The sequence below is a fragment of the Cuculus canorus genome, unplaced genomic scaffold (genome assembly GCF_017976375.1).
Source record: "Cuculus canorus isolate bCucCan1 unplaced genomic scaffold, bCucCan1.pri scaffold_69_arrow_ctg1, whole genome shotgun sequence".
NCBI classification, from domain to species: Eukaryota; Metazoa; Chordata; class Aves; order Cuculiformes; family Cuculidae; genus Cuculus; species Cuculus canorus.
Window position 1 is genome coordinate 100,447 of NW_026527848.1, and position 70,612 is coordinate 171,058.

At 48.9% G+C, this 70,612-nt stretch overlaps 1 protein-coding gene and 3 long non-coding RNA genes across 4 annotated transcripts in view; 2 read left to right on the forward strand and 2 right to left on the reverse strand.

The window, feature by feature from the left end:
* Positions 1-48,518: 48,518 nt before the first annotated feature.
* Positions 48,519-49,554, forward strand: LOC128850777 (uncharacterized). The gene is made up of 4 exons (XR_008448070.1): positions 48,519-48,646; positions 48,733-48,822; positions 48,975-49,114; positions 49,454-49,554. It is a non-coding gene; the product is annotated as an uncharacterized LOC128850777 (long non-coding RNA).
* Positions 49,555-50,307: 753 nt separating this feature from the next.
* On the forward strand, positions 50,308-53,459 carry LOC128850772 (uncharacterized). The gene is made up of 3 exons (XR_008448067.1): positions 50,308-50,403; positions 51,834-51,957; positions 52,074-53,459. It is a non-coding gene; the product is annotated as an uncharacterized LOC128850772 (long non-coding RNA).
* Positions 53,460-60,683: 7,224 nt separating this feature from the next.
* On the reverse strand, positions 60,684-63,071 carry LOC128850778 (uncharacterized). Its single transcript, XR_008448071.1, has 3 exons — positions 62,971-63,071; positions 62,550-62,638; positions 60,684-60,795 (listed from the first exon to the last, which is right to left on the reverse strand). It is a non-coding gene; the product is annotated as an uncharacterized LOC128850778 (long non-coding RNA).
* Positions 63,072-66,774: 3,703 nt separating this feature from the next.
* Positions 66,775-70,612, reverse strand: part of LOC128850771 (cell division cycle protein 20 homolog) — a 5,036-nt gene continuing 1,198 nt past the window's right edge. Inside the window, 9 exon segments of the mRNA XM_054055765.1 lie at positions 66,775-66,944; positions 67,301-67,412; positions 67,583-67,708; positions 67,876-68,107; positions 68,310-68,404; positions 68,751-68,947; positions 69,268-69,322; positions 69,324-69,397; positions 69,825-69,921. Coding sequence (XP_053911740.1) covers positions 66,775-66,944; positions 67,301-67,412; positions 67,583-67,708; positions 67,876-68,107; positions 68,310-68,404; positions 68,751-68,947; positions 69,268-69,322; positions 69,324-69,397; positions 69,825-69,921 — 1,158 coding nt within the window.

Consider the following 70,612-nt stretch of genomic DNA (forward strand, 5'->3'; position numbering starts at 1 on the left):
AACCAATTTCCCCTTCTTTCTGTGAGTGCTCTGGATGTTCAGGGATTCCTACACTCAGGAAGGTCTCTTCTGGGCACGGGCTGCTTCATGTCTCCCCAAGAAGAGAGAGGAGGACAACTCCCAAGTGACTGAGCCCCCGTGCTCTGCAGGGCCAGACCCGACCGCACTGCTGCTCCCTGCCCTCTCCACCTCCCCACGGCAAAGCTTACGCTGCCAAATCTCAGAAGCAGTGGCAGTCGAGGCTGGAGTTGAAGACCATCCTGAAGGATCACAGAGCAAACGAGCAGGCAGCTAAATTGGAATGGAGCTTCAGCTGCCAGGCCAGGATGCCTCCCTACAAACCCTGGAGTCAGCGATACAGGGCTCGGGAAATAAATGTGATCGGGGAGACAGAGCACTGGGCAAGGCTGGCAGAGTTAAACCAAAAGGGGAAACCTCTGGGCTCTGGACATTTCCCAGCAGAATTTATCCAGAAGGCATGAGAAGAGGAGCTGACAATATTGTGAAGAACGGGAGGCCCTACCATGGAGATTAAAATCCAAGTAATAACTGCACAGAAGCAGAGACAGGCAGACTTTACCTACCCTCCACGCAGACAAATTCTCTGCTCCGGCGGATCTGGCACCGGGTACTGCAACATCCAAATCACAGCCAAAATGCTTTGTTTTTCACACCCTGAGAAAACCGCAGGGAGCTCCCAGTGGAGAGCCCACCTGCCTTCCTCCAGATAGTCCTGGAGAGTGAATCCAGAGTGTGCTTTGCCCTGGACACCAGAGACGTCTCCGAGGCAACAGGTCAGCATCACAAAGGAGGCCACGGTCAGTGGCCAGCGTGTCACTGGCCCACAAGCCCGTGCATCCCACACTCCGGATCAGGAGTTGCTGCAGAGGGGATCAGAGCCCCACAGCTCCGAGTCTGCGGGTGCAGAGGCACAGAACAGGCACTGTGTGGCCCTGACCATGCCGTGCATCCATTACAAGTTCTTCTCCAGGCTGAACTATGATATCGTCAGCTTCAGTGGCCTTGACATCTCCCTGGGAGACCTTAAGCACCAGATCATGTCTCGGGAGAAGCTGAAGGTGTCCAGGTGTGAGCTGCAGATCTCCAACGCCCAGACTGGAGAAGGTGCGTTGGGCGGTGGGTGCGGGGCTCAGGGACCCCCGGCTGGCAGCATTGCAGATGCCGCGCAGCAGCCACGGCTCTGGGAGCCACACTCTGCTCTTTGCTGTCGTCCCCAGACAGCGTGAGTCAGCCTGGGGCCCATCCCACCGGCGGGCAGAGGGACGGGAGGGCAAGTGGTGCTGGGGATTAAGTGCGGTGGGAAGTGATGATGGGATTGGGCCACGACCAGGAGCTGCGACTCGTGCTGGGGCCTCGCAGAGCTGTTCTTTCCTGGCTGCTCTTCTGATCTCCAGATCTTTCCGTTACACACAGGACCGGGCATAGAAGAACACATGGATGCTGTGCGACAGGGATTGCTCACAAAAGTTTTTATCTCCTGGCATTTTTTAGGTGAAATGATAAGGAAATGTTGGACAATATAACAGCAAACTTGCCAGGTTTCTTTGAAATCTTGTGCAGAAGGCAGGAAGCGATGGAAATAGAAGAGATGGCTGCTTGGAGGCAAAACAGAAGTGGTTTTGGTGACTTAATTTTGTTTTCCACTCGTTCTACTCCTCTGCATGGAAAGCTGGTTGTGTAGCTGTTGCAGACACTGCTCCCTGGGCCCTTCAGAAGATAAAGGGAAAAAACTAGGCCAGGAATTTTACTCAATGGGATGTTTGGAATTCTTACATGTGGACATAGAGAGTTGGTTCTATAGAACTTTGACTCTGCAGCAGACCTCATGAAATGTTGCGATGATTTTGGAAACCCAGTGGATCTTGGGCAGCGGAGGCCAATTTGTTCTGATTGTTGGGAGTCCTTTAACCTGCTCCTGTTCCCATCAGTTGCCGTCCTTTCTCCTAGAGTTTGTGACTGCTCTGTAGTCCAGAGGGAGCTGGCGTGCGGTTCCCGAGGGGGAAGAGCAGGAATTGGTTTCAGCTCAATGATGTCTCTGTTTTGTGAAGAAGCACTCTGTCATATGGAAATGACAGTGAAATGTGCATTTCAGTGTTGAAACAGTGTCTTCTGGGGGGGTATTTTGGTCTAAGAGGGGTTCCTGCTTGTAAGAACAATGTACTGAAAAATGGGGTACAAATTGTGAAATGTTCCCTTTTTGTGTGTAATCTCTGAGCAAAGCCACCCCGACAGCTTGGCTTGAGAGACAGTGCCTTTGGTTTTCAGCCCCTCGTTCTGATTCAGTATGTGAAGGTTGGGCTTAGGATATTTCTGACTGTGAGCCGATCCCAGGAAATGACTGCTGACGGTGTTTTCAAATATTCCATTGTATCCAGCCTGTGGGATTGCAGCATAAAAGGCGTTCTTCTGGAGAGAGCTCGACATTTGAAGCAAATGCAATTTCAAGCCCAAGGCTCTCAGGCTGTTGTTTTCTTTGTTTGGGCTGTGTGTAAATAAGGTCAGAAGGCTTTCTGCCTGCTGAGACGAAGATGGTGTAAGCCAAGGCAAAGCCTGCAGAGCTTCGGGCCCACACTGGTCCCTAACGGCTTTTACAGACTCATCATCATCAGTGATTGCGTTTGAGTCTCTCTGATCTGCAAACTGTGAATGGGAAGAACTCACAGTGTTTAACTAGGACAGACGATTGGCTGAAGAGAGGATATGCCACTTCAGTCTGAGCAAGTTCTGCTGACCTTGTCGAAGCAGGCTCAGAAACCTGCAGAGCTGCTGATATCCAAAATGCAGCACTGCCAGTTCTGTTTCCACATAAACGCAAAGCCCTGAGCAGCTGAGCAGTGCGGCTGTTGATGGATGAAGCTCCAAGGAGTCGCCCGAGGCGGCAGGCTTTCTGCTGTGTTCTGCCAGCCTCGGGTGCGTGCAGCATGGCTGAATCGGGTTTAGTTGTCAGCTGGGGAAGCCAGGGCACAGAGTTTTCAGGCTTTGGCCCAGGGCTGGTTCTGCTGCAGGGCAAGCTGGCCGGGCTTTAGAGTCTGGTTTGTGCAGGTGAGACTTTGAGGGGTTTCTTTTTCTCCAAAGATCTGTTGGGTGTATAGACGAACCAAAGCGAAAGCACCTTCAGTCAGATCAGGAGAGAACCTCCTGTGCTCACAGACTCCTTCGTGGCCTCCGAGTCTGTCCTGCTGCTGGCGTTCAACTCTTTCACACATTACAAAGTTTTTGCTGCTGGTGTTCATTCAACGTGAAAATCTCTTGAGAATCTCTGTCTGTATGCTGAGATGATAAGAGCGTGACGTGACATCAGATTGTGCTTCTCTGTCTGAAAAGAGGTTCTTTGCTGTGCTCTGGAATTACACAGTAATAGACATTCTTACAACCTGACTGATTTTTTTCTCTGTATTTATGTTGTTTTCAGAATACACAGATGAGAACACCCTGGTTCCCAGGAACTCATCGGTCATCGTTAGAAGAATCCCTGCTGCAGGAGTTAAAGTTGCCAGGAAACGCTGTGTTCCGTGAGTTTCGGACAGGATTCCCTTGGGTTCTTTGTGAGGGGTTTCTGTGTTACCTTTCTGTATGGAGATGAGTTTCCAGAGGTGCTCCCGCTGTGTCTTTCTTGCTAAAGCTGCTGTTAATCGTTGCTGCAATGGAGAAGATTTTAATGCCTCTCTCCCAAAGCAGACTTACATTTTCAGTCCTGCTGGGGCATGGGGTGCAAACTCCAACAGTGGTAACTTTTAAGATGGTTGTGTTGGGTTTGTTCTTGGGATTGGTTGTTCTGAGACCCAATTTTTTTCCCATCTTGGAAGAGTCTCATTCTCGTGTTTAGCTATTTCTGCTCGTGGGGGAGGGGGCAGGGTTTGGCAGGTATCCCTACACCCCAAAGCAGGGGGGTTGCATACTGACTGTAGAGGAAAGACCAAGGGCTGCCAGCTGGCAAACCATGCTAAGAGGAACTTTCATTTGTGAGGCATTCCTGTGAGTTCCCTAAAGACAATGTGATTCAGACAAGAGAAACAGCAGCCCGAAGCGTTCTGCCTTTTGTGCCAGTACGATGGAGGAATAGGGCATCCTGTCTGAACTTGAAACTCACTGAGCAGTTTAGCACCCTGCCAAATGCTCCTGGTTATCTTCCTCAGCTGTTTGTACCCTGAGCTGATAGCTGTGCTCCAGGTTTTAGCTCTGTATTCCTGAGATTTATAGAGGACAGAGGATCGTGTTCTTGACTGGAATTACATATATTCAGTGCTGAGTACCAGATTGCCGCTGTCAGTGATACTTTCACGCAGCCTGGTTCTACATCAGCAACACCAGCAGGGTTTGTACGGTGCTGTTTTCCAGACTTCTGACAGATCTCCCCTTTCCAACACAGCCAGGAGATATTTTTGACGTGCAGTTTTGCCAGGTCTTAGTGAGGTGGGTTCTCAGTCAATGAAGCCTAGAGATGTGGGTCTCTGAATGTAAACTGAGGGCCTGTCTCTGCAGTGGTTGTTGCAGTGCTTTCAGGCACTCCCTAGGAAGTCTCGACACAACCGCGTTGTGCTTATAAAGAGGGTCTGGCTCTGGGGGTTAATTTCGATAGGCATGCTCAGCGCTGTCCTGTCAGTGCATCCTCTGGGGCTGTTGGATGGCCCCTCTCCAGGCACTGCAGTGCTGCCCTGAAATGCGAGGAGAGGCGCTGCTGCCGTCAAAGGTGGCTTTGTTCCCTTAAGCAAACTTGCGTTTGGAAATGTCCAGACCACCACTGCTCTTTCTTGGAAACTGAAGGGCCCTGCCTGGTACCTCTTTGTAATGGTTGATGATTTGAGAACACAAACTGTCGTACAGACTTTGTGGCTTTGATACTAACGTGGCAGAGACAAAATATCGGAGGGCTTCCTCTTGCACTGTTGTCTTCCGAGTCTGTCAGTCTCAGAGTCATTGGTGAAAAACCAGTAATGGCATTTGGGTTTGTTTTGTTTTTTAGTTGCACTGAATGCACCAAGAGAGAACAGTTTCTGTATGCGAATGAATTTCCACATTCACTGCCCTATCAGAACATCATGTTTGATGCTTAGGCTTTGTAATTGTTTTTTTCTGCTTTACGTTGGGTACGAGTGGGTACTGTATTTTCAGATCTGATTGCCTTTCTTTCTTCTTTTTAGACGTGGAATGGAGGCAGTACGTGGAACACCAAAAGCGGTATGTAAAAACACAGCCTCACACTTTTCTCTGCACTCTGCACTTATGTCTAAATAATGAAGGCATTCTCCAAGCGTGAATTTAATCTGTTTTCCAGTAAAACACAGAATATGTTGTAAATAGAATAGATTTGATTCAGCACCATAGACACGGAGAAATGGCATCATTTCCGCCGTTCTCATGGGAATAGTGGTGTTTGTGCCTGGCAGTGCATTGTATTTCACCCAGAATATGCTGGAACATTCCCTGCATGGCTCTGTGTCGCACAGGCAATGTGCGATGGTGTTTAGCTCCTGTGGGTTCAAGGTTTGCACAGCTGAACAGTGCCGTGCTCTGCATCTGTCTGTCTGCATCTGTCTGTACAGCTTCTGCTGTGCTTTTTGTTTCTGGCCATTCAAATGGTTTGGAGTGGACTTTTGCCCTTTGCACACTGTATCACTCTGCTTTTGGTTTTCAAGACTACTTTTGCAGGATGCTTTTTGAAAAGGATAACAGACCCCACAGAGGAGCAGTTCTTGTTGAACTCGGTGCTGTTTCCTCTTAGTTCCTCAGCGTGTGTTGGAACACCGATGCCATGTTCATAAACAAATAAACTGAAATATTTTAAAAAATACTTTTTAGCTGAGAATTGTCAGCTGCCTCTCCCCTTCGACTCCAAAGCTGTTGTGAGTGTTTGACTGGGTTCCTTCTTTGAGCTGTTCTGGAGCAATGAGCTGATCTCAAGCGGGTGTGGTTGTTTCCGCCTCTTCTCATTAACCTCACGGCACTCTTATGCTGCCGTAGGTTTGGGCTTTGTTGTGAACAAATAGAAATCACACCAGGCTGAAAATGCCTCTTTCGGTCCCACACGGAGGACACGGCGCAGACTTTCAGAGTACAGCAGAGGTTCACTGTGGCTGCGTTTGGGTTGTAGAGCTTGACTCTGGGTTTGATTTTCTTGGCACAGGTTGATGACTCCTCTGCATCGATGGCTCTGGCCCAACTTATTAAGGTAAATAGAGAATATTCTCATTAACAACTAAAACCAGTGTTTGCTTAATATTTTTAGATCTTATAGTGTGCTCTGTCACTGAGAACTGCTGCAATGTGCACAAAACTTTATATTTTTTATGATTTAGGTTATGTGTTTTAACTTTACAACGAGTGCCTGTTCTGAGCTGGCCCTGTAACGAGCAGTTCCAAGGCTGGGAAGAGAGAAGGGGAGCACCTTCTCAGCCTCAGTGTCCTGTTGCAGCATTCCTTATCTCCAGGACACAAAGCAGCAGCACTGCAGAAGCGCTTCATTAGTTTCATTAATTTTGCATTGCAGAAGAACCCAATTTTTACAGCAGAATTGAATTGGCTGTGAGTGATGGACATTTCCGGGGCGGGGACACTGCCCAGCCCGAAAAGAAGCGTTGCTGGAGCTTGGACAATGGCATGGCTATTTCTGAACTTCTAGTCATGACAGTTCTAGATCCCTTCTTGGAATGCTGCACGTTTTCGTCAGCTGTAGGACACAAACTGCAGACAAGGCAATAGGATTTGTTTGGCCACACACTCTTTGAATTGTGTCTCTGTCCTTCATGGTTCTCAGGAATGCGCGCGTGCGCGTGTGTGTGTGTGTGTGGCGCGTGAGCAGATATGACTGCTGAAACTGCTGTGGCGCTGTGTTTTGCTGTGCCACCGATTGTGGTTTTTGCTCTGCAATGTGTAACTTTGTCTGGGGCAGCACCAGTGATCACTCGGCGAGAGCAGGCACAGGGCTGGCATGTTAAATGACGACTCCGTCCGGTTGCAGAGATGAGAGAGGGCAGAGCTCAATGCAGAGGAGCGTTCCTCCTGCTGAATAGAAAGGCTGAGATTCTTTTCCAAGACTGAGAAATCTCTTCCCAGTGGAAACTTCTTCCCTCTCTCACTGCAGAAATGAGATCGGGTCCATTTTGGGGAAACAAACAAAATTAAGTATTTCAGAAAAATACAGGGGCAGAAGATAAAGCGGCTAAAACCTGTGAGTGCCTTTGCCCTCTCAAGCACGAGCTAGCTCAGCGAGAAGGCAATGGGTTGTAAAAGTTTTCTGTTTCTTATTCGTATATATTCAATGCGATCTTTCAATTTGGGTCTATTCCTGCTGAAGTTTTATGGGTTTGGATGTGTTTTGTAAAGCGTTTGTGTTCAAACAGATCAGTCAAGCACCTGTAAGGATTTCTGTCATTGTTATTGGAATGATTTCCTAGATGTTGATATGGGTTCTGTTACTGCTGAGGAAAAACGGTGTCTATGAAACAACAAGGTATAAAATGTTGAAAGGCGTTGCTTGCTTTTGTGAGTGAAGGCAGACAGAAACCAAACCCAGAGTGGTGGGTGTGAAGGAGTGGTGCTTGAAGGTCCAACTAATACGCAGTCGTGCCCTCAGCCCCTGCTTGTACCTGGCCTGGTGTGTAATAAAAGCAGCTGTTGAACACAGAAGCCTTTAAAGAACCAGCTGGCTTCAACAACTGGAAAGCCCAGATCTGCGTAAGGTTTCTGTTTCACTTTGTGTGTCAAAAGGACACAGTCAGCTGGAAACAGCACAAGTTCTGTGGTCTGTAGTTAAATGGCTGAATAGGATGAAGTTTGTAGAGGAGAACGTGCCCTGTGGGCCGCCTGCAGCACCTGGTGGGCAAATTGCTACTGAGAGGGACTTTTGTTTTGCTGAGAGGTTGTAAAAATTTTGATTCCTTTTAATGCTGCTGTGTCTGAAGCTGAATTCCAGCAAGGAAAACAACTCCCCCAACTCCTCAGTTGGATCCTTTGAATGCTGCAAAGTGTAAACTCTGACAGTTGCACACGTCTTTCTGGGTTAAATGCGCAGTGGGTATCTGCTCCCTCAGACAGTCTGGAGCTGAATGATCAGTGTGAAAGTACTGTATCGTATCATGTTCTCCACACATGGCTCCAGTCCTCTTGGAAGAAGCCAGGGTTGGTCACACAAGCCTTTTTGGAAAGGGCAAACCCGGCCTGAGGTTCTGAGTGCCCAACGATGCTCTTTGCTCGTAGGTGAGCAAGAATAGAACCATCACGAAATGGTGTGAGGGCTCCCAGAACCTCTTCAGGACATCTCTCTTTCGTGTCAGCAGCTGTTTTCACACAACTTCAGCCCACGCTGTGCAGCTCTTTACAGGATGGGGTGAGTGGTGCTGTCTTTGTCCGGGTATGTCTAACGTGTGTGTCCAATGATTCCTATAACACAGAGCGCCGATCTAGCCGGAGCCGATGTGCCTGAAGCAGATAAAATAAAAGCGATGATGATCCAGTCTTCCCAGGACTATGACCCCATCAAGTAAGTGTTGATAAGGTCCAACCTGTCCTTTGAAGATGAGGGGAAAATGGTAGAGATGTTTGTTTGAAGAGGACAGACATATAGACATCTTTTCTTTTTTTCCCCAAACCTTTTAATTACGTGAAGACACCCCAGTCGCCATATACTTGGTTACATGATGGAAAACCTGGCCACTACGTAAGGAACGGCCCAGACAATGGAGTAAGGCTGTGGGGCACTTATGGGGTCACCGAGCTTTGGATATTCTTACCTGGGCAGGGAGGTAACAAATCCACAGCCTGTCCTGGTAAGAACTGTGTCTCTTGGGGTTGAGGATGGAGGTTACACAGCAATGCTGCAGAGCCCTTCAAAATTCAGGGGGAAACCTTGAACCTGAAAGCATCAATTTTTCTTTATTCCACAGGTCTTCCTGTGAGCTTTCATGGGGTTCTTAATCTATTTCCGTATTCCTGGGAATTGGTCTGGTTTTAACTCTTTAATGACAGTTCAGGTTATTAGTATTTCTTGTAAAGCCAAGATGTTTCTGTTGACCCCGTGTACTGAATATTTGTATGTTTTAATTACCCAAGTCCTTAGTTGAGTATCGGTGCCATTGCACATCAGTCACTGACTGCAGATGCACGAGGTACGACCTCAACCTTCGTACAGAGACGGGGGATATCAGTCCCTCCCGGGGCCGAGTTAGAGCCTTGGTTTCAGCTCTTGCTCTGAACCGTGCAGTGGAGGAGGCGCAGGTTTGTGTCTCTGCTCTGAGGGGATGATGAGCTGAGGGATATTTCACCCTTAAGAACATGACGTTAAGCCAAGAAACTCGATTGAGTTCAAAACACTGCTCAGGGCTTGGGAACATCCTGTCTGTATTTATTCAGGAAAACAGGTCTTTCAGTCACGCAACACTTGTGCTGGGTAAAAGGAGAGGATTAAGGGCTTTTGCTGCTGGCAGATATGATTGAAATATCATTTGCAGTGTGAGTCTTGCGACGAGATCTGTCTGCATTTCTGTTCTGAACAGGGCAGACATTTTGGATCTGTTCCCAGAATTACAAAGTGCCCAGGAATTCCGAAGAGTTTCCTGAAGGAGATGGAGGATCCCAACACAAAGCGGGCTATGCTGGCAAACACTGGGAAATACGTAATCCCAATCCTTAATGCGTAAATATGGACTTGATTGGCCTGAGCAAAAAGGGAAGGAGAGAAACCATGTGCGGATGTCTGAGTGGCAGCGCAACCGATTGTGCTAGCGTCTGTAACTGCAGAGGAGGAAGCATTGGCGTTGTATCTTAACCTGGGAACCCGGGACACCTTCTGATCTTACAGGCACGGGGGCTGCTGGGGCTGCCCTGGGTGCTGGGTAAACTCGTGGGGTGCTGAGAATTATTTCTGCAAAACATGCCAGTGATACTCACAGTGGAGCCGCTCTCTGGAAAAGCACATTTTGCTTCTGGTTTGGTTTCAAAGGCGTCTTGCAAAATTTAACAAACAGCTACTGGACTGAGATTTCCTCCCCCTCCGGCTTCTGTCAAATCCCACATTGAAATAGGCTGAACTGCTGTTGCTTCTGCTCTGTGCTAATTTCTCTGTTGATCCTCTGAGAGGGAGAATTCTGCAGAGGGAAAATTGTTTTCTGCTCCCTCTTCTAGTGCTGTGGCTCTACAAAAGGAGGAGAAGCTGACTGCCTGTGTTTTCACAGGCTGATGTGGAGAGAGAAGAATTCCATCTATTCTCTTCCTTTGGGAAATCCAGAGCCTGAAGAAGTTTTCCTTTACGTATCTTGAACCTTTTTCCTTTTCCTCCCCAACCCTCTCCAGGGAAGTTTATGCCAGAGAGAAGAAGAAAAAGCCTCCCTTGTTACCGGTGGAGCCATCCTCCACCTACTCAGATCCTGTTCCAGAGGAACAGCCACCACTGACACCTCCTTCCCCTGCCCTCCTGGCTGTCAGACCTCCTGCTGCTCCAGTGAGTGCCCCTGGACTTTCTCCACCTTCCTCTTGGTCAGTCAGACATTTGTTGGATGACAAGGGAAGTTTTATTTCAACACATGCAGTGATTCTTGTATTTCAGCAGAGCTTCCTTTCCAACTCTTTGCATTTATTCCCAAGGTCTGTCCTGTCCAAAGCCAACCAGCCGCGGTGGCACCAGTTCTCCCGGGCCCCCAAGGACAATCCATGCCCACAGCTGGTGAGTAACTATCACTGCAGGATTGCTGTAAAAACATTATCTTCAGTCCAACTGAATGCGATCTTTTTCCTCTCCCCAAAGCTCATCCCAAGCGAGGCGGGAAAAGGCCCTCAGCGGGTGGAAGAGCAGGCTGGGAACTGTGAGTACCTCCAGCCCCTCACTCTGTTACTGCTTGTGAGCTGTGACAGGAGGCCGTAAGACAGAGCCTCCACCGCAGCTGAGTTAGAAGGGTATAATTGTGCACAGAGGGTTGTGGAGAACGCAGGCGGTGATTAATTTTTAAATGGCTTGATTGGAATTGGCTTTTACAAAGGGGAGCTGTGCTTACAGTAAGAGTATTGAAAGTAAACCTCCGGTGCAGGACCAAGAAAAGGACTCTGAACAATGAAGGCTTTTTGAGGAGACTATCATTACTTACAAAAACTGCCTAGAATTAAAGGATGAGATGGGAAGCCACGCCTTTGAATATTGGCTCAGTAGGGCTGATGAGATCAATCTCCCGATCAATAACTTGGTTGATACTGATTGAGCAAATAGTTGGAAAAGTCAACGCTGTTCTTTTAGGAATAGTTTGGATTTCTTAAATTCAGCCATTTCAAATGGCCAAGCTGCTTTCTCTCCGCTGGAGACGGAGGGTCTGGTTTATCTGTTTATTGAGGTGTGATCTCCCCTATGCTAAGTACAAGGGGGGATCCAGTCCCTGGTCCTGCTGTCCACACCGCAGCTGATGCAAACCAGGATGCTGTTGCCTTTCCTTATCCAGGGAGAGGACAATGGAGACGTAAATAGGAGACAATATTTTCCTCGATGAAATGGTGTTGTTTTTCATATTTCTATTCTGATAACAGGTCAGGCTGCAGTTACAGTAATGTGCGTCTGATATAACCACAAAGGACTCAGTCTTTTCCCAAAATTATTTTGTTGCAGAGGGTGAACGTGCCAAACTGAAACTGGGTAAATGTCACCCTAAACCTTTCCCTAAAACTGATAGGAATTCTAAACTGGTTTTGCTTAAACAGGATCTTCCCCTTTGGCATTTGCAGGCAGGAGACAGATTCTCATATTGGCCAGGTTTTGTTGCTTGGTTTTGTTTTTGTAATAAAGGTCCATCTTATTTTAACAGGGAAACAAAGAAGTCCAAACTTGACCAATTTACAAATGAGTTTGCTGAGGAATCGATGGAATAATTAAAGGTTCCAAAGGCGCAGAGGCGTTCAGTTTTCCAGGTAACTACTACTAGAGAGACAGAGTTTCTGGAAGAATCAGGAGTCGCCTCACTCTGCCTCTCGATTGTGAGATGGAGTTGATGATCCAAGGGATTAGCAGGGACAGGCGTTTCCTATGGAGGTTGCCAGCTCAAACATAGCAGAGGTGACGGCTGATGGAGAGTTCGAGCATGGCAGCCGTTGTTAAGGAGCAGGCGCCTCTTTTTTCCTGGAGCTTCTCTGTAACAACTGCCAAGAGCTGGAACCGGAATAGGGGCAGTTACTGCATTTGCCGTCTCTCCCTCTTGTGGTTATAACCACGACCTCAAAGCACTTTGGAGGAATCATGTGAGAGAAAGTGTCTTCATTTCCTTTATCTCCTGTGGTTCTCTGCTGTTCTGTCTCATAAGCAGAAACTGAAACGTTATTGAGTTCTTCAGTTGGCAGCAGCGTTACGTCAGTAGCTGAGAGAACGTTTGATGGAGGCGCATGGAGAGAATAAAAACCAAAAGAAAATTGGGAGGCAAAAAAAAGGGGAGAGGGACTGTTTGAAATTAACTTTATTTTTTTGTGTTGTTTTTTTTTTTAAAGTCCAAGTCCCCATCAAGCGCTTCATCTTGCTGCAGAGGTTCATCTCAGTAATACGGGAGACTTCTTTTGATTTGCATTTAATAAAAGTTTTATTATTCAGACATTTTATTAATTAGGCCTCGATTTCAAACAACAAACAACACACAAGAGAAAGAAACCCGATTGTTAAGTAAGGTTGTTAAGTCATAGTACAATTCTAGAAGTGGGAGGAGACTTTTCACCAAGGCTTGTAGTGATAGGACTGGGGACGATGGGTATAAACTGGAGAGGGGCAGATTTAGACAAGGCATAAGGAGGACACTGAAAGGTCCTCTCGCCTCTGGTTTCTGGCTCTCACTGTGGCACTAAGCAAATATTTCTTTGTCTGAAGTAGCTTTCAGTATTGCATGTCTTACCCTTCTCCTGTGCCTTTGGCACACCTGTTATATGGGATGCTGACTGGTCGCTAATGTTGTGCTCTGTTCCTAATCCAGTTGGGACAGTCATACTTTGCCAAAGTGGAGTTGCCATTCTGGTTGTGATATCTTAAGGCTCCAAGGGATGCAGAACAATAGTGTCTCCTGAGAAGCAATAATTTTGGACGCTTGGCCATCAGGTCATCTTAGGAAAATTATGCAATACAAAGGCCCCGTTAACACTGAAGGTGTGTGTCTCTTTAAGTTCTTGCTAACTTCATTTGACTTTTCCAAATTCTTTCAGCTCTGGTGGAGCAGCTTCTCCTCCCAGTGTGGTGTTGTCTACAACACCAAACAGAGTTTATTCTAAGTTTTAAGTAGAACTGAAGAGCTTCCCGAGTCATAACCAATTGTAGAAAGGAAGACAATTTTAAGAACAGTAAAGTGGTGTATTTTGCATTATGTCTTGGCCTTACCCTCCTGGATGTTGCTGCTTTACGTGGCATTATGGATCCTGGGAAAGGATAGTAGAGCGTAACAGATTTGTCTTCTGACAGTTACGAGGCTCAGTGTAGTAGCTCCGGTGAACAGAAGTTACTGACTTTCCATTTGAGTGTTACAAATTAAATGTAGGTTTCCATCTGCAACATAGAAAAGAGGAGTTGTGCCCTTTTCTTCCAGACTGTTACAGCAGTAGGATAGGCTCCAGGCCATATGACAACACCTGCAGTCTTCTGGAAGAAGGAAGCAGATTCCATAAAAAATAAATTGCAAAACTCTACTTCTCTTAGCTAAAGGAACTTTGGAAGATTTTTACCTGAATTTTTGTCTTGGCGTTATTACTGTGATACTGCTCGTGTAGGCACGTGACAGGTAAACATAATAAGCACAAATGTGAACAGCAGTATCTGTTTGGGACTGATGGATGTTTCAAACCCTTCTTTTCCTGTCTGAGATCTATTCTAGTATCAGATGTAACTGTACTAGAGTGTGGTTACAGCATCTTTGCTCTTTTCCCCACTCTCTGTTCGCCCCTCTTCCCATTCTTGTGGAACTTACATTTTTCCTACTCCTACAAAAATGTAATTAATCACCAAGTGCCATTTGTAGTTGCAGGGAGTAAAAAGTACACAGAAAAGCATTCTATGAAGTAGATTTGGGCTAGTGTGATAAGGCAGTTATAGTTCCAATATGACCTTCTATTTCCTGTGGAATGTCCTTGTAAATGTTTCTAATCTTTTATTAACTCTTCGTCTCAGCTTTTGTTTGTTATCAATTTTGGTGTAAAGATTTACTGAACCAGTTCCTCCCTGCTCCCCCCTGCAGCTGGAGCTGAATAAGGCATTTCCTGCTTCTGTTACACTTTGTAGCTAGGCTTACTTGCAAAAATACACCTGAAAACTTACCCGCTGATATGGTTATTTAAAGCTATATGTCTGATACGCGTCTTTTTCTGCAGCTCCTTCCCCCGTGTAAGTGCACTTGTAATTAAAAAGGGAGTAATGATTTTCTGGTTTGTTTTTTTTTTTTTTGCTTTTCTTTCAGTGGGGTGGAAAAGATGAACAAATCTCAGCTGACAAAGTACATTTAAATCCCTGCTGTCTGGAAACCTTTCAAATTGCTCAGTACTTTTAAAATAGAGTGTCACCTTGCTGGCAGGGCATGAGATAGAATAGCAAATTGCAGTCTCTAGTCCTCTGCTCTCAACCGCATTAGGCCAGCTTTCTGACTCAGAATGTTAAATCTGAAATATGAAAGTTCATTATAAGTCTAATCAGAACATAAAGTAAGAAATTTTATATGTCACAGAGAATTTGTTTGTGAAAATATATTATAGCATTCATCACGACCTTTTTATTTCGGTCTCACTCTAATCCTTAGTGGTCATTTAGGAGTAAAAGCTACAAAGCAATTAATTCTACAGGAGCAGATGAACATTGCTGTGTCCTGGTTGGCTTTGGCCAGCTCTCTGCTTGGGGACAGCCCCAACTCGCCGTGCAACCTGGTGACAAATCACACTGAATCGTAGCCGTCTCACAACCTGCTCAACTGGGAAATCTGGGCTTTCTGTTTTAGTGCTTGCTTTGTCTCTTTCTAATACCTGGCAAATGTGTGAGGTTTTGCTGTCCCAGAAGTTATTACTAAATTAGAATTTGAGACAGTTTTGTCCATAGGTTAACAAATGTCTGTTCTGTTATTGTGGAATGGCCTTAGAACTGCATTGGTTGCGTCATGACAGCACTTCGAGCTGTGAAGACAGGACACCGATTAGAGTCATTATATACCAGGAATAGACCCAAATGTAGTCTGCAAGCTCTTCCAAGGAATTTAACAGAAATTTTGGCTAAGCGTGTGTGGGAAGAGAGCTGACTCTAATCTCTTCTGTTCATTTTGGTCCTGCTTGCACTTCCTGGTGGGTTTCTTGGGGGCCCAGTTCTGTGGCTGCTGGAGTAGTTGAAAAAGACTATCAGACTAGTAGGGTCTTTGGTTACCTCTTGTTGTCTTTTGTCTGGAAGAACTTTGTTTCTCTAGGTATGCTCACCTTTCTATTTGCATGATTTACATCACTTATTTACCTAATTTTATCATCTACAACTCATTCTCCCCCTAAGCTTTCCTGGGCTGACTCCAGCTCTGCCGCTGCGGTGCATTCTGACAGATGGCCTTAGACCTTTAGGGGCAGTTCCTTTTCTTCCAGGCTGAAGCCTGAAGCTCAACAGGAGCTCCTCGGGATTGATCAGTTCTTGTGAAATGGTAGTCTGCTCCCCGTAGTGATGTGGGCCCCGGCCTAAAGCCCTCTGAAGGTACGAAGGCTCTGCTCACTGACTCGAATGTGCTCTAGTGAAGGGAGTGATGTTTGAACACGGTGATGTGAGGGGAAGGCTGTTGTAGGTACAACTTTCATTTTGTTTTGTATCTTGTCTACTTTTTAACTTGTAGTTAATCAAAAATGTTCTTTTGAAGTTTGTAATAATTATTTGTGTGTGCTATAGAGACAATTCAGTGTACGTTGTCTGAAATACATGATTTTCCCAAAATACACAAATTTGGTACAGCTACTTGCTGTTTATCTGTCTGTGAGTTCTAATGACGCTGTTTATTGGTTAAAATTCCCCAAACTATATCCGCTGCTGTCTCTGAGGAGGATGATGATGCTCTGGTACATATTGCGTCCTCAGCAATTTCCTAGGGAATACTGGGAATGTTTTCATAGGCAACCAGGCTGAAGAATTTCTGTATTCTACTCATTTTCTGCAAGTAGTGCGCTGCACTTAAGCACAGAGCTGCAGCTGTTTGTGAATGTTTAACCAAGATAAAATGTACCACTCCTCACTTCTGCTTCCACCTCCGTATATTTCCGTGTCTCTATTTCAATCCTTTTTTTGAAATATTTATAATTGAATAAATGGTCTCTAAAGTTCATAATGTTGAAGGTCTGTCACTGAGCATCGTTGACGACTGTTGCTGTTGCTCACTGGTGCATTGCAAGTTGCCATTCAGGCCGACAGCCTTCTGAGAGAGTGATAGAGAGACTGATAGATCTGATAGAGTTCTGACGGGGACTGCAGCGCGGCTCAGCTGCCAACCGGCTGGCTGCACCGTGTGTCAGGGAGTAATAGAACTACAGTCCCTCATATCAGTGGTCATCTCCTGGATCTTGATATGTGGGAATACTGTCTTATGGAGAGAATTCAGCAGTGCCAAGACTCTCCTTCATAGGTCTCTAGAGCCTAATAAAATAAAATAGGGTAAATATTTACCTTTCACTAACCTTACACGCTTTGGTAGATCTTTAAAAGTAAAGGAACATGGAGTGCAATTTGTACACTTTTGTTTTCCAGCAGCGTTTATTTTTTGCATAAAATAGCTGATAGATAAGATTAGTGTTCATTACGATAAATGTGTAGGAACTGGTGATAGACTTCCTGGTAAAGCCTAATAAATTTTAAGCCATTAGAGTTTCGTTGACATAGTTTTGCAGTTTCCTCTTATTTCACAAGAATGATAGCTTGCCAGTGCTTGAAAGCTGGGATACAGCCACTTTCTTTCTTAGCTCAGAGTGGAAGATGGTCTTCTGCGTAAATGTAAGCCAAAAGCAAATAGAAGTAGAAGAAATCGTGTCTTTGATACTGTGAACTGTGAGAAAATAGTGTCCAAATAGTTGGTGTATAAGATGAGAATTTATGAGTTCGTGCCACTGAGGTTACCTTGTACTTCTCTGTGGTTTTTGTTTGTTTTGTTTATGACAGTTTAAGAATTAGTAAGGTTGGAAAACTTTATTCGTAAGTTATTATACAATGAGTAAATTCTCATTGCTTGTGGTACCTGCTAAGCCAATTTACCACATTTATCTTGATTATCCAGAGTACTAATTCTGCTTAACAAGGACAGTGGTCTGACGACGCTCTTGTGAAGCGAGTCCCTGATCAATGATGTTGCACATAGATGGATGAGTGTGAATTACAGGTTTGGTCTGAATCAGACTCAATGAAATAACTGTGTTTTTACTAAGTGAACTTGGAGCTTTAATATTGTTTTATGCCAGTCCATGCTCTTTTTTTCGGCTTTATTTTCAGAGAGACAATGCATGACATAGCATAAAGGTAGAGTGGTACGGACAGATGATACCTGAGCTGCTGTATCACCTGTCAATGCAAAGTTACTTTGAACAAATCTGAAGCAGAACAGGGTTATACAAAATCGGTACTTTACGTCTTGTGATCATTGTGGTGCCGATCTGGTACAAAGAATCCTTACGGTAGATACGGAACCTGCCAGACCGCAGACTTAGAGTCTGGGGAAGGACTTGTTAAAGTACGTGGAAGAGAAATAGCAAAAATAGGAAAGATGTGGGAACACTGCAAGAATATGTACACAGATATAAAAGAAAAAAAACAAACCAAAACTTCCTGGCTTGCGTGTTGGCAGGACACAAAATGACTTGGAGGATGATCAGAGTAACCATTTCCTTCTGTACTTCAAGAAACAAGACTAATTGCCTTGTAAATAAGGGAACAAAACAGAAATAGCCCTTAAAGAATGGACTTGGTTAGACTCCAAATTTATCCAGAAAGAAATTGTGTTATTTTAATTCACAAGTATAATTTAAGGTAAAAAAAATAATCATCTTGTTTGGCTTTGTGACTGCTATGTGTGCTGCAATAATCTAAGCTTGTATGGAACAAATATTCCGGAAGGGCATCACATTTTTATTGGAAAATGTCAAAAGCAGATAATCCACTATTTTTCTTTCAAGCTCAGTTCAATACTTAGTTGTTCATATTGCTAGATTTTTGTTTGATCTGGCCCGCAGGCTCTTTCTGTGGACTAGTTAATTGCATTAGAGCAACCCCATTAAATGGTATAACTCCGTAGTAGTGGATCTGAGTTTAGTTTAGAAATGAAGTTACACCAGGGATCAAATCCACCTTAGGGAATATATCTTTACTACAGTCAGTGAGGGGCAAAAAGGAGGAGAATGCCTTTCAAATCCCAGGTTAAGATTGAGCTCGAAGTCAAATCAAACAACTTTCAACTTGCAAACACTTTTGCTAAATAAATCTTTGAAGGAAAATGAATATGATACCCCAGGATACCAGGGGTATAATTATGATTTTACAGAACCATTCTTTGAGTTGAATGCATTTATGGTATGAGCTGATGTGAAAAAAAAAAAACTGAGATATGAATTGTGATTTTAAATACACATTTAGTGGGATGATCCTTTTGCTTCCATTGGTTTTCTGTAATATTTGGAGGTGGCCAGAAGTTCGGCAGGATTTTATAATTTCAGATAATGTGCACTACTTTAAACACCTTCTAAGCTAAGCAGCTCGTCGTTCAGAACTTAGAATTATATTTAATCATTGCTTATGCAGAAAATCATGCAGCTTTAAGTCTGTATTCGTATCCCCGTAGGATAAATGAGACTTAAGCATGTTTTTCAGAGTTTTACTTAACTGCTGAAGTACTTTCCTCAGTGGATTTCCTTACCTGGCTCAAGCCCTTCATGCCTTGACGTGCTCATTAGCTGCCTATTGATTCTGTTAGACTGTAGTCTTTCTGGGCTCCTCCAAACAGTGATGAAATCACAGCTGACAGTTCCCTTCTCGGTGTTATTGGCTGCTGGCTGCTTATGCCATTGACAGAGCTGTTATTTGAGGAGAAGTTAAGGAGATGCTCAGCTTGCATTTGTGGGCTGTGATGCAGTTAAAAGTCACCTTTGTTGTAAAAACAGCTTGATTTCTCTGATTGTTTTGTGACTGTGGAGCAAAGGTGTCAAAGTTTCTTCAACAAACCTTTCACTAGGTTTTTGTTGAAATCTTGCCTTTTTGGTCTTTACCTGAAGTTAATACTTTAAGAAAAATATGCCATTAAACCTGTTTTAACCTGTTGCTGAGGGACATGGTTTAGGGGGCGTTAGGAATGGGTGGACTCGATGATCTAGTGGGTCCCTTCCAACCTGGTGATTCTATCATTCTATCATTCTGTTTGTTCTTTTTTGTGCTACTTTGAGTGTTTCAGGTGTACAGTTTTTAGGAGGTGGGTTTATATCACAACATTACAAACACATGAGTTTAATTTTACTAATGTGAAACTCCAGTTCTGTATGTCTTCAAAGAGAAATGCACCTCCTGCTTTTGAAAAGTCTGAACACAAGCAGTATAATAATGATGAGTATATATAACTATAAATCATCTTGAAATTTATAGTCAATAAAAATTGCTTTTGACAGATTAAATTTACATACCCAGTTATTTATAATAAAATGAGAACATAAAATAAATCTGTTAGTAAATAAATTTTTCATCTTCATGGTAAAAGTACTTGAAAATTTTGAATAAGTCATTCAAGATCAAGTTCCTTTGATATTACAGACAGATCGGCTCCATTGCAGTACAGTCTATCTGAGAAATCTTTGTAGTCTTGTAATACCGTTTTGAAGTTTGAAGCGTCACTCAAGCAGTTTTAGATGGCGAGGGTTGTATTAAAAATCTAACAGGGAGATATTCTTTGAATTTATTCTTTCTCTTATCAGATTAAGTGAGGAAAAATGAACGTAAAAAAGGAATGTGTCAAGATGTCAACAAACTCAGCTCTGCTGTCACATCAAATCCCTGGTCTGATATCAGAATAACTTCAAATATTCATACGCAGTTGGGTAAGGCGCTCTGTAACGTAGACTTGCCATAATGCTCCATTAAAATATTTCTGGAAAAAATAACGGATTAAATGTCAAAACCTGTTTTTAATGTTCTTTAACTAGATTTACATAGTACATAATGTCCTTCAGAATTATTTTTCTAACCTGTAGAAATAATTTATTTATTGTAATCATTCCATATTTGCTCACTGTAGTCTTTTGGTATACAAATGTCAGCCTCTAGCTTGGAGCTCTGAAAACAGATAAATAGTATTCCTGGTAATTCACATTTAGAAATTGTGTTTCAAGCTGTGAACACAGTACTAACCTTTGTTTTATGAACATGAGAAAACTTCTTATCATATCAAATCAGAACTTATCTCATGCTAACAGACGGGGGAAATCGGTGCCATGCTTCTACGTCAGGAATTCACTGACGTAATTATGTACTCAAGAAGCTATCTTCAAATATTAGGGAGGAGGATTATTTTTATTAAGGATTCACGGGATGAGAGGGAGTTTTTGTGTTAGGGTAGCTGCTTTCATTGTGCTTTTACAGTGAAGAAGTGGATTTGTGTACAGATAGAAAAGATATTCTTTTTCCCAGGAGTGTCAGAGCAAAATTATCTAAAATTAGATTCTTTCAATGTTGATTTTTCATTTGATTTTCTTTTCTTCCCTGAGAAGAACTTCTCAGGAGTTAAAGATCAAATCCAATGTTTATCAGAGGTATTCAACTTCTTGGCATTTTTTCTCAATGATCTGCGTGTTTCTTTTATCATTGTTAATTTTACGAATATCCTATTAGATGCAAAATCAATATTTACAGATAAGACAATTGAAGTCATGTAACAGAATTTATTTGGGAAGGGGGTACGGAATCCCTAACTCTCAGGCGATGGTGGGCTGACCTTTGCTGGCTGCCAGACCCAGCTGCTCGCCCGCTGCACCTGATCAACAGGACAGGGGCAGAAAATGAGATGAAAAAGTTCATCAGTCCTGGTAAAGACAGGAACATCACTTATCAGTGATCAATCAGGCTCAACTTGGTGAAAATTAATTACATTTATTGCCAATTAAAATTTGAGTTGATGGTGAGAAAGACTAAAATAGGAATACCTCCCCTCAGCCTGCTTTCTTCCCAGCCGTAACCTTCTTTCCCAACATCTACCTCCTCCCTCACCCCAAGTGGCATAGGGGGGGTGGGAGATGAGGTTTTGTGTCCCATTTATGTGTTTAAACAGTGAGTATAAAAAAATCAGGGTTTTTTCCATATTCAGTGTTAGGCTCTTTTGAATCATTTGAGCTCAGAGACTTAAGATACTGTCAACTCCGAGTGATTATATAATTGCAGATCCTCTTTAGATTTTTCAGTATAGACATTTAAGTCTCCAGGAAAGTTCAGCTGAGTGTAGTTCAGATCCAGACAGTGCTCTTCTATGGGAGCGCACAGAAGAAGGTAGGTCTCAACAGTGGGATTGGAACTAAGTTTCGCAACAAGGAAATGCTGCTGATTCTAGTTGTGACTTCAGCACATGCATTTTTGAGATCAGCATGGGAATTCCTTTATAGGTAAATCATATAACTTCTTTTTTAAAGAGAAAACATTATTAAGAATAACAAAATCTATTAAAATCCAATCCAAAGCACCCCGTCCCAATCTCTTTTTGTCCAAACGGCAGTAAAAAAAAGCCCTAATAAGGGTAGAATAGCTGAAGAATACGTTTTCCACATTAAGCTTTATGTTTATAGTACTCCTTTGTCAGCACTAATAACTAAAATACTATCTGGAATCTGAAGTCTAATTTGAGATGGCACCGATAAAGCATCTAACATGGCTTTGAATTTTCATTACTTCATCTGTTGAAAGTTTAATTTAAAATCTGTGTCTATCTTCAGGTTTTTCAAATATGCCCTATCTGGGCATACTTTTAAATCTTCTGACATGTAAGACTCTTGCTAGATTATATGGTGAAGGTGAATCGCTCTTGTACTATATATCACTTACTACATCTTTTATATAACTTGAAACAGTAAATGTCATGTTGCCTGTGACCGTCATATTTTTACCTTCACATTATCAATAACAAGTCTTATAATGTAGAAATTTAAAAAAAAAGAAGAAAAGGAAATTCTGTGAATATTATTATGAGAGTTTTTACACAGCATAGTTCAATTATTTGGTTCAGTAATGTTAAATAATTATTTCAACGTGGAAAGCCCTCACAATCCTATTCCTTCAAAACCTAAATGGTTTCATTACCAGTAACTAATTTACAAGGCAGTTTCAAAATCTCATGACTCCTTGCCTGTCTGAGATTTACAGTCTCTAAGAAAAGGCCCTGGCTAGAAGATATGAATTAACAACTGATTAAGATGAGAGCACATATTCAGTCTCTTCGTTTCCCGCCCTCTCTCTCACTGCTGCCTCACAGCCGTGTTACTCATTCGCCTGTTGAGGGAGACGGTGATGTGATTCCTTTTGTCATCCTATGTAAAAGCGGTTTGGAGTACAAACCTGTGGCAGGGTTTGGTTTAGTTTTGTTCTTTAATGCCGAGAAATAGTTTATATCACGAAACACTTTCCATGGGTATTAAACTCATCTTTCTGCTTGATATGCCTGAGGACAAAATCTTTCTCCTGGCTAGATGTAAGCTACTTCAATGTTTGGTTTTTTTGATCCTAGGAAGATGAATATTCCCTCTTGAGACTCGTTTGGGCCTTTGGGCTTTACTGTGTTTCTTCCTTAAGGGACTGAGTCCTCTTTGGAGACCCAGCATCTCTTTCTGTCAGTCTCGATGGTAGTAGTCAAGTTAATGATTTCCTTATTTTAATAGTCTGGGGTTTATGATTTGAATTCTTAAACTGATATCAAAGCAAGTACTGCTAAGTGCTAATGCTAACTGCGTGCCTAAAAATGAATGCAAAATTAAGGACTTTGGATAAATCAAAGTGGTTTAAGTTGAATTTTGTGTTTTCCAAAATACCTGAGGGGTGCAGAAGGCTTGCAGATTCTTTTGGTAGCCTCAGGGCTACCATCCTTCTGAATCATACCTTCTGAAGAAAGATGATTGAACTCTGAAGCTACCCTGTGTCTGAGGATCAGGCGTGTGGAACGTGCAGCAGCTCCAGAGCGTGTCACGGCTCTATGTCCATAGTGGGATCTAATAATTCCTGTTAGGATTGGCAGATAACGTCCCCAGGGATTTCTAGGAACCAAAATATTCTCACAGATATGTCAGTAAGGTCTGTCTCCCTGATGTCACTGTTATACCTCTCAGAACGTTGGTAGTAAAACACTAAAAATAGATATGGCCTTTTTTTTTTTCAATTATTTCTTGCATAGACGGGGCATGTGTTGACTGACATTTGAAAACCTAAAATAAATGTTTGCTTCTATTTATGATTTAAATTTTTCATTTTAATATATTTCATGTTTCCAAATGATAAAGAGCTAAAGGAAGAAAGCAACCAATATATTACTTGGTATTTTTAAATTAACAGTCTGGCTTATAGAAAGCGTTATTAATGATGTAATTGGTCTAAGCAGATGCAAATATGCATCAAATGAGTCATTACGGCAGAGATGGGGATTTTGCTGTTTGTTTTAAAGGTTCATTTTAGATCTGTGCCCATCAAGGCATTTTTAACTGCGTAGTTTTATATTGCTAAATTGGGTAAACACAGTTTCAATACTTCTTTAGACACCCCCTCCTTTTTTTTTTTTTTACCAGACGCAAATGTCTGATAGTTTGGAAAATCTGAATTAATGGTCCTGTTTTATCTACGTATACTGTGGGAACATTGTAATTTAAAGCTGATTATGTTAAATCACGGTGTTATTCTTGTGGTAAATGCAGTTCGTTAAAGGGCGTACTTCTATCAGTGCAAAATCTTCACTTGGTGTTACTCAGGGCAGTTTTTAAATTGTCTTCATAAGTATCTGCTGTAAGAATGCTGCATCTGAGTGTGAGATATAGATAAGGACATCTCACAATGGTTTGTAGCCGACAGCTAAACTTCACTATAAATAATTTTCTGAAAGGCATTATTATTGCCCAGCAGTATTTTCAGGAAATTTCTGCCGTTATCACCTATTTAAAACCACCACCTTGTGGCCTCACCTCCAGTTTTTGAGTAGCACTTATAAAGAAAGGAGGGAATTCGAATACAGTTCAAATCTCCACATCTTTAGTTTTCAATAGTGGAAAACTATCTTTTTTTTCAATAGGATTTTTTCATATACCATATTTTTTCAAACCGAGCTGCTTCTCGGCTCGGCTGTGAGGAGCTCCACCATTCCATTACATGGCCTTATTTGGCATTGTTTCCTGGCGAGAAGCCAACCATTCTTCCCCGTTTTCCACAACCACCTTCCAATGAGACCTTGGACAGTACTACACCGCCCCCATGCCGAGGCTCCGCCCTTCCCTCGAGCCTCAGTCACACTTAGGCCCCGCCCCCGAGCCCTGCTACTCCTCCCGAGGCTCCACCCCCGGGCCCCCTCCCTATACGAGGCTCCATCCCCTCCACGAGGCCCTGCCCTCTCCCTGGTGGCTCAGTCACATTTAGGCCCCGCCCTCGCCTCGAGGCCCTTCCTCCTCCCCACGAAGTTCCGCCCCCTCCCCGCAGGCCCCTGGGCCGACGGGGTGGGCGGGGTCTCCTGGAGGCCACGCCCTGGCCCGCGCTGCCATTGCACGAGGCCGCGTGGCCCTCGGTCCAGAGCGCAGTGCAACGCAGCGCGGCAGGAGGGGGGCGGCCATGGCGCTGCCGCTGCCCCCAGCCCCGACACCCGCCACCGGTAAGCGGGGAGCGCGGCTGCCGGGTGCCCTGGGAGCTCAGTGGCTGCGCCCTCACGGGCCCCGTGGGGTCACCTTCCCCCCAACCCTGCTCCCCCCTCCCTCCTCCCTGTCCCCATCCCTCAGCTCCCCTCGTCCCTCTCATCCCCCGGCATCTCCCTCATTTCCCCCCGTTCCGTTTGCGCTCCCTTATCCCCGTCCACCCTTCATTCCACTCCTCCCCCATCACCCTCTTCATCCCCCTCTTATTCTCCCTCATACCCTCCCCTGTTCTTTTTAATTCCCTTTCTCGTCCCCCTCCCCCAGCATTCCCTTCCCCCCTCCCCCGGCATTCCCCTCCTCTTCTCTCCCCGCCCCCCGGCACCCCCACCGGCACTGGCTCTGCCATGGCCATCCCGGCTGCACCGGTGCTGAGGACGAGCGCGGCTCTGGGACGGCGGCCCCAGCAGAGCCGAGCCCCGAGGACACCCGGTTAACCCCCGACAAGCCGAGCTCCAACACACCCAGGTGACCCCTGAGGAGCCGAGCCCTGAGGGCAGCCCGGTCACCCTGCTGCGGAGCGGGGCTGTGCTGCCCGGCGCAGGCAGCTGTGGGGCTCCGCTCCCAGGTGCTCTGGAGCTTCCTTTGGCACAGCGCTGTTGGCTGCCTGAGGTCCTTGAAAGCGCTGTTGCAGCTTCCCTTACCCTGGAGTTTTCTGTGAGGCACCGTGGATGTGCTGGGGAGGGTGGTTGCTGCAAGCGTGAGAGACTCTATTTGCAATCTATGCCTGCACCAGCTCAGCTGCGAGGTGGGGAGATGAGCTGCAGTTTGGTTGCAATTACTGAGTTGTGTTGACTTTTTCCTTAGATCTTTATCCCACTTTCTTTCCTCCAAAGAAAATTAGCTTAGGAACAGCTTCATCATGCATGGGACTTTGCATGTCCTTTCTGGCTTCTGGTATTCATAGCACCTTCTCCATGCTTGTCTGTCACGTGCCTGCTGCCGGAATACCTGGATGTACCTGGCAGATCTCAATTTGTACGAGGGCATAAGATCCTCTTTTACTTTCAGCAGCCTAGGCTTGAAGTGTTCATAATATGCCTGATTTCCCCCCTGAGCTGAGGTTCAAGATTTCAGAAACCACACTTTAGAGAGCTTCCTGCTATTTGCTGGAATTTCCTGCCATTTCCCGGTGCACCGAGGAGAGGCTAGGATGCTGCAGCTACAGCTGAGGTGCAGGAGAAAAATGGACAACACGCAGGTCAATGTGATCAAGATGTTGAGGGTTTATTTGAGTTCAGATAGCATCTTATATATCTTTTCCCTGGGATCATGCAGCTAGTTCTTACAGTGATTGGTACACGTTTACATATCCTAAACAACTAAGCCATAGCGACTGGATAATGAATACTGTCCACGCGAAGATCAAATGCTTGCTTGGTTAGTTAGCTTTGCATATTTTACATGCTTTTCCCCTAAGTTATCATGATTTCTACTTTTCTAGCTTACACCTCCCTCTCAGCTTCTGGGCATACAGCCATAGCTTACTGTTGCTCTCCATTGTTTCCACTTACCACACTGTTCATGGTCCTTCAAGGGCATCGTCGTCTTCGTTAACATAATATGTTTCTACAGTTCCCCCTTTCTTTTCTTCGACAACTAGACCATGTAGTTGTTGATATTGGGTTTTTATCATTCCTTGGACACATTGTAGTATGCAAGGAATTATCCTTAAAGTCACCATGATCACCAGTAAAATGATTCCAATTTTCATATCTAGTTCTTGGAGCCAACCTCTGATGCCCCATCCAGACAACAACTGCCTTAACCAATCTGGATCGTTGTTATGTTGTAATTGTTTTGTCAAATCCTTTAACTGTTTCGATTGATGATGTATTGATTCGGGGTGATCAGATAAATTAACTGTGCAAACATTTCTACTCTTGTTACCATCGTCTTTGATGGCTGATTAGATAAAAATTGCCATTTTATAATTTAATTTGTCCAAATTGGTTTCAACCTATTGCATTATTAACCTAACAGGCTGATAAGCCTTATTGATGATCGAAAAATCGACAGGCCACCCATATACTACATGATGTGCTTGTCTGTTGCTTACTGCATTTTCTATTTTTCCCAACGTTTGTTCTGCTTCCTTTGTTGGTTTCCTTGGTGCTAATATATCCATATCTCCTTTTAACAACTCAAACAAAGGTAACAACATTTGATTTTCTACCCCTATCAAATTCCTTATCCAATTGATATTACCCAGCAAGATCTGCACATCGTTAAGTGTTTGGATGTTAATTCTAAATGATACCCTTTGTGGTTTGATGGTTTTATCCAAAACTTTTCACCCCAAATACATCCATGGTGCAACACTGCACCTTTTCTGGTGCGATTTGCAATTGATGTTTTTGCAACATGTCACATTATTCCTCTTTATACCTTTCCAAATTATCTTTCCCTGCCACTATTATATTATCCATATAATGATACGCTAATAGCCGTGGATATTTTTTCCGAAAACCTTGTAGGGCTTGGTCAACATAAAGTGAACGCATTGTTGGTGCATTTTTCATCCCTTGTGGTAACACCACACATTGATATGTCTACACCGGTCCCTGTCTGTTTGTTGTTGGACCCGAAAAAGCAAATTTTTCACTGTTGCTGGGGTTGATAGGTATACTAAAAAACCCAGTCCTTTAAGTCACTAACTAAATTGTTCCAGTCTCTATAAACCCTTGAGGACTGACCAGCGGCCATCCTTCAGGCCAGTCTTTTTCTGCCATGACGGTGACATCCGCACCAGTATCCACCAACATAGTTATTTGAATTGTTTGATTTTCTAATATCAATGTCGCCTTTAATGGTGGGTTTGATTTTTGAATTTCTAATGCCCATGTTATTTGTTTTTCTTGTCCTGTCTGTAGATCCAAAGCCTCCACTTGCCCTTTCTTTGTTTTCAGTTTGGGGAGCTTTACTTCTAAAAGGTACTTATTGTGCTATTAGACCGAATGCCTGACACAGAGTTAACAAAGCCAAACATATTGGGTGACCATCAAGTCGTCCGTGGGCTTTTCTCTGAGTAATGGCTTTTTCAGTTTTGCCCAAAGTTTGTTGTGCCTCACTCCTAAGAGTAGTCTGCCTTAAGAAGATCAAATAATGGACTTAATTCTGCATTAGTAATACCCAGATAAGATTTAACTCCATTGATTGTTCCCAGGAGCTTTTGTAAATTACTTTAACTACTGTTTGCCATTTGACTTGCTGAGGTTCAATTATGGCATTCAAAATTTTCCACTCAAAATATTTCCAGGTTAGAATTTTTTCAGGTGCAACTTGAAGGCCTATTTTCACTAATACAATCTTTGGAATGGTATTAATTGAGCAACACAACTGCTTTAGATGACGTAAACAGCTGGGAAAGGCATATAAACCATAACTTGTATTTGTCCAGTAAAATCAGAATTGGTAACACCAGGTTAAACAAAAAGACTTTGCAAAGTAACACTTGAATGACCCACTGACCAAGCACTTAAACCATTACCGATAGGACCAAAAGCTTGGAGCGATACCTTGTGAGCGTATTAATCCCTTGCTGTGATTGAGGAGGCTGTGAGCATTAGTTGGGAGGAGATGTGGGTGTGACCCGGGTGAAGGAGAGGGGTCAGACCTACAAAAGTGAGTTTGAAGCCCCCTCACTCAGAATGTTCCCGTCTCTGATACCTCACCATCAGCGCTGGCCGCACGGCCTCAGAGCAGAGCACCCGCCTCAAAAGAGCTGCAAACCCAAATGCACCCACATGGACCAGTCATCCCAAATGGATGCATTAACGCATTCCCAGGCACTCAGCTTACTCTTCTTGTCATATTTGCAATTATTTCCCTACCCTATGATGGGGGAAAATAAGGGCTGATGGAGCTATATGCTGACTTTCCTGATCCAGGATAAAATGCCGTATAAAATATTCCAGCCAACTCACCACTGTGTAACTTGGCAGAGTGGTGTAAGTAGCAGATGAGTATAAGCTGAAGTTGGCTGTGTAATTAGAAGTGATGTATTTTTATATGTAAATGATGAGTTTTCCATCCCCGCAGCTGATAAATTTCTCAGTTTAAGTTGCGTGAGCCAAGAGCCTTTTGTGGCCACTTCTTTACACAGGCACTGCTGTTTTGTTTTTTTTCTCTGCAGCCCTCCAAAAAAATTGACCGCTTTTTACACCTACTTAATGGGCTGTAAATACTTTTCTGCTAAGATGAAAAGTCCATTTGATTTGCTTTAACTCTTCCTCATTACAAGCTCCCAACTGCAGCGAGGCCCAGATACTGACAGAGTTCTGAAAACCTCCCCTTAAAGATCCCAAGGGGGAATTAAAAAAAAATAAAAGGGGCAGTCAAGGAGAGAATTAAAACCTATGGCACTTCTTGGTACTCGCTGGCAAGGGTACTGCTCATCCTGGGCTGAGATGCTGTCCTGTTCCAGTGCATCTTTGCTGCAGGAGTCCCCAGGACAACAGCACTGAGAACCAGGCAGGATCAAGCCACAACAGCAGGTGCAGCAGGATACCCAGGCCACATGCAAGGCAGGGCTGTCACACAGTTGTTTTAACCCTTGGGAGCCGAGCGGACCAAGGGCAAAGGACCTGCCCCCCCAGGGCAGGGTGGACATCCAGAGAGTTGCCACTGCCCCACTCCCCATCCTGGTATGCTCTGCTTTGTAATAAGTACCCAACGCTTCACTTCCTCTTCACTCCTCCTTTCTACTTAATGAGAGAGACTTTTGCATACAAACAGGTTCATTGCTGAGTGTTCAGAATTCCAGCTTTCCTGGCATTTTTTTCTGATCCAGCTTTAATTCCTAGAGTGAAGCTGGCCAGATTTGTTCACAACTTCCAACTCTTCCACACTATTAAACCACTTTTCTTTTCGGGAAAGACTGGAGTCTTTTCAAAATATTTAATTTCATTAAAGCTGTCGTGGTCCCTGTGATAAATAATTTAGACCAAAGCAGGATTCCAATCAAAGTCCACGAGTTATTAAGTAAAGGCAAGCAAACAGCGCTGGGTGCGCCGGGAGTCTACGCTCAACCAAGACGCACACCCTACAATACAAGGCGACTTCTGTTATAACTTAGCTTTAGTTACATATTCATAATGGGCGTGTTTCCCCTACAAGTTCTCCACCCCTGGGTTGCGCAGGCGTAGTAGTTCTTCTAGAAGCTTCTCCGGTGATCGAGAGATCTTCTATATAACAACCAAGCCCTTTACTACCCATGTGCAGTAACAGTAATTTTGTGCAACACAAACAGGTTTAACAGAAAAACACAGCAGACCCCTTTTTTCCCAAAATAGGAACCATATACACACCATCCTGCTTTCCCTAAATCTGCAGTTGTACAAGGACAAACAGAATGGCTAAAAATTACATGTCACCCTGTGGTCCCAGCATTGCTCCACACTGACACGAATCAGGTGAACACATCTCACAATCCCCCATTTTCTTTTCTATAGTATTGATTCGTGTCTTTGCCTCTAATCGAGTCAATATTTGTCTAATCGGTGTCAACTCTGGATCTTCTTTTGCCTTTAATATCATCAGGGAATGAGTTCCCTCTTTCCCTGATTCTGGATCAATGTGTATCGCAGTTATCTGCATTCCTTGTATAACCGAGTGTATTAGTCTAGTAAAACAAGGTATTAAACATAGAATTATTAACAGTCCTCCACATATCCCCAATACTATTATTCCGATTTTAGTAAGCCAGTTATCACTTATAAAGCTTTCCCATATCCTCCTAGATTGATTCCATTCCAAGTCTGAACTGGGACATGTGCAATTTTCTTCATTTCTCTTATTAGTTCACGTACAGCTTCTCCATCATTAATTTCTAAACAACAATTACTAAGGTTAAATTTTCCACAAACACCCCCTTCTTGTGCTAACAAATAATCTAAAGCTAAGCAATTTTGATACAAAGCAGTCCTCATCTTGGTGTTTTGTCTTGCAATTAGTCCAAGTGCATCTCCAGTTTTATTTACAACTATTTCTACTACAGCTTGTAATTTAATTATTCTATTTAACATATATATTGGTGTCCTATAGCCCCAGGACCCATCTTCTGCCCATGTAGCTGGATCATAGTAGGCAATAATTCTTTCGGGAGGCCATTCATTATCTTTCCAATTTCCAATTTGTAGGCTTCGTTTATGGCGCCACCTTCTTAACTCGTCAGCTTCAGTATATACTTGGACCCCCAATCGCTCTCCCCGATTTATAGGTAACAGGAAAAAACTTGGCCTTATAGTTCCTAATACACAGGGTCCCACCCAATTTTTTGGCGAATATGCATAGGCTAGTTTACCACAAATCCAATAATGTCCTTCGGGAGTTGGCCGGCCCTTTGGTATGTTTTTCCCATTGGTCCAATTTTTAAATTGCCCATTCATTTTCAGTGGGTTTCCCCACTCATCCCATTTATTCTGAGTTTCATTCCATAGGTAACCTCCTTCACACTCCAGATTACCTACTTGTTTTCCATCTCTTTTAAATTTTGCCAACATCTCCTCACAATTATACTTGTTTGGAGTATCCATTGTTGTTTCCTATTACCTTTTCCCATTGTTTTCCATACTCAGGGATCACTAATGTTACTTTCCATAGCCTCCCATGGCCATCGTTCGCCTTGATTTGTCCCACCACAAACATAACAATTAGTGACATTCAATGACTTAGCAATGTTTTCAGTCAGATTTACAAATAAATTCTTAGCAACCGTGGGAATTTCCTATTTTACTCCTGTCTCTATTACAAGATAAAATGAATTAAACAATAACCGATGTTGTATTGACTCTCTAGGTTTTTCTCTAAGTATTATCTGTAAGACAGCTCCTGGATCTTCTCCAGGTCCATAAATCAATAGTCCAGTTCTTACATCTTGCTGTTTCCATTGTTCTGGATTCCAAATAGTCAGATTAACAGGGTTACAAGTTGGGGGCAGAGCACAAGAAGAAGGAGGGGAAAAAAAAGGAGAGGGAGAAGAAGAAGAGGAAGGAGAAGGTGAAGAAGAGGAGGAGAATGGAGTCAAAAGATTGCCTTTCTGGGACTCTGTCTTTGGGCAGCTGAGGGGCTGCGATCTGTCCTGTTTGTGCAGCAGCAATGTGTGCCTGGCAACACCAGGCTGGCGATGGAGCCAGGCTCTCCACAGCTGTCCAGAGCCCCGAGCCAGACCATGAGGCCAGCACACCACCCGGGAGCCGCAAAGCATCCCATGTAGCAAAGGAGCTACTTAAGGACTCCATGAACAAAATATACGGTTGTGCCATCCCTGAAGCGAGGCGGCCTCGCCAGCCTTCTCGGGGCAGCGCGTGCCCTGGGGCGAGTGGGAGAGGCGATGCCACAGCTGGCGAGATGCAGAGTTGCCTTCTCCCTGAACAGCAGCGTGGGTCCAGCCCTCTGGCTGCGGGGAGACAGAAAACCCTGTGCTCTGACCCCAGGACACCTCCTGCCTTTGCACACGTAAAGAAGACGAAATTTAAAGGAATGATGAAATGGACTAGGAAAAGAAGCTCTCCCTGCCAGCGTTGGTTCTGAAGCAGTACTCCCCTGCCAAGGGAGCCAGCCAGAGACATTGGATTTGAGCTCCTGCTCCCTGCCCGGTTCTGGCCGTTGTTCGTTCTCTCCACCTCCCATCTGGACAGGGCTGGTACCCACTGCCCTCCCCCTCTTTGAGTGTCAATGGAGTGGTTTTTTTTACCCACCCACTCCCCTCTGCCTTTCCTCCCTGTTCCCTGGCTCTCCCACCCTCCTTTTCCCCTCGCCATGCCCCTTCAGCCCTTGCTGTGTCGTTTTCCCCTCGCCATGTCATTTTGCCCCTCACTGTGTCCTTTTGCCCTTTGCCATGTTGTTTCTCCCCTCGCCATCTCCTTTCCCCCCTCTCCATGTCATTTTGCCCCTCACTCTGTCCTTTCAGCCCGCCCGTGTCCTTTTGCCCCTCGCCCTGTCATTTCATGCTCGCCATTTCCTTTCCCCCACCATGCCTTTCCCTATCACTATATGCTTTCCCCTCGCCATGTCCTTTCGCTCCTTGCCATCTGAGGTGCCCAGGTGGCCAAGAAGGCCAATGGCATCTTGGCTTGTATCAGAAACGGCGTGACCAGCAGGTCCAGGGAGGTTATTCTCCCTCTGGACTTGGCACTGGTGAGACCGTACCTTGAGTACTGTGTTCAGTTCTGGGCCCCTCACCACAAGAAGGATGTTGAGGCTCTGGAGCGTGTCCAGAGAAGAGCAACGAAGCTGGTGAGGGGGCTGGAGAACAAGTCTGACGAGGAGCGGCTGAGAGAGCTGGGGGTGTTTAGCCTGGAGAAGAGGAGGCTGAGGGGAGACCTTGTTGGTCTCTACAACTACCTAAAAGGAGGTTGTGGAGAGGAGAGAGCTGGGCTCTTCTCCCAAGTGACAGGGGACAGGACAAGAGGTAATGGCCTGAAGATCCACCAGGAGAGGTTCAGGCTTGACATCAGGAAAAAATTTTTCACAGAAAGGGTCATCGGGCACTGGCAGAGGCTGCCCAGGGAGGGGGTTGGGTCACCTTCCCTGGTGGTGTTTAAGGGACGGGTGGACGAGGTGCTGAGGGACATGGTTTAGGGAGTGTTAGGAATGGTTGGACTCGATGACCCAGTGGGTCCCTTCCACCCTCGTGATTCAATGATTCTATGATCTCCCTTTCCCCTCACCATGTAATTTCACCCCTCACTGCATCATTTCTCACTTGCCATGTCCTTTCCCCTCACCATGTCCTTTTACCCCTGGATGTGTCCCTTCCCCTTGCCATGTCATTACGTGCTCGCCATCTCCCTTTCCCTTCACAGTGTCCTTTCTCCCCTCGCCATCTCCCTTCCCCCTCTCCATGTCCTTTTCCACTTCCCATATCCTCTCCTCTCACCCCGTCCTTCCCCCTCGCCATCTCCCTCTCCCCTTGCAGTTCTCCTGCACTCTCCCCTCTCTCCCCCTCTCCCCCCTCTCCCATCCCCCCTCCATGCGCCCCTCAGCCGTCATGGAGCAGACGGCACGGAGGAGCTCTGCGGCTGCGCTCACGGCAGCCACGGGGAAGCGCAGGGGGGACACGGGACACCCCGCACCGACTCCTCCTGCCCCGGGGCTCGGACACAGCGCTCAGGGGGGACACCGACCTGCTGAGCGCCACATCGGGGCCGTGCGGCTCGGGGAGCTGCGTGCTCGGGGACTGCTGCCTGCAGCATCGGGGCTGCGGGTCATGGGCCACGGCCCTGCTGCCCCGACACGGCCCTGTTGCCCGCAGCATCGGGGCTGCCGGCTCAGGCACGGGCAGCACTGACCCTGCCAGCCTCTGGCACCTGCTGCCTGCACTGCTGGTGCTGCCACGTCACGGGCCACGGGCCTCCTGCCTGAGCCAGAGCTCCTGCCGGGCTCGGGGACCTGCTGCCTGCAGCGTCGGTCCCACCGGGTCATGGAATTGCCCTGTGGTCAGCTCGCTTACCAGCTCTGTTAGGAAGTTCTCTTCCGTGCCCTCCAGGAACCTTCTGGACCCATTCCTCTCTGCGGTGTTGTGTATCCACCTGATGTCCCACAAGTTGAAGTCCCTCCAGGAGAAGAAGGGGTTGGGAGACTTTTGCCAGGCACTTGGGCAATGCTTTGGCAACCTCTTCCTGCTGGTCGGGTGGCCGATACAGACTCCCAGCAGGACATCTGTGTTGTTGGCCTTCACTCTCATCATCGCCCATAAGTGCTCGACCTCAGGTCGAGCCGTCATTCCCTGAGGCCTGTGCCCTCCTGCCGTGGGGCAGCCTGGAGGAGCTGCCTGAGGGGCTGCTGTGGGGCCGCGGTGGGGTGGTGGGGAGCAGCCAGAGCGCGGGGTGGGAGGATGGATGGCCAGGGTGGTGGGGGTCAGCGGTGCTTTGGGCGTGGGGCCGTGTCCGTGAGTCCTGCAGGGCCGCGTCTGTCCTGGCTCCCCTGCCAAAGGGCTGCTCGGCCTGGGGCAGGGGCCAGGGGAGTCCCCGTCCCCCCCAGGATTGCCTGCCCGGCTGCTGCTGGCTGAGCCCTGGGGGCGGCTCCGTGCCCTTCGGGGCTTGGGGGATGCGATGTGGGGCCGGGCGATGCTTTTGGCCCTCTGGGGAGCTGTGTCCTGGTGCCCCTGCACTCCCTGCCCACCCCATGGAGACACGGAAAGGCTCTGGAGAAACAATGGATTTTAATGACATAACGAGAACAAAACCCACCCGCCACCCACCCCTCCCAAACAACAGCAACTTCCCAAACAACAGGAACCCCCAACAACAACAGCAAATCCCCATACAACAGGAACCCCCTCACAAACAGTCACGCTGGTTCCCACCCGTTGAGGAGTGGCCTGTGTGATCCTCATGATGCTCCCCAAGGCCGAGTGCAGGCCCTGCAGGTGGGTTGGGGCAACCCCCGGTGTCAGTGCAGGCTGGGGGTGGAAGGGATGGAGAACAGCCCTGCTGGGTGCAGGCTGGAGAGCTGGGGCTGGGTGAGCCTCAGGAAGTTCAGCAAGGCCAAGTGCAAGATCCTGCACCTGGGTTGGGGTAATCCAAAACACAAAGCCAGGCTGGGCAGAGAATGGATTGGGAGCAGACCTGGGGAGAAGGACTTGGCGTGCTGGGGGATGAGAAGCTGGCCATGAGCCGGCACTGTGCGCTGGCAGCCCAGAAAGCCCAGCGTCTCCTGGGCTGCATCCCCAGCAGCGTGGCCAGCAGGGCGAGGGAGGGGGTCCTGCCCCTCTGCTCCGCTCTGGGGAGAGCCCCCCTGGAGCCCCGCGTCCAGCTCTGGAGCCCTCAGCTCAGGAAGGACCTGGAGCTGCTGGAGCGGGTCCAAAGGAGGCCACGGAGGTGATGCCAGGGTGGAACAGCTCTGCTCTGGAGAAGGGCTGAGAGAGTTGGGGTTGTTCAGTGAGGAGAAGGGAAGCCTGCGCGCAGCCCTGATTGCAGCCTTTCTGTACTTCAAGGGGGCGGATAAGAAAGACAGAGACACTTCTGAGCAGGGCCCGTAGTGACAGGAAGAGGGGCGACAGTTTTCACCTGGATGAGGGGAGATTCATCTGAGCTCTAAAGGAGAGACCAGATTGTGACCTTTCTGTGCTTTGGGGGGGCAATAAGAACAGTGGGGAGAGGTGTTTAATCAGGGTCTGTTTTGATTGGACAAGGGTTAATGCTTTAAACTAAAATAGATTCCAACGAGCTATAAAGAAGACATTTTTGATGGGGAAAGGACTGAAAGATTGGCTCAGGCTTCCCAGAGTGGTGGTTGATGCCCCATCCCTTGAAACATTCAAGGTCAGGGTGGATGGGCTCAGAGCAGCGTGCCCGAGTGGAAGATGGCCCTGCTCCTGCAGGGGGGTGCACTGCGTGACCTTGAAAGGTCTCTTTCAACCCACACTATTCAATGATTCTATGATTTATTTCCCACTTGGGGAGGACTGAGCTGTAGGTTTTTGCCTGAGGAAGGAAAGACATGGATTTTCTCTAGCTGTAAGGAAAGAGGTCATCTCCTGACAGTTTTGAGGAAGCCTGTGTTAGGAACCCACCACCTGCCTAGTCTGCCCCTCGACTTTTCTCTGGCATCTGGTACGGTTTCAGAAGGTTTTCAGGCTGTTATTATGTTCAATTGCATCAGAGATTTTCCTCTGCAAGGATTTCAGTGGCAAAATCTGCAAGGTAACATACTTGCCACGGTGAGAGGATTGATAGTCCTGTCAGTGGAGTGATTTGGGTCTGAAGCTACTCACATGCTCAACATTCTGCAGAACCGAACCTGGTTTATAAAAATAAGGGCATATTGCAGGACTTACTGAGCATTTGCAGGAACTGAAGGCAAATTCAGCTGCAGCCCCTGTAACAGCGTGGGCTGGTGCACCACAGACACGAAGGGGAATGTTTTTGTGTGCTTTGCGTGTACCACAACAGCCCATCTGAGTCAAACTCCAGGAGTAAGTGGCTTCTTGCAGGCACCCGGCCCTGCTCCTCCGGGCATCGCTTATGGGCAGCTCAGGAGCAACCTGGTCTCCAGGGCCATGGTCTAGCCCTCTGCTGTGCCTGAGATGTGATACCAGCACCCACTAGATGGTGGTGGAGGACAGCAAGGAGAAGGCTTCCTGGGCCCTGAGAGCACAGGGCCAGGCGCTGCTGAGCTTGGAAGGGATGTGCCAAAACATAGCACCGGTGGGCACAGTCCAAAAAATACCACGGTGGCGATTGTTGAAGCTGTCTTCCTGGGAAGAGCTGACATATTCTCTTGGAAGAAGCAAGCTGGGCTGCTCCGTGTTGTGGCTCACTCCCAGCGCAGTCCATGTGTGCAAGGGCGACTCAGCCCACTCACAAACACAAAGAAATGCCTTCAAAGCCTTCATAGTCTGTAGTTCACAATGCAAATTCACTTGAAACCTGAATGCTGCTCCTGAGCTTGGACCCTCCAGGCACACTGGTCCAAGACAGGGATCAATGCGCTGCTCCTCATAGCTTGGAGTGGGTTCTGCAAGATAGTGGAACCTGGAAGGCTGAGCAGGGCTGTCAGTAATGAGGGATGTTCAGGGACTGAACTGAAAGGCTTAGAAACCTCACTCGCCTCCCTGCCTTGCCGGCAGTTTGGTCCTGCGTTTGGCGTTTGTGATGCCCCTTTAACAGGATCAGAGCTGCGGCCATCAGGGGAATAAGAGAAGCCGTAGCTGGGGGACAGAATGCCAGTGAGGTATTTGACAGTCGACAGAATAAGGAGGATACTCCAACGGAATGGTTGGAGAGGGTGAAACAGAACATGCAAAGATATTCCAGGATTGACCCAGAGTCGAAGGCAGGGGGAGAAGTACTTCAGGTCACTTTTGTGACTTGTCGCGGCTACTGTCCCGGCAGCGAGAGAACAGGGAAGGACTCCACCTCTGGGGCCCCTCCATCGAGGCTCCCTCGGGGGGACACAGGGATGCGGAGCAGCCCCGAGGGGTACTCCAAATAGGGGGATCCCTTCTAAGGGGGAAAGGGAAAAAGGAGATTTTGCGAGGTGGCTTAGAGGATGCTCATGCCCGGGACCAGAGGCTGAGATTCCAGCTGCTCCGTGGCTGTTGGGCCGGTGGGGAAAGTGAGTTTTCGAGCTTTCCCAAGGAGGCTACTGGTCTGGCAGGGGAAGCGGTGGATGAGGGGGTGGCAGCACCTGGTCCTGCTCTTGAGGAAAATTCTGACCCCTATTTCTAAGGGGGAGAATTCTGAAACCTCTGCTGCAGACCTTGCTGGGGTGGAGGAAACGGGCTTCGAGAGCAGGAGGCCTGGGACCAGCCTTAAAGGCGTTTACGTCTGTCCTGCCGAACTGCAGCCCCTGGACAAAAGCCACCCCCCCCCACTCGAAAACAATGCCTGTCACCCCTTTAACCGAGGGAACAGCAGCTGCTGCTTCAGGTCTTGTGTGAGATCACCAGCCTCCTCCTCCCCCCCGCCCCAGGCTGAGAAAACTCGTGGAGCTACTTATAGCCAAGCCGAGAAGCAGCCAGTGGGCTTATTTTAGACGGCTCACAGGAAACAAACGAGGCGATTTATTGGCTACATTGGGCACTAGTTGAACTGAAAAGGGAAAAGGCCGTGAAGGTGTTCTCTGAGAGCAGATAAGAGCATCTGGCACAGGGGCTCAGGGGCTCTACCTCCTGGGCAAGAACATCTCCAGGAGCCCTTGATGGAAGTTGGAGCCCAGGAGGAAGAATATACCCTGTTGGTAGACACAGGGGCAGAAAGGACGTGCCTGGTACGGGTCCCCAAGGGGTGTAAAACGAATGGTGAGGAGATAGGGGTGGTAGGGGCAAAGGGGAAGGGATTTAAGGTGGCAGTTCTTAAAGAGATCAGAATTCAGGGGAAAACCGATAGGGAATAGGGGATGCTTTGTTAGTCCCAGAAGTGGGGCGTCATTTATCAGGCTGACTCAGCAAGCATTAACCCCAGACTGGGAAGGGCCTTTCCAGACCTGGGGTGGTGTCCTATTCCATGGGCACATCAGTGATGACGCTGATGTCCAGGATTGGGTGTGATCTTCCATTAGGACATCTGTGCCCATGGAGATGTGCAAGGGTGGCATGGTGTCCTCCTCCATCTGGACATTGGTGGTGACAGAGATGTCCAAGCTGTGAGGTGGTGGCCTGTGGTGAAGGTGGCAGCCAGAGGCTGGGCTCTGCTCAAGACAGTTTCTTGTTAAGTCCAAGACGGCCACCACATCTCCCATCAGTCCTTCTCTGTCCCCAGCAGGTCAGGCGAGGCCCCTCCCCTGCTTGGCCTGCTTACTGGCTCTGTTGGGAAGTTCCCTTCATTGCCTTCCATGTCCCTGCCTGGGGTCCAGAATGGCTCCCACCACCCGAGCGGGGTCTGGGGCTGCCCTCAGCAAGGGGTTCAGCCCCTCCTTGGTCCCCAGAGCTGGGGACGGCCCCGATATTGTCCTCTCCCTGCCCCTTCTGTGAGCCACACCTGGGATGGTGATGTCGCTTCCCCAAGGCGCCGTTGGCTACGTTGGCCCCAGGGTGTGGAGCTGGGATGGGAAATGGGCAATAAAGAGAGAGGAAGTTTCCAAGCACTTTCTGGCTGGTGCAGTGATTTCTTTTCCCATTCTTATTACTGTACTTTTTCCCTTCTTGCTCTTGCAGCAGCCCAAGGGGATGGATTCAGGAGCTGAGGGTGGTGGGAGCCGAGGAAGGGTAGGATGGTCTTGAGGTTCTGCAGGGCTTTGCCCCAGCCCTGTCCCTGCAGCCGGGGACAGTGCTGGGGTTCGTGACAAAGGCGTTGCAGCCCTTGTTGTCATGTGTGTCCCTACTCTCGCCACCCCCAGCTCTGCCCTTGTCCCCTCTGTGCTGTTTCTGCGTGGAGCTGGGTCTGTGGGTCCTGCAGGCTCTGGTCTGCCTGGGTTCCCCCGCCAAGGGCCGGGGGGTCCCCCCTGCCTGCCCTGCTGGGCGCAGCTCAGCCCTGGGGGTCTCTGTGCCCTCTGGGGCTCAGCGAGGCTTTTGCAGCTCTTGGGCACCTTTTCCCAGTACCCACTCCGCTCCCTCCCTCTCGCACAGACACGGAGCAGCCGTGGAGAAACAGATTTAATGGAGAAAACCAAGAGAAAAGCTACTAACAAACCTCCTTCAAACCCCCTCCCTCCAAAACCACACACTTCCCACCCACCCAACACACAGCATCCCTTCTCTCCCAGCGCTGCCAATGCTCTAATCCCACCAGGCCAAGTCTGTGCCGTCCTCCAGAGCTCTGCGCTTGCTCGGTGGCGTTGGCCCAGGGCTCATGTGCCTCTTCTGGGCCTTGGCCGGCTGGGGCACTGGCAGATCCAGCCCTAAATCCCTCCATGGCTCCTCAGGCAGCAAGAAGGAGGGGAGGTCACGATTGAGGAGGGCTGTGTAGTAGAAGTTCACAGGCTCCAGGCAGCTGTCGAGTTGATCCAGCATCTCATCAAAAGACGAGTCCCCAGACAGGGCAAAGATGTCTTCCAGGTTCCCAAGGACTTGGTGGGTGGCGGGGACATCACCGTCTGGGGTGATGTTGGTGCCAGGGTGGGTGTCTATGTTGGTGGTGGCTGTGGTGGTGATGTTGCTCTGGTCAGAGCATCCCTCAATGGGCTGTGTGCTGGGGATGGATGTCAGCAGCACCGGTGGGGCTGGAGCCACTGGTTTCTCCTCTCCACTGGAGACATTGCAGTCCTCGGGGATGAGGCCACTGCTGGGACCGTCCTGGCTGATCCCTACTTCATCCTGGAAGGATTCGAGGGCCCTCAGGAACTTTTCGAGAGGAACCTCACCAGGCAGGGTGTCTGTCTGCTCCAAGAGGGCTTGGCAGTTGAGAGCAGCAGAGGTGCTGGAAGGATCATCACTGCCCAGGGGTTCCTCTGCAGTGGCCATGCCGGAGATGTGGGCGCTCTCCTCTCTGCTGCTGTTACCCTGGTCTTCACACGGGAGGTCACAGCTGGATTCATCGTGGCTGACCTCCTTTTCAATGTCCTCCTTTTCGATGTCCTCCTCTTCGATGAGCTCCTCATCTGTGAGGGCCTCTTCTTTGATGACGTCCTCAGCTGTGGCAACATCGTCTTCCAATTCCCCAAGGGTTTGGTCTGCTGGGGCTTCAGCGGAGGTGGAGGAATCATCACTGTCCAGGGTGGTGCGGGGAACTTTGGGATTCCTGGGGACGTAGATCCTGATTATTGTCCCCGTCCTCTTCTTGGTTTTGGGCTTCTTTTTGGAGAGCGGAAGCCCATTGGTGGACTTGTCCAGTGCAGACAGGTTGGGGCTGGGCTGCTGGAACTGGAAGCACTGGGGGTCAAGGAAGCAGCTGCCAGGAAACATCTGGAGCCCTGTGGGGGTGAGAGGGAGCCATGCTGAGCTGGGGGACCTTCCAGGGGCACCCACTGAGCCGGCCCCCATCGCCGATGCCCCCGGCTGTGCCACAGGCACGTAGGAAGCTTGTGGGCAGGGAACCCCCCACAGGGTGAGCTCTCGTACCAGAGGGATGGGGTTGCAAATCAGGGAGGAGATTTGCTTCCAGGAGGAGAAATCATAGAATCATAGAATACTTTGGGTTGGAAGGGACCTTAAGGATCATCCAGATCCATCCCCTCTGTGATGCACAGGGACACGTCCCACTGGATCAGGCTGCCCAAGGCCCATCCAACCTGGCCTTGAACACCTCCAGGGATGGGGCAGCCGCAGCTTCCCTGGGCAACCTGGGCCAGTGTCCCACCACTCTCGTGGGGAAGAAATTCCTCCTTATGTCCAGTCTAAATGTGCCCCTCTACAGTTTATACCCACTGCCGGGAGTCCTATCAGACTTTTGAAACCTTTGTGAACAGTCCCTCCCCAATGGGAGAGAAAGACCCAAGGAACAGGCAGATTCACTGGAATTGAATTTCCTGGGCACGCATCACCCAGGTGAGGGCAGGGACGCTCGCCCCAGCTTGCTGCCCCCTGTGCCATTGCTGCTTGGGGACACGGCTGGTGGGGATGCTGGGAGAGCGCGGGGTTGCGGATGCTGAAGGTGTGGAAGGTGCTGGGGTGCCAGAGCAGACAGGGGGACCATACCTGCTGGATGGGCCGAGGCCATGGGCAGGGGCTGCTGCTGCCCGAGCTGTTGCCATAGGATGGTTGAGCCTGGAAGAGAGACAGGGGCAGTACCTGCTGGAGGGGCCAAGGCCGTGGGCAGGGGCTGCTGCTGCCCGAGTTGTTGCCACAGGATAATTGAGCTTGGAAGAGAGACAGGGGCAGTACCTGCTGGAGGGGCCAAGGCCATGGACAGGGGCTGCTGCTGCCCGAGTTGTTGCCACAGGATGGTTGAGCTTGGAAGAGAGACAGGGGCAGTACCTGCTGGAGGGGCCAAGGCCATGGGCAGGGGCTGCTGCTGCCCGAGCTGTTGCCACAGGATGGTTGAGCCTGGAAGAGAGACAGGGGCCATGGGTGGCATCACCTCTTCTCTTGTCCCCAAGAGCATCCCAGGGCTCCAGGGCTCAGGGTGGGTCCCTACCTTGTGAGTAGAAGGTTTGGGGGACAAAAATGGTCTGATGGACCTGGGGGTTTGATGGGTCCTGGGGACCACACTGCTGGAGCTGCCGTCCTGGCTGCGCCATGGTGGCTTCTGGCCGTTGGTTGCTGGGGACCCACTGGGGTCTCCCAGGATGGATTGTTAGGTCATCCTGTGTTCTGCCTCACCCTGACGGCCACCCCAATTCCTCTGGGGGGGGAGAGAGGTCAGGTGGACGGGGGCTGATCTCCCTCAGTTCCAGTGACAGGACACATGGCAATGTGTCGACACTGCTCCAAGGCAGGCTCAGTCGTAACCTTCAGAAGCATTTCTTTACTGAGAGGGTGGTGAAACACTGGGACAGGCTTCCTTGGGAGGTGGTCGATGTCCCGGGCCTCCCTGCATGTAAGAGACATTTGGCCATTTCCCCTAAGAACGTGGTTCTGCTCAACTCTGAGGCGGTCGGGTAGTTGGACTGGAAATGGTTACATGTCCTTATCAAGTGAAACGTTCTCAACTCTCCAGACCCTGGAGCTCTCTGGAGGGCAGCAGGGTCCCACCTGGCCATGGCAAAGCCCAGAGAAAGCCCATGTGCTCTCTGGAGGAAGAGCCTTGTGATGGCGAGGAAAGGGGTCTGCAGCGTCCAGCCCACGGGCAGGACTGAGAGCTGCTGCCTGTGCTCCATGTTATCACAAGGGCTCCCGGGAGAGGCACTCGCACACGTCTGTGGCAGCACTTGTGTGCGAGGATCAGAGATCCAGGGATCGGAGTCAGATGTGTTTAAAGTAAAATCTCCTCTCTGCCTGAGCTTTGCTGCCCAGGCTGGGGAGCGCGGACAATGTTACGCTCTGCTGGGCTCTCTCAGGACACTGCCCTCACCTCCAGAGGTGCAGAGCAGGGGCTGGAGGAGCAGGGACCTCAGCAAGGGACAAAGTGCCAAAGGATGGGAGTCCTGGGGTCCTGCCGTTCCCCCTCAGAAAGGTGTCGCAGGCCGGGATCCCAGCAGGAGTGGGCAGAGCGCCACAAAGGGCATTGGACGCTGGCTGGAGTGGCCGTGGTTTGCAAATGTCTTGGATCTCTTCCTAATCCAGGCATTCTTTAAATCCCACGAGCTGTTCTGCATTTCTGCGTAACGAAGGTGGCAGAGACCTGCTCAAAGCACTCTGAACGCATCCTTTCGCAGGAGGGGATACAACAGAGTGTTTCTCGGTGCTTCTTAGACTTGGTGAGAATATAGAAATCAGTCAAGCATCGAGGTATCGGCTGCTGAGTCAGTGATTTTCCAAGGTACCCACCCCACGTGCTGTAGATCAGTCAGTGCTTCCAGGGTCAGAGAGCATGGGGAACGGCCAGCAGCCGGGGAACCCAACTGCCCTGGCAGAACAACCCAGGGATGTTCATTTCTAAAAGTGCTGTGAGTTAAACTGAGCTCTGGCTGTTGAGACAGGCAGGCCCTGATGGCCTTCGGAGAAACAGGATTCGAGACAATTCTGCCTGCAGAGCGTTCTATTATTGCATTCTATTTTATTAAACTGCAAACAGAGCTGGGCTCCTTCTGGTTCTCCATAATGGTGTAAATGCTCACGACCCCACAGACCACAGCAACGCCGAGGCTGTGCCGAGTCTGGTGCGGGCAGCGAGCTGATGTGGAGGTGCCCAAGCGGAGCAAGAATTGATCATCACTAAAGAAGTGGTTGCTGCAGACTTGGAGCAGGGTCATCCACTTTCTGCAAAGACGTGTGAGGATTTGTTTGGAATGACCTGGCTTGGCTGATGACGCACAGACTTCCAGACTCCTTCACCTGTTCTGGTTAGGAGTGTTGGCATGAGTACTGGCATCCACTTAGAACATTTCCAGAAGAAATGGAGCTTTGGTGCCATTAATAAGGGTTGAGCCCCCACTGGAGAGGCATAAATGATGTGTGAGCCATAGGATCTCTCCAGACTCTGCTTTTTGGGGCAATGTCAGGTGTTTTGTTGGATGGTTTTACAAGCTGTTACTTTTAACTTGTGATTGATCATCACTTGTCATCTTTCTTGCTGTAATAACTTGAGTAAAGCCTTGATTTCACACAGTTCAGGCCCTTATTCTGATTTTTGCTGAAGGCTCCCGAGTCTTGGAGAGTTTGGGGCTCTTACGATGGCTTCTTTTTCTAAGAGCTCCTTGATTCCACAGAGTATTGGTGAGTTTGGGGCTTGGTTTCAGATGGCGCTTAGCCAGACTCCAGCCTCCCTCTCGACCAAGTCCTTGCTCTCCTGCCTGAGAGAGTCGAGGCGCAGCAGTGCCTTCCTGCCCAGTCCTGCTCCTCAGCAACAGGAGGGAATGCTCTGCAGGCACAGAGGAGACAGGAAAGCGGGGAAGCCAAGGGTACCTGCGTGAGAGAGGGCACCTGCAGCCCCTGAGCTGCCTGGCCCTGCTCAGCCCCCCTGGGAGCAGCCCCTGGGCACAGCCCGGGTGCTCCTGCACCAGGCAGAGATGCTGATGAGCCAGAAAGGGTTGTTCAACAGCCACCATCGACACGAGCCTCCCCTGCAGAATCGTAAGAGCGCTCAGAGGCAGCAGCTGAATACAAAGTGTGAGCGGCAGAAAGTCTCCGAGCCTGTCAGTCCCAATGCTGCAGGCAGCAGGTCCCCGAGCCCGGCAGGAGCTCTGGCTCAGGCAGGAGGCCCGTGGCCCGTGACGTGGCAGCACCAGCAGTGCAGGCAGCAGGTGCCAGAGGCTGGCAGGGTCAGTGCTGCCCGTGCCTGAGCCGGCAGCCCCGATGCTGCGGGCAACAGGGCCGTGTCGGGGCAGCAGGGCCGTGGCCCATGACCCGCAGCCCCGATGCTGCAGGCAGCAGTCCCCGAGCCCGCAGCTCCCCGAGCCGCACGGCCCCGATGTGGCACTCAGCAGGTCGGTGTCCCCCCTGAGCGCTGTGTCCGAGCCCTGGGGCAGGAGGAGTCATTGCGGGGTGTCCCGTGTCCCCCCTGCACTTCCCCGTGGCCGCTGTGAGCACAGCCACAGAGCTCGTCCGTGCCGTCTGCTCCGTGACGGGCGAGGGGCGCACGGAGGGGGATCCATTCCCCTTGGTTCGGCGAGTGTCGGGGAGAGAGCGGAGAGAGGAGAGAGAGAGGGGAGAGAAGGGGAGAGCACAGGGGAATTGTGAGGGGAAAGGGAGATGGTGAGGGGCAAAAGGACACGGTGAGGGGGAAGGGAGATGGCGAGGGCAGAAGGGACACTGTGAAGGGAAGGGGAGATGGTGAGCACAAAATGACATGGCAAGGGGAAAGGACACATCGAGGGGCAAAAGGACATGGAGAGGGGAAAGGACATGGCAAGTGCGAAATGATGCAGTGAGGGGGGAAATGACATGGCGAGGGGAAAGGGAGATGGCAAGGGGCGAAAGGACACGGTGAGGGGAAAGCATATAGTGAGGGGAAAGGCGTGGCGGGGGAAAAGAAATGGCGAACATGAAATGACAGCAAGGGGCGAAAGGACACAGTGAGGGGCAAAATGACACAGCGAGGGGAAAATGACACAGTGAGGGGTGAAGGGGCATGGCGAGGGGAAAAGGAGGGTGGGAGAGCCAGGGAACAGGGAGGAAAGGCGGAGGGGAGAGGGTGGGGAGGGGGGCAAGTGGAAAAAAACTCAAAGGGGGGGAGGGCAGTGGGTACCAGCCCTGTCCAGATGGGAGGTGGAGAGAACGAACAACGGCCAGAACCGGGCAGGGAGCAGGAGCTCAAATCTGACGTCTCTGGCTGGCTCCCTTGGCAGGGGAGTACTGCTTCAGAACCAACGCTGGTTTTACAGTCGCTGGCAGGGAGAGGTTCTTTTCCGAGTCCATTTCATCATTCCTTTAAATTTCGTCTTCTTTACGTGTGCAAAGGCAGGAGGTGTCCTGGGGTCAGAGCACAGGGTTTTCTGTCTCCCCGCAGCCAGAGGGCTGGACCCGCGCTGCTGTTCAGGGAGGAGGCAACTCTGCATCTCTCCAGCTGTGGCATCGCCTCTCCCACTCGCCCCAGGGCACGCGCTGCCCCGAGAAGGCTGGCGAGGCCGCCCCGCTTCAGGGATGGCACAGCCATATACTTTGTTCATGGAGTCCTTAAGTAGTTCCTTCGCGACGTGGGATGCTTTGCGGCTCCCGGGTGGTGTGCTGGCCTCATGGTCTGGCTTGGGGCTCTGGACAGCTGTGGAGAGCCTGGCTCCATCGCCAGCCTGGTGTTGCCAGGCACACATTGCTGCTGCACAAACAGGACAGACGTTACCACCTCAGCTGCTTCTTGTTCTCCTCCTCCTCCTTCTCCTTCTTCTTGTGCTCTGCCCCCAACTCCTGGCAGCCTGGCTCCTTCTGGTCACCACTGGGACTCTTGCCTGCCTCCTCCCCCGTGATGGACACCGAGTCCCTGTGTGTGCAGCTCTTCTTTCTGGGCGGGCTGGAGGTGTCATCTTTGCCATTCACAGATTGAGATTGAGGGCTGCCATCTGTCCCATGGTGGCACTTTTCAAAGGGGAGCTGAGGTCCTCAAGGGTTGATAATTTGATGATGATTCTCAAGGGAGGCTTTTCTGGATTTGGCAGTTTCAGCGCAGATGACGATGTGCTGAAAGACAGGAAAAGATGCAGACATGGTCTGAAAGTCCCTCCCTTCCTCACCATCCCAACACGCACAAGCACAGCACTCAACTGCTGCCATCTCAGCCACAAAACCTGAATTAGACCCTGCTCTAGAGCAGCAGCAGCTGCAAAAACAGAACAGACTCCAGCCCCTCACCTACCTGAGTGCCTACAGAGCCCTTCTCCTCCTCTTCTTCTTCTCCTTCTCCTCCTCCTTGTTGTCCTTCTCCTTGTGCTCTGCACCCAACTTCTGGCAGCCTGGCTCCTTCTGGCCACCACTGGGACTCCTGCCTGCCTCCTCCCCCGTGATGGACACCGAGTCCCCTTGCGTGCGGGGGACGCAATGCAAGCGGCTTAATGCAAGCGGCTATAATTTTGGTAGGTATTTCACTGCTTTTAATAGTGAGAAAATTAAATTGAGCTCAGATGCCATTTTTTCGTTCTCTCACTCAATGTTTGTCACTCAAAATACAAACCTGAACACCCCGAAACCCCACAAACCCAGACTTGGTGATGTGGTACTACCAAGACATTTAAGATTGTGAATTGTATCTGGTGGCGCACTGTGTTTTGGATTTTGGTGCTTTTGTAATGTAGCCTGTGAAGCGGTGGTGGTCATACAATGCCTTTGAGCTGAAGCTCAAAGCGCAGCACCTCGGTAGCACTAGAGGTAAGATTTCTATGCACAGCAGTTTGGGTTTTTTTTTTGAAACAAACTTGTAAGTGATCTGATGAAGACAATGGGTAGTCAGATAGAAAGTCTATCTTTCTGGTTACTGCTGTTTGAAAAATGTAAACTAATCATGACGTAACTCCGAGAGTGTGGAAAGTTGTCCAACGTTTGTTGTTTCTGCAGATGGAGTGTGCTTGCTGAGCTCTGGAGTCATCCAGATGACTTGCACCGGTTTCCAGAAGGAGGTGAGTTTTTACTACCTCTTTCTTGAGAATGCCTAAAGAGATTAGCTCAGTTTCTTCTCTTGCACTGGTTTTGGTGTCAGAGAACATTTTGTGCTCATTTTATGTTCATCCCCACACGTAATTGTGATGGTATCCTGCCAGTTTCATGCAAATAGTAATCTTTTAGGCCCACTGTGGCGACTGTAAAACTATCATTGTCTCCAGCTGAAGCCCGATCCGGGACTGACTGTCCAGGAGGAAACAGAGCAGTGCTGGAGGAGCAAGAACAGAATTCTTGAGGAAGTCGAGGAAAGTTGCTCCATCTTCATTACCTATCTGTTGGACTACCTGTGCAGTCATGAGTTAAGGCTTGGATCCCTGATTAACTTGAAAAAGGAGGGCAGAATGGAGAAAAAGAAAAATTTTATAAATGTTTGAGGAGACATGGATTTCAGATTTGTGGAAGTGTGTTAGGGCAAATAAAAGTTCTGCACTGTGTGGTAGCTAAAAATAAATTCCTTGGCAAGTAGGCCTAGCCTCCTACGCTGTTTATTTTGCAAGCCTGATGCAGACTCTTAAGATTCCAGTCAGATGTTCCGGTATCAGGTCCAGCTCGGAAATAACTTGGGAAATCAAGAATTGTTTTAGTTTCTTTTTGCTGAATTGTGATGATATCATTCAGAGATTTGTACTGTTGATGGCTCAGATGTTGAAAGTATGGAATGTTCTCATTTAGTTTTGTTTGTTCTGCTTAGGGCGCAGCAGTTAGAGGTGATATTGTCTGCGGCTGTCCAGGCAGGATCTTTAGAACGCCTGACTGGATGCATTAAACATTGGACATCTGAAAGTAAGACTAGTAAGGCTGCCTTTCTGATTTGTCTTTTTTTAGTTTGAAACTGTTGATTCATTTCTATTTTGTTCTCTCTTTTAAAGACCAGCCAAATTCTGTAGTGAAGTTACAGTTTATTCGTGACTGTGCGTGGAAGAAAGTGGTCTACACCAAAGATGAATTTGACCATATATGTGAGTACTAGTGTAGTCATTCTGCAAATGCAAAATCATTCTTTCTACCTGAACTTATTGAGTAACCTGCTGGGATGTGATGTTGCCCGCGTGTACCTTGAAACTCTGAAATTGCTCTGTTGGGTAATGATTTAATATCTCTTCTTGAAAAGGTGTTCCGCTGTTTGATGGCTCCTGCCGCTTCCTAGATCCAAAAACGCTACAGTCCCTTCAGCACTGCCAGTGTCTCTTAAACAACCTGGGCAGAGTCTAAACTGTTTACAAAGAGAACAACAAGAGCTTACTGACAAAGGTTTGTCTGATAGTATTACTAAATCTTTGGTTCATTTGGAATCATGCGTGTGTTATAATTGTGGAAACATGAGCTTTTGTTGTTGTTGATGGTTGGAAGACAGCCTTAGCTACGACAAGGGGCTTAAATCTGAGAAGTTGTCACAACTACTTAATAGTCATTGTGTTCAGGGTGATTGTGGGATTTTTCTTCAAATTGGAAAGTGATACAGTGTGAAAAAGGCAAAGATGGAGAGTTCTACCATGTTGCTTTTATACTTTCTATTTAGCATGATGAAAGGAGTTTTATAAAAATGAATGGAATTGCCTAAGAAAAATCATCTTATGCCTTTTTTTGCAGACTTGAGAAATCAGCAGGTGCTAGCTAGCAACTTTTCTGTGCATGCGCAAACGGTTATCTGGTTCTGTCAGTCTGGTCTCCTTCCAGAGGGTTCAGGTGAGCATGAACCGTAATGCATTGGTAACAAGGAGAGTATCCAGCCAAGGGATGCCTATGAACACATTCTTGGCCACACTTATGTAAATGTTTTGCCAATGGCAAGTCGTGCTGGTTCAGGGACCCAGACGTATGCTGAAGTTCTCTTGGTGAGACTGAGTTTTTAGCAGATTCTCAAATGCGCACTGTAGAATGATGGAAGCAGCCTCTTGCCTATTTCTTAGAAATAGCAGTAAGCCTCTGACTTCATGGAGTGGCTTATGTCCACAGCTTCAAATACTTGGGATTTTAAATAAATTACTAGTAAAGAACAAAGACTGGTCTCTTGCTTGTTACAGTCACAGCGTGACCTGCATGTTTGGAACTTTTTATTTATTGCTTGAGGAAAAAGCACACCTTGGAAACACTTGTTTATTTGGATGGATTATAAATTCTATTGTCAGCCTCAATTGTCTTCGGTATGTTCACATGAGACAGTTAGAAAAACATTCCATTTGAGAAGTGGGTTTATCTGATAGTGAGTGAACTTCAGCTTAAGCTTCAAGTTTTGAGTGTAAACTTGAAACGGTACTTGAGATTGAATCTTGTGTCTCGCATCTCTGGTAACAAAGGCAGAAAAAGGACTGGCTTCTTTCGGAGTTGGAGGCTCGTCTGTACTTCTTGATGCTTAGCTTGTATGATCTTTTATCCTTTTAGTCAGCACTTTAGCTTAAAAATGTGATCTTACTTCTTTAACTTGCTTTTACTTTGTTGCCTGTAGACGGGACGATGCATTTACCTATCCCTTTCGACAACTATCCTTTGCTCCACACCTGCTATACTGGTCAGCGACAGAGACTGGAGGATTTGTCAAGGTAAGCCTACAGCTCTGGCACACTTCCACTGCAGATCCTGAAGTGGAAGTGAATGGCTTTTATGTCAAGACTTGTGTTTGCTGTGCTTAATGCATTTGCCGTCGATACTCCTTGACTTGGGTGGTGCATGGCTGGTGTCAAACACTGAGGTTACTTTCCTGTTGAAATGTTTATATGTGCCTCTGCTTAGTGCCATTTCTGGGCATTGTCGTTGTGTTTTGTGGAATCAAACCCTATAACCCAAAATGAGTTATAAAGCAGGTATGTTTATTTCCAGCGCTGGAGTGCAAGGGGGTTCTCCTCCCAGCTTGCACACCGTATAACTTAACTCACAGCTACTTATAGTGCAAAGACATGCATAGTTAAAAGCGCTTACTACATCTCCATAACCTTTCCCCACTTCGTATTATAATTAGTTCTGGAAAGTTCGCTCCAGTCTAGGTCCTGTGTAGTGCCTCCTGGTGGTCGTGGGCCGGGGTCTTAGGGATGAAGTTAGAAGTCTTCCTCAAGATGAATTTTTTTTCCTTGAACTGTGTACAGGCACAGTCTCTTCTGGTTGTTTTCCAGCTTTCTGCATTCCAATGCCTGCTTATCAGTAAATTTCTGCTAGCTGGCTCCTTCGTTATCAACTTCCAAGGTCCTCAAGGCAAACAACGCCAAGCTCTAATGAACACTCCCAACCCACCTTGTCTGCTTTCGCTCATCAGTTGTTTCATAGTGCACTTAATTCATTGGTTAGTCTGCATAGCTCGTTACCCCGAGAAAGATCCTGAGATTAGGACAGGATCATTCATCTCCAGTTCAGCAAAGCATGGCATTCACAGAACAACCGTGTTGGACATGGAAGAAAGCGTGTTAAAATAAGAGATCCTCTTTCATTGACTAGTGGTAGACGGCAAGAATTGCTTTGGCCTAAATCCCCTCCTCAGAAGTCATTTCTGTAATTTAGTAAGACAGTCAGAGTTACACGTAGCTGGCACCCCTAGCACTCTCCTGGCTATTGGATAAAAGTTCTTTCCTAATGTAAACCCTCTTTCCTGGAGTAGCTTACTAGCACATAGGTGATATATACCTTGGATTAGATGACAATAGGTTTTCCTTTGGAAATTGTACAGAAAACTCTAGAAGGACCAAAGGAAGGTTAGGCTCTGGCACTGTGAAGAAGATGCAACCAGATGAGTTTTGGTGGAAGCCGCAGGGGATTAGAGATTGACTGGAAAGTTCGTCTTACTCAGTTTACTTCTTTAGTGACTTTGATACAGGCTGGTGTGTTCCTTTCACGTGCCTCTCAAGTCATAATCCTGCCTTTGTCTGCTTTCTTTGACTCGTGGGACCTTTCTGGTTTTGTTTGGACTGGAGGATATCTGTTGCACTGAGGGGCTGGAGTTAGTGTTTTCTTCTGTCCAAATCCTTGCTACCTTTTATTCAAGAGGAAAATGCGATTCCAACTGCCTAATGATCAATGGCATAGTTTCCCACATAGGAGACCAACTTGCGAAGCTGTGGCAGAAAGAGAAAGGAGGGACTGGGAAATATCCCCCTCCCAGTTTACATGTGAGTGCCATGTTCACTGAAAACACCACCATCCCCCTCCCCACCCAACCCCACCCAAAAGCCAACCATTTATGAACGACTGGTGTGCTTACAAAACTTTTAATTTTAACTTTCAGGCACTGCTGGATCTCTATTGGAAAGCATAGAAAAACCCTACAAACATGTGATTGTATCCTTTCTGGTTATTTTAAATGCACCTCAGGATATGTACAAAAATGTTCTTAAATGTTTGTCTCCTACGTGCTTAAGAAGGGATTTTAATTTACTCCTCAAACACAAAGCTAGTGAAAACATTTGGTTTAGAATTAAGTCATAGACAGAAGCATTGTTATACTTTTTAGTCCTGTGGAGTTTTTATGATTTTTTTTTTCAGTGTTTTGTTGCCACGTCTTTTCTCCTATGAGAGAATGGGTTTACTAAGAAATGTTAAAGGCAAAAAGCCCCATTAGTTTTTCTTCTGGAAATTTACACACAGTTTTTAATTTTTAGATCACTGATACATGTAGCAAATGGCTTCTTGCTAGAATGACGCACTGAAACCTGCTGCTGCAGAACAAAGGGATTTCTAACAGTGGCTTAGAGTCCAGCAGGTAGCTCCACTGACTGTAGAGGGAGCCTGAGTTTATAACAGAAGTATTTAAATATCTAAAGCTAAAATTTATGGATGCTTTACAAAAATCAAAGTGTACTTCCTCCAGGTTACTTCTTCAGAATACAATTTTGTGGTTAGAAGCTGGCTGTCTCCTGGTTAAGAGTTTAAAACTGCAAGACTAAAACATTAGTATTTCCTGCTTCCTGCCACTTTTATATTCTTATTTCACTGAGTTTTTATAAAGGTAGTGGGATAAACTTGTTGGTCTTCCAGATTTGTTAGCCTTAATTATATATCAGACTTGCGGCAAGGTATCTTGAAGTGCTGGCTAAATAAAACCAAAATGATAGTCAATTCTTTTGCGACTGTCTTTGCTCTCCTTCAGGGCCTTGTTAAACTGATTGAAGGGTTTTGGCTGCTTGACCGCAAGCATTATAAAGTAAGTATGTTACCGTTTAGTTGCACATACACTACCATACAAAGCTCTCCTCTATAAAATTATTTTCAGAAATTGCTGCTTAGCTAGTAACAGGTACTAAAACACAATAGGCTTTTTTCATAGTCCTGCTATGACATCTTCAGCAATTAGTTACGATTTGAGATTCTGTTTCAATACCTTGGACAGGAAATTGATAAAAACAAATAAGAAATCAACTTGAACAATGCCTGCCAGTTGAATTTTCAAAGCCATCCAATTAAGGTGTTTTCAGTAAACCAGTTGAGCACTTTCTCAAAAACAGTGGTTTAGGTACTTTCAATATTAAAACGAGGATCCTAGCTGCAAGATTTGAGCTGGAAGACTCCAAAAGCGACTTTTCAACCTAATTCATGTTCTTTCTGATGCTGAAGGTCATATTTTGCCTATCATGATGTTAATAGAATCTGCTTGTCTGGGAGAACAATTTATTATTTGTAATGCATTTATAAAAAGTGCAGAGATTTGATCAGCCTGCAGAAGAGAAGGCTCCAGGGAGACTTAGAGCAGCTTCCAGGACTGAAAGGGGCTCCAGGAAAGCTGGGGAGGGGCTCTTGATCAGGGAGTGCAGGGATAGGACAAGGGGGAATGATTTTCAGCTGAAAGAGGGGAGATTGAGATGAGGTCTCAGGCAGAACCGTTTCCCTGAGAGGGTGGGGAGGCCCTGGCCCAGGTTGCCCAGAGAAGTGGTGGCTGCCCCTTCCCTGGAGGGGTTCAAGGCCAGGTTGGATGGGGCTTGGAGCAAATGGGTCCAGTGGGAGGTGGAACTGAATGGGCTTTGAGGTCCCTTGCAGCCCAAAGCATTCCAAGATTCCATGATCCCACGGACTACATCCAAAGTAATTCAGTTCCTCAAAAAAATACAAACCCCCACCCCACCACACAATTCATGCTATGCCTGATCAGACGCTACAAAACACATTTTATTTTTAACACAGTCCATCACAAACTACACAGTGGGAACTGTTCCCATATCCACAGGGCCTGGAAAGCAGCCGGGGGTTCACTGCAGGCGATGGAGGTAGAAGCGGAGGGACTGCAGCAGCTCTGAGACACACTCATTGAGTGTGTCCGTAGCAGCGTGATGGCCAACTGGGCTCTGGCTTCTGCTGGTGATCCGCCTGCACAGGTAGTAGAGCTGCTGTGGGAAGCGTCTGCAGGGCCTTCCCATGACCATCCACCTGCACACGTGATTGGGAGGGCTAAGGACGAGCTCCTCATACATGTCATCTGCTCACACTGAGATCAGCAGGCGCTCCAACGGCTGCCGGCAGATGGGGCAGGTCTTGCTCATCGTGGCCCAACGCTGGATGCACCCAAAGCAGAAGCTGTGCAGGCAGTAGGCCACGTAGGAGGCATTTGTAACACCTTGCAGGCAGATGGGGCACTGGGGGCCTTCTGCTGCCTCCACCGGCCCTACCTGGGGCCGCTGGCTCCTGCTGCCATCCCTCGCAGCAGAGCTTCTCTCCCCACTGGCTCCCTCGGTGCCCGACGCTGGGTCCTGCCAAGAGAGACGTGCAAAGTGTTAGAGCGTGTCTGGCAGAGGCACTCGGGCATGCAGCCCAGCGCAGGATGCACAGGGAGCAGAACTGTTGGAGGCACGGCATCCCGGAGCTGCCACCTCCCAGCTGCCCGGGCAGAGGGGACAGCAGTCATCCAGCTCCGTGGCCACGCTGTCCCCATGCTGCGATGGCTGTGGGAGCTGGTGCTGCAGCAGCGGGTGATGCACAAGAAAAGGAAGAGAGGCCACAAGTATCGGGTGGCCCAGGGAGGGCAGGAAGGAACAGCCAAGTCCTTCCAGAAGGAAACCCTCCCAGCTCCCCAGGGTGAGGTGTCCCCTCCCAGCTCACCTCTGCTGCTGCGAGCTGCAAGCCCCTGGGTGCCACAGCTGCCTGAGGCTGGCAGGGCGCGGAAAATCCTCCAGCGTTTTCAGTCTCTGGCCTTTCCTCTTCCAATAGATGAGGCAGCCTTTGAGGAACCCCTGCTGCTGGTCTGGGTGATGATTCCTCCCCTGCAACTTCCTCCTGCTGCTCTGTCCTGGGGCCTGTTGCTCTTTGCTCAGGACAGATTGTACGCCTCTTTCTGCGGGAGTAGATCCACCAGCAGCCAAGAAGTCCCACCGCTGCAGGTACAGCACAGCCCATAACATGGCGCAAGGATAAAGGCATTTTGCAGAGCCCCAGCTGATCCCTAGAAGGAGAAACAGAAACCATGGTCAAATGGTCACAGAGAAGTTAATGGGAAGGCTGAGGTTCCATAAATGCCTTCAGGTATTTCTGTGAGAGCGAACAGGTTGGTTTTCCAGACGCTCTGGAAATTCCCACCTCCGCTCTCCCAGTAGAGCTCACAACAGGAGCCTCACCTGAGAGCAGAGATCCCTGCACACTGCTCACCAGGACACTCATCGCTCTCCCCTCACCTTGATGCTTAAAACCATTTCACCTCCTTTCTGTGAGTGCTCCCTGCTGCCCGCTCACGTGGTCAGAATTCCTGCAGGACCACCCTACGAGCTGTCTCACAGCCGCACCACAAACTGACCACAAACAGAGAACTCCCGTATCTCCCCTCCCAGCAGTTTCTGATGGAGCAGAGCCCCGTTCTTCTCCACCGCCCTGTTCAGCTGCACCAACTGCACAAACAGTTCTCCTGCACCATCCTGTGGCGCAGGACGGCAGCAGCAGGACGCCCAAGGATGGACAGGCCTGTCCTCAAGACCAGCACATAGAACACTTCTGAACCAGAGACCGTCAGCTGGGACCATCCAGACCCAGTGTGGAGCGCTGGATGCCCCAGGGCCATTTCCCAGCACGCAGGGCCTGGTGCAGCCCCACACCAAACCCAGAGCTGAGCCAGGGCAGAGCTCACACCCTGTAGGTGCTCGTCCTGTGCCACCAGGCACTGCCTCTGCCTTCTGGCATGGCCGGAATCCGGTCTAAGGGTCCCATCTGAGATCAAGGCATGGCTGGAGAGCTGCAGCTGGGACTGGAGACTTTCCCAGCTTGCTCACATGTCCCCTCAGTACGATGGGATTAGGACACCAAGGAGAGAGCAGGAGTTGGTCAGCTCTCCCAGTCCGTATCCTGTCCGCATTGATCGAAGAATCCTGGCAAAGACCAGGATGATGAGGACAAGAAGGAACATGAACATGAGGGTCCCTTCAAAAGAAACAAACAAACCAAACACCAAGGAAAGTCAGCTTCATCTCCTGGTTCACATCAGGTTCCCAGCACAGCTTGAAGCCTCCCTGTTTCTCCGGCCAGGACAAACAACCCTCAGCGGACGCATCCTTCTAAGTGCAGCATGAGGTTCCCAGGGAAGCCAAAGAATTCCCTCTCAGCACGCAAGACAAGAGCCTGGCAAGCACTAACTCCACGTGTTCAGGGCTCCCTACACCCAGGAAGGTCCATTCTGGGGACCGGCTCCTTCGAGGCTCCACCAGAAGAGAGACCGGGACAACTCCCAAGTGTCTGAGCCCCCGTACTCTGCAGGGAAAAAACCTCTCTGTGCTGCTGGTCCCTACCTCCTCCACCTCCTGAATGGAGAGATTATGCTGCCAAACCAAAAAACAGTGGAAATCCAGATTGGAATTAAGGACCATGTTGAAAGATGACAAAGCAAACAAGCAGGCACCTAAATTGGACGGGAGCTCCAGCAGCCAGGCCAGGATGGCTCCCTACACAGCCTGGAGTCAGCGATACAGCACTTGGGAAATAAATCGGATCGGGATGAAGGAGCACGGGGTAAGGCTGGCACAGTCAAACGAAAACGGGACCACCAGGGCCCAGAACAGCCCCCCACAGGGAAAATAACCAGGAGCACAGGCTCCAGCTCCTGGAGGCAGATGAAGGCAGAACCCTCAAGAACTGGAGCCCGGTGTTCAGGGCCCCGTTGGACGGGGCCTTGGGCAGCCTGAGTCAGTGGGACGTGTGCCTGCCCATCACAGGGGCTTGGATTTAGATGATCATTGAGGGCCCTCCCAACTGAAACCGTTTTATGATTCTATGATTCTGTTTCTCCCTCTCGACTATCAGTTGCACGGCAATAAGAACTACAGCCAGGAGATGGAACTGAGACTTGTCCAACAATAAGGAAGATCAATCCATGGATGAGTCTCAACGAGGGAATTGACAGAAGAGAATCAAGTGTAAAACCACCACTGAAACTATGAACCAGCTGCTGTTGCTGGGAGCTCTCTGAGCTGGGTCAGCATTTGCTAATGGCTTGTGGAAAGTAATTAAACTTCTCTTGTGTGTGGTAAATGAAAAGAACAGGGAAGACTTTGAATCAAGAGCCCTGTGTTCCAGCCTGGCCAGATTCCTCGGCGAGCACCCACTGTGTGCAAACTGGAATAAAACTCAATCCTGCACCGCTGTGCGTTTGTGGCTTGGAGAGCACATAAATGGTCCCAGGAGAACACGAAATGGTCCCACCAGAACAAGAGCTGACAGAACCCTCAAGAACTGGAGCCCTGCAATGGAGATTAAACCCCGAGCAATGACTGCGCAGAAGCAGGCACGGACACACCCGACCTACCCTGGACGTAGGGCAGAGTTTCCTCTCCGGTGGAACCAGCACCAGGCACTGCGACGGCTGAACCACAGCTGCTTTGTTTCTCACACACAGAGCACAACGCAGGCAGCTCCCAGCGGAGAGACCACCTGCCTCCTCCAGATCCTCCTGGAGAGTGAGTCCAGAGGGTGCTTGTCCTGGACAGCAGAGAGTCCTCCGAGGACACGGGGCAGCATCACAGACGATGACATCACAGAGGTCACGGCCAGAACCATGGTTTGGGTGGGAAGGAGCCTCAAACATCCGTCTAGTCCAAACCCCCCGCCAGGGGCAGCAACACCCTAAGAGGCGCTGAATGACCATTTGGGCCATCAAAATTGTGCATTATTTGAAAAATGAGGCTTTGTTCCCTGAAAGAGGATTTGGAAGATAAAAACGAGCATTTGGAACCTAGAGATAAGGGTTTGGCCTCTAAAATTGAAGCACTGGAAATTCAAAATCAGACTTTGTGCCTTAAAAATGAGGCTTTCAGGCACAAATGAGTGTTTAGACACAAAATATAAGGGTTTAGACCCTCAAAAAGACTCTGCAGGTCTTAAATAGTCTATGGGTCCTAAAAAAGAGGTTGGAAGCCTAGAATTGAGGATTTCAGCCCGAAACATGAGCCTTTGGCACTAAACAGATGGGTGCAGGGCTACAAAGGAGTCTTATGATCCTGCAAGGGAGGAGAACCTCTTGGTTCTTCTGTAGCCCCCAAAAATGAAGCAAACCTCCAGGGCAGAACCCCCCCCCCCTCCATCCCCCCCCCAATGCCACCTGGGCCTAGAGGAACCCCAAAACTCAGACCTATTTCCCCATAGTGACCCCAAATCTCCCCCAAACCTTTAGGGGACCCCAAAATCCAACACCAGCTCCCTCAAAGCTTCTGGACCCCCCAAAACCTCACCACAGCTCCTCCCCAATGGCCTCCCTGAGCCCCTGGGCACCCCAAAACTCCACCCAAGCCCCCCCAGTACGCCTTGCCAAGTCCCGCAGGAACTCCAAACCCCAGCCCCAGCTCCCTATAGCCTCCCCCAAATCTCATCACTGAGAGTGCGCTGAGTCTCATCAAAGTCCTGAGAGAATACAATTTCTTTTCATATTTATTGTTAGAGGTATACAATCAAAAAGAGAAATAAAACCAAACTGAATCTCACCAAATAGACTCCTTACACTATGATGCTCTCAATCATGTGAATGTTCAAGAGAGAAAAGCAGCCCAGGCACCCTGTTGCTCTTAAAACGTGCCCTTCATCTAGCAATATTTACAGAAAGGTGCATGGAGAGGAACAATTCTTCAGGACCGTAACACACAAAATACTTCTACAAACAGTGCTGCTGTGAACTGGGTTGAGAACACACGTGCACTTGCGGGTTCGCAGGCACGATGCACATTAACACTTCAAAGGACTGATCCTCTGAGCAGCTCCACTTTCAGTCTCCAACAGCACAGGAGATTGGAAGGTGTCAACCAGAAAGGGCAACGCTGCTGAGATTGGTCACAAAAAGAAGCTGAGGTACTTCCGAATCTGAAAAAGAAAATGTTTTCTCATCAGCCTGCATCCTGACAGTCCGTTCCAGCAAGTCGCTGGCTGAATTCCTCTAGTTAGTTCTGCTGCCAGCTGGAAGTCTTGTTCTCCAGCCCAGCAGAGCACTCGGTCCGTGTTCACTTCTGCCAGCCACACTGGGCCCAGGCAGTCCCCGTGGTGGGACCAGGAGGCTTGACTTCGATGCCATGAAAAGCCAAAGTCAATATTCAGTGCATATTTGATTATTAAGCAGGTATTCCTTTAATAAACGGCTCTGGGGTACACATGGGGTAGTCCACCTAATGTGTCCAACTACTGAGACTGCTTACAGGACTTTGTGTCTCCGGTGATGCACAGGATCTGTCCCTTCCCCTTATCCAAAAGGGGATAACACTTAACGTTAGACATATGCCTTCACTGTCTGAACGTGCACAAAGTGGCTGGATTGGGAAAACGCAGGAAGGGGAAGGTGAAAGCATGAAGCGTAATGAGTGGAAGATCTGACAGAAAAAGACCCTTTCCAAAAGGGTCCTGGAGAGTCTTGTGGCAATGCACAGAGGCAGCGAGGCAACAGCTATGCTCGCACAGCGCTTGCCTCTCCCACAGGAACCCTCTTTGCCGGTTGCCAGCAGCACCTGTGCTGCCAAAGCAGAAAGAAGGTGATGGCAAGAACCAGGCAGCTGGCTGCTGGCAATACTCTGCCTCTCACTGGAGGACGCTTTCTAAGTACTGCTGGAAAGTCCTCTTCCTTCTACCCATTCCTAGACAGGCTTTCCACAGCTTGTTTAGTTCAACTCTTTGTCCAGAAGCTTTAGTTACCCAGCTCGGTTACTCAATACCCAGTTCTCTTCAAGGGCTGTCCTAATGACACAGAACACGGAAAGTCTGGAGGCCTCGCCAGGTGGGGCGAGGATTTGGGTGCGAGGGGAGGCATTTGATTTCTAAGAACTTGAACAGTTTTTAGAGAACCTGTGTATAACCTTCCAAAACAGGACAAAACCTAAACCTGTTTCTTTCCAGGCAGTTGATCTACATTAAAAGCCACTTAATCCCAATACTTATTAGAAGGTCCAGAGTGTTTGTGTTTTACAGGCAATCAGTACAGCTCTACGCAGCCCTCTCCAGCTGAGCCCAGCACAGCTTCACCTTGCAATTCAGCTGGAGACTGCCTGCCGCAGCAATGGCTGCTTTCAGAAACTCCTTCTTCTGCAACTCCACGTCTTTCCCCTGACAGGGCTGCATCTTTCCCTCTCTACTCTTCAGCTTGCCCTAAAGACAGTCCTCCTTGCAGAAGCATGTAAAAGACAAGAAAGCTTGCAGCTCAACGCTAGTCTGCACACAGGGTTGCTCTATGCACACTTCATTCATTAACCAGGACGATTTTGTTTCTCACATGAAAAGCAACGCTTCCCTTCGCACAGGTTCAGGTGGGAAATACATTTCATCCTAATAGTCTTGTTTGATCTGGTCTTCGCTAACCATGATGCCATCACACGCTAAGTTGAAGTGGAGAACACTCCAGCCAGGGCTGTCAGCTCAATCGACTGTGGTTAGCAAAGAGAAGTCACAAAAAAGACACATACCTGAATACTGTTGGCATGGAGGGCACCGACACATTGCTTTTCCCTCTCACTGTCCTGCAGGTGAGGGTCCTGCAGTGACTCTTGATGGGTACTTCTGTCAACTTCTCTCTGCTGCCAGAATGAAGGGAACAAGTTGTTATGGCAAACCACACCGAGTAACTGAGCTTTAAAGGAACCAACCCCCACAGCTCTCACCACCATGTCTGACACCCCCAACACCTGGTGAGTTCTAAGCTATGCCAGACTGGTCTGAGCCCACCACAACTAGACAGAGCTCCTCGAGCTTTTCCTGACACTCTGAGGCCACTGAAGCGAGGACAATCAGCTGAGTTTTTGGAATAGAGGCTTTGCTGGAGGCAGGAGGCGTACTCCAGTTCATCCGGGTTCAGCAGCCTCTGAAAGGCTGCAATTCCATTTCGTGACCTCAAGCTCACCCCCACAGGATATCTTAGCCATTAAGCTAATTGGAGAAATATTTTAGCGGCTGCTCTTTCCAAGCTTATGAGTCCCCCATGACCTCCTGAGGCACAAGTTCAGCCACCTTTAAAGTGGATCAAAGACACTGAGGATGGAGTAAGAAGCACAAGAAACTCAAGCTTATTTCATTCACACCTCCATCTCCAGGCAGAGCCCTTCCTTCAGGTCTTAGAGCCCCTTCTTCTCCTGCAGGAAACCAGGATCAGGAATCAGGTTTCGGCCACCTCTCCTGAGAGAGCCCTCTCCTGAGATAGCCGTGTGCAAAGTCTTCTCAAAGAAACAGTTCTACCCCCCTGCCAGCCACAAACAGAAGGATAGTTGTGACGTACCTTCTCATCTGTTTCAGCAGTGGAACCTCTTCCTTGTTAACCAGGCTTCAGCATTTCTCTCCACTTTGACTCTAGCTGGCTGCTTGCCTTGCCCTGGTTTTCTCTGCATTGTAGCCCCTCCTCTGCCCGCTCTAGAGGAGAAGAGAGAGTGGAGGTTGGCTTTCGCATGGCTCTGAGAAGACGCACTCCCTGTAGAACAGTTTCCATCAGTGCATCTCCCATCTCCAATGCGCCCCCTCCCGAGGCAAAGGGCATCTTTAACACAAGAATCCAAAGGCAGCAGGAGTTACTGCAGTTGGAGAATCCATAAACTTCACATTCTATGGGATATAGCAGGATACATCCATACAGAACCTTCTGCATTTGCATTAAGAATGAGCCCTGCCCAATTCAGGCAGATAGAAGCAAAATAAGCCACCTCAGCTGCAGATACCCTCACGCTACCGAAGCTCCTAGTGTTACTGTCTCTCATTTGGTGAGGATGCCAGACACTGCCTTACATTTCCCCCCCTAGAGATGGTCCCTCCAGCTTAGCAAGCAGATCAGCTCTTCCACCACGTGACCTCCGTGCTGGAGAAATTCAGACCCACACGATCATAGAATAGTTTGTGATGGAAGAGACCTTAGAGATCATTCAGTTACAACCCTGCTACCATGGGCAGGGACACCTCCCACTAGATCAGGCTGCCCAAGGCCCATACAACCTGGCCTTGAACACCTCCAGGATGGGGCAGCCACAACTTCCCTGGGCAACTCGGGCCAGAGCCTCACTACCTTCATCATGAAGAAACTCTCCTTATGTCTAGTCTAAATCTGCCCCTCTCCAGCTTATACCCATTGCCCCTCGTCCTATCACTACAAGCTTCTCTTTACACCGCCTTCCCAGCTTTCCCGTAGCCCATCAGGTACTGGAAGGTCACTCTAAGGTCTTCTCTGAACCTTCTCTCTTGCAGGCTGAACCCCAACTCTCTCAGCCTGTCCTCACAGCAGAGCTGCTCCACCCCTTGGATCACCTCTGTAGCCCTGGTCAGGACTCGCTCTAACAGGTTGGGGTCTCACCAGAACAGAGCAGAGGGCCGGAATCTCCTCCCTCGCCGATCCCACTGCTATGGACGCACAGAACATATCTGCCACAGCCACCGCTCCCTCTGTGGGGAGAAATGGGTGTAAATCCCAGGAGTTAATTTTCCACTCGCTAAGGTAAACCACGACAGAAGCGCAAGGATTTTCAGTCCCTACACAGAAGCTTCCTACATCCCTTGAAGCAACATCAGCTGCCCGGCGCTCAAGGAAGCTTGAGGCATCAGTGTAAAGGAATGATGCACCATGGACCTCCAGGAAGCCATAAGCACCACTCCAGTCTGGATGTGAATTCTCTATGATTTTTCATAGCCCTCGTTGGGACTCGCACTAACAGGTCTGTGTCATTCGTATGTTGGGGATTCCAGAGCTGAACACAGGGCTCCAGGTCGGGTCTCACCAGAGTGGAGCAGAGGGCTGGAATCTCCTCCCTCACCAGTCCCACTGCTTTGCAGGCATCCATCACCAGTGCTTCTCATCCCGTCACTTTTCTTGGCAGCTGAGGTCAGAATTGACACAAACAAATTATTGAAGACAACAAATCTAAATCCGTTTCCTCATCATCTGAATTTAGCCTGTGTCCCACACAACTAGCCCAATGCCAGGCCAACCATCTATAAACCACATCCAATGGTCACAGGCAGTGTCAGAGCCACCCAGATGCAGAAGGAATTAAACCAGAAGATCAGCCTCATCTCCTGGGCCAGGCAACCACCAGCAATCCAGCCACAGACACCCCAACAGGTGAAGCAAAAGCTGTCACTCGCCAGGGGGAACTGGTGGGGGACCGGTATTACCAGTGGGGTTCGATCCCCTAGCCCCAATGAAGCTCTGCTTCTGACTCAGACCTGTCCTCCCAAGAAACGCTGGGATTTTTAGCCAGTTACCAGCCAGAACTCCTCATAGTTCCGGCTGCACTTTGAGTGTGTGCAGGTCCCCGTGCTAAACTTTCCCTGACACTCAACTGTAGCTGCTTCCTTCAGGACAAGCTCTGAAGCAGATCTGCATTCAGACTGGGTCAACCCAGAACAGCACATGCCGTCTACAGATACCTCTGATCCCAAGAGATTTCTCAGTCTTACCTCGGATCCAAAGAGTTTTCTCAGGACTTCTCAAACCAGAGAGGGCACAGGAGTTTCTTTGATCTCTGGAGGGACAGGACTGCACACTTGAAGGGCAATTACAGCACTCGGTCTGGGAAGACCCAACAGAAAATTACTGCTCAGGGAGTGTTGAGCAGAAAAAAGGAACTGTTCAAATATTCATTCATCAGTTAAACAACCTGTCACTGGCTGATCACTGCCACCAACTGATTCCTTCAAGAAGCTCCTTCTCTGGCCAGCACAAAGCATCTCTGCCACAGCCACTGCTCCCTCTCTGGGGAGAAATGAGTGTAAATCCCAGGAGATAATTTTTCACTCTTTAAGGTAAACCACAACAGAAGCACAAGGATTTTCAGTCTCTACAATGAAGCTTCCTACATCCCTTCAAGTAACATCATTTGCCCTGTGCTCAAGGAAGCTTTAGGTTTCGGAAAGGTTCCACTTCTTGCATTCCTAAATCGCAGGCAAACTTCAGCCAATCTCAGCCGCCGCTTGTAAGACCTGGTCTACAGCCCCTCAAGAATTTTGTTGCCCTTCTCTGGATGTGCTCCAGTGCCTCAATGTCCTTCTTCTAGTGAGGGGCCCAACACCGAACAAAGGATTCAAGGTGCGGCCTCACCAACGCCGAGCACAGGGGAAGCCTCCCCACTCTACAGCTGTGGAGGAGAACTGGTTCTCTTCTCCTCTGGACTGGGAGAAATGCAATGAAGCAGTTCTGGGACGGACAGACTGGTAAGAAAGGGAGGAGATTCCCCTCGGCAGGGTGAAGCCTTTCCGAGCACATTCTAGGAGCCCCACAACCAGAATGGACTCTTCCTTCAGAAAAGTCAAGCATGTAAGTGAGCCAAGGGCAGTGGGAACTCCTGTCATACAAGAACTGTACATTTCTCCTACCCAATTTCCTGATCCCCTGCAGAAGGAGGACTTACTACCACCTCTCTGGCTAAAAGTTCCCTTACATTCTGGCTTCTACCCCATTGTGGCAACAACCCCTGAAAGTCTCATACATCCATACACCAAACGCAGACGCAGGCGAAAACCCACCTCCTTGGTTTTTAAACGTCAGTCCCTGGTGCTTCTCTGCAGTTTCCTCTGGAGAGGATTCCTGGCCTCAAGGACAGTTCTCCACTCCCAACTCGGTGCTGACTTCACTTGCGTGTAATGTATCCACCTGTCGATTTCTTCTACCTGAAGGGCGGTGCGAGTTGTTATCAGCACCCGAAAGGGTTGCTTCCAGCTTTCTGCAAGTTCTGTTCTCCCACGTCTTGATGTGGACATATTCTCCAGGCTGGAAAGGGTGTCCTGGAGAATCTAAAGCAAGAGGCTCAGAACATGTTACACACCGCCCCAGGTCACTCGCTGTTTTACCCAGTGACAGCAGTTTCTCCTTTTAACACTGTCTTGAGGAGAAATGGTCATTTGATAAGGCCTCCCAAACATTGATTCATACAGACTGGTCTTAAGTCTCAGCTCTCGGCTGTAGCCTTGTTCTTAGCAAAGCCAGTGCAAGAGCTTGGGACCACCGCAAAGAAGGCTCCTGACAAATCTTACCCTTTGGTCTCTGCAGAGTTTGATTCATCCTTTCCACTTTCCCACTAGTGGGGGGCTCCAGGGGGTGGGCAAGGCCCATTTTCTTCCTAGGACTTGGCTCAACTCTTGTACGATCTCTGCTATAAAGCGAGGACCTCTAGCTGACAACAGACCTATGGGAATTCCAAACCTTGGTATAATTCCCTTCAAGGAGGTTTTAGTCACCTCTCTTGCTTTACGGCTGCTGCAGGGCAATGCCTCTGGACAGCCTGACAATGTGTCTCCTGGTCCCAACAGGTCCCGGGATCCGCCCCATCGGGGCAGTTCAGAGAAATCTCTCTGTCAGGGATCACCAGGGGCATTTCCTCTGCAAGTGACTCCCAGGGGAGGGCGCTTGAGAGGGACAGGATTATTGGTCAAACAGATTCATAGCTCCCCACAATGGATATTCAGATCTCTCTCTATGGAAGGGATTAATACCAAGATACCTTTTCCTGCTGCCCTCGAGCTGCTCGCTCGGACAGCCCATTACGTACCTTCATCGGGGAGTTTCCCACCTGAGGAGCCTTGCATTAGTGCCACTTATCTCCGTTTCCGCATGTCTTCCCACAACTGCAGAATTTCTTCTTGGTGCTTGATGTGGGATCCTTGTGCAGTTAACAGTCCTCTTTCTTTGATTACTGCCCTACGGGCATGGACTGCCCCCGAAGCATATTTAGAGTCCATCCATAGATTTACCTTCTAAAGGCTGTCATGATTCCATGATTCCGCTGTTCCCTTTACCCCTAGAAAGGCAGCTGCATTTCCTACCGCAGCTGTTTGGAGCTCCTTCAATCAGGAGCTCTGGTGCCACCACTACCCGCAGGCCCTGGCCACCCCTGACTCACGTTACCTAATTACCTAGAAAATGACCCCACCAGTCTTTTCCCGTCTCCTGCTCTCTGGGCTAAGACCCCCAAAGCTCGAGGCTGTATTTCCTGTACAAACAACTTCAAAGGTTTTCTTAAATTGGGCACTCCCAGAGCTGGGGCAGACAGAACGGACACCTTAATGGCTTCCAGCGCTCTCAAGTCCCCACATCTGCAGCACTACCCCAGAGTCTCTAAGGGTTTTCTAGAGAAGCTTTACCACAAGTCTATCATGAGGTATCCCCAGGCGACACCACCAGCCATTCCTAGAAGGTCTCTCAGCTCCCACACGGCTCTGGGCTCGGCGCTTCTGCAGACGCTTCCTTGTGATCGCTCCTGAGTCACTGACGTCCCAGCTGTCACTCCAGGGCTGTCTCTGCGACCAGCACGCAGGGCGCAGGGTGCTGCAACCTTCTCGGCGGGCACAAAGGCAGGGGATCCTGGCTTGGAGACCATCCTGGTGTGACACCGTGGGACTCATCCACCGCATCCACGCTGGGCTTGCTTCTGTCACCCATGGCCTCCTCTTCCAGCACACTCCACAAAAAAAGACAAATGAAAGCACTTTGTTAAATTTAAAATGCTAATTAACATTTAATAACATTGAAAAAAATAAGTAAGGGTAAACCAGGTTTCCCTGCTCCCCCCAACAACCCCATGCCCTTAGCGTATGGCCTGGTGAAGGATGCTGCTTATGACTCTGTTGGCCTTCTCTTTCTCCTTCTTCATGATCGGATCCATCTGAAAACAGCGCCAGAGTCGCAGCGTTTCATCCCCAGCAACCGAGGCCACGGTTTCACCATCAGGGCTCAGAGCCATGCTCAAGACTCTTCCTGTGGAGGAGGAAGGTCTGTGCTCAGGGACGGGCCATTCAGCACACGCCCTGCTCCCTCTGCTTCTGCCACCACGCTCACATTTACTCCACTGTGCCCCAGGAACCCCACCAGCTTGAAGAGCTGTCCCCACACCATGCTGCAGCAGCACCAATTCACCCCCTAGGCGTGCATTTGGAGCAACAGCGCTCCTTCAGCAGCCCTTAGGAGGGCCTCCCTCGAGCAGCACGCACCTCTGCTTGCCATCCTGCATCAGTGGGGCTCCAGGTTGCGCCACCGCTCTACTCAACCCAAGGATCACAGCTGCCTTCAGCCTCCAGCAGCCCTCCCTTCCCCAGGCAAGGAGTGCAGCCTACCTCGCAGCTCGGTGACCTTGGACATGGCTGGATACTTCCAGATCACCAGCTGATTCTCTCCATGGCCTGAAATGAGCTCCTTGTAGTTTGTTGACCACAGGATGGAAGAAACCTGGCAGGAGGCAGGAATGCAGGGAAGACAAGCTGCTTGTGCTGATGCTCAGCACCCAGAAAGGAGCACGGACCCCTCCTTGTCCCTGCCCCTGCGCCTCAGGAGCCAGCAACTCTGCTCCAGCGTCCCACCAGAAGCCGTTTACACCCAACCTGACGTCCATGTCTCACCTGGGAACGGGCATCAACGTTGCTGAGGCAGCTGCCAGAACACACGTTTCAGAGGCGGATGCGTTTGTCACTGGCTCCGCCTCCAGTGGCCAAAATGCTGAACTGCCACGGACACCATGCCACAGCCTGTGAGAAGAGGGCTCGTCCTAAGGTGTGCCAGAAGCAACCTGTGCGCAGGCAGTGCTGCACATCTGCCCCGCACGCAAACGCGTGCCCACTGCTGCCCCGCATGCAAACGCGTGCCCACAGCTGCCCTGCACACAAACGCATGCCCACAGCTGCCCCGCGCTCACCTTGACAGCATCCTGGTGCTGACAGAAGGTCTGGACTGGAGCAAATCCTCCATGGCCCCCCTGGATGCTTGGCCAGACGTTCACCACGTGGTCATCACCACCGCTGGCAAGGTAGCGGCCATCTAGAGACCACTGCAGTCCACACACCTCCCATGTATGACCAGCAAGCGTGACCGCGTGATGCTGAGCGACTCGGACATCGTGGTGGTGGATGAGGCCACTGCGTGACCCGCTGCAGAGAGAAGGTGCTCAGGGTCAGGCTGCACACATCGGCATGAAAAGCCCTCCTGGCGCTGGGGCAGGACTGCTGGACCTGCCGCAGGGTTTCACACCAGTGCTACCAGAAGCGCTGGCCTGCTGGGCCGAGTGAAGCAGATCCAGAAGAATCTGCACCAGCTCTACACCACCCTTCCCACCCCCACCCACTGCTTTACCTGGACAGGATGTAGCTGTTCCAGCTGAGACACCCCACACGGGACACGTGGCTGGTCAGAGTGCGGAGACGTTTCTGACGCGTGATGTCCCACAGCTAGAGAAGCAGAGCAAGAAGTTCTCCAGAGTATCAGGAAATGCCAGCCCCGTTGCTTTGCCCTACAAATGCCACTGTGCAGGCTCTGGCATTCAGTCAGGTCACTCTGGGAGCAGCGATCAATTTGTATCTCGTGCCCACAGAACAGAGGAGAACTCGAGGGCTCAGAAACCCCAAACCCAAGCTCTGCCTCGCTGCTGCAGCTCTTCACTGGCTGTGGACGTCTCCAGACCACACCAGGCAAGTCAGAGCGTGTTGCACCCTTCTTGTGCCGGACAAGCCTTTGTCCCAAGGCCCCACAGCTCCAGCCATCCCTGGACAGTTCCAGTTTGACTCCTGCACTCACCTGCACCTCACCATTGCTTGTGCCAACAGCCAGGCAGTCTCCTCCGTTACCCCAGGACACAGAGGAAACATAACCATCTGCGTACTCTGTCTCCATGAGGTTGATGGTCTCCCCGGAGGTGTGGTCCCACAGGTAGACAGTGGTGTCCAGAGCCAGCGCCAGGAGGTTTTGAGTGCTCCAGTCAAGGAAAGTCAGATCTACAGTTTGGAAGAGCAATGCAATGCAGGTCACGCTGTGCTGCCCTGCATAACCCTTCACCAGGGCTGATGCTGCACCTTCTGGCTGTCACTATGCCCAGCTGGGGGCCCCATATACTCAGTCCAAGTCACCTGCACAGCCCTTGGGACCACTGTTCCTGGAAGGCTTCACCCCAAAATTGGTCCGTGCCAGCCCGAGGCCATAAGACACTGAAACAGCCCAGGCACAGCTCCAGTTCCTCAGACCACACTGTCCTGAGAACTGCACTGCACTACACAATGACCTCAATGCCCAGCACTCGACATCGCAGCCCACTTACAACAGTCATCACGGATGTCTGGGGCACCCAGGATCCGGTCTGCTGCGGACGAAATGCAATCGGCCCTTCCTCCTGATGGACCCAGGCATCACCTGGTGCCTGTAGAGCGCTTTGAGGTTGTTCTGAAAGCCTGTGTGAAAAAAACCACTTTGATTAGCCTGAGTTCCTCTTTCCTCCCAGCTAAGGCCTGCTCACCCAAGGAAAAATCCCTCCCAGGGAACATGCAGCCCTGAGAGCAGAGCCACGCTCAGAAGAGTGCAGGGCACTAACAGCACTGGCGGGGTGAACTGCTCAGCGAGGGAGTTGGAAGCTCGTGCAGCCATCAAGAAGGTTTGCCACCTGCAGCCCCAGAAAGCACCCGGCAGCTTTTGTAAATCAATTCACTGGAGCTGCCACACAGCCCCTCAGCCACAGGAAACCTAAGGATTAGGGAAGGCCCAACGTGCACAGCAGCTCCGAGAAGCCAGCTGATCCCTCCAAGCGTGGAGCCTCTGGGCTGCTGTTCCCCTGCCCAGGGGTCTCCAGCTGAGCCAACTCACCCAGACCCTGTCCCTCACCTGACGCAGTGCTCTGAGCCTTTCCACTGAGGCCCAGGATCTTTGCCTCTTCCACATCAAAGCCGTTCAGAATCACTGCCCGGGCTCTCTGGCGCTCCTACAGAGACAATCTGCCCTCAGCGAGATGCATGGGAAACACAAAGCCCATGCTCCACTTCAAACTGCAGCTGGCAGAGCACACACCTCAGCCGTCTTCTCCTAGGATCAGGAGGTGCCCAGCCGTGGGGTGGGCATCAGCGGCACCCAGCCAGCTCCAAGGGCTTGGAGCTCGATAACAGTCAGTTTGGGGCCTGACTCAGCTGCTCTCGCTAACTTCATTCTCTGAAAGCTACTGCATGCTTTTGAGACAGCGTTCCTCGCTAGACGGGATCCCACAGGGCACTGGTACACAAAAAGACCAATGCTCACACTTATCCCTCAGGAACCGAGGCCATCCTCGACACAGCGCAAAAAGGCTGTGCTGTCAAGGCGGGGCAGACAGGACAGGTGACCCTAAAGTGACCAACAGAGGATTCCAGCCCATCTACATCACCCTCGGTATAAAACTGAGAGACCACGAGGATCGGCCACCTCTTCTGCAATGGCCGGTGAGGACCTCGTGTCTCTGTTTGCCCCTGACCCTGGACCCGTGTGTTCCTCAATCTGGTTCCTGACATCAGCTCCCTCCTGGCCGTGGAGCCATTCCCTCGTGTCTGCTCTGCAGGATCTGCTGGTGACATTCGGTCACTGAGGGATGGGGAGGGGGCGTGATCTCAGAATATTTGTATATATTTTTTAATTACTTTCTA